General features: G+C 31.5%; 4 protein-coding genes across 5 annotated transcripts; 2 read left to right on the top strand and 2 right to left on the bottom strand.

The window, feature by feature from the left end:
- Positions 1-1987: 1987 nt before the first annotated feature.
- LOC137822381 (putative clathrin assembly protein At5g35200) lies at positions 1988-17414 on the bottom strand. The gene is made up of 15 exons (XM_090295697.1): positions 17376-17414; positions 17276-17345; positions 11811-11908; positions 11590-11731; positions 10612-10706; positions 9093-9179; positions 8937-8987; positions 8785-8850; positions 8477-8542; positions 8308-8388; positions 8138-8215; positions 4823-4957; positions 4679-4739; positions 4458-4576; positions 1988-2404 (listed from the first exon to the last, which is right to left on the bottom strand). The coding sequence occupies exons 1-15, from the start codon at positions 17412-17414 to the stop codon at positions 2072-2074; spliced, it is 1521 nt and encodes a 506-aa protein (XP_090151823.1). The 3' UTR covers positions 1988-2071.
- A 5846-nt stretch (positions 17415-23260) lies between these two features.
- On the top strand, positions 23261-26227 carry LOC137822485 (uncharacterized). 2 transcript variants are annotated; one of them, XM_068627382.2, is made up of 3 exons: positions 23261-23766; positions 24105-25496; positions 25825-26227. In XM_068627382.2, the coding sequence occupies exons 2-3, from the start codon at positions 24126-24128 to the stop codon at positions 25846-25848; spliced, it is 1395 nt and encodes a 464-aa protein (XP_068483483.2). In that variant the 5' UTR covers positions 23261-23766; positions 24105-24125; the 3' UTR covers positions 25849-26227. The 2 variants fall into 2 exon arrangements, with proteins under 2 accessions (XP_068483483.2, XP_090152055.1); XM_090295929.1 differs by having other exon boundaries at positions 23333-23766; positions 24072-25496.
- A 4760-nt stretch (positions 26228-30987) lies between these two features.
- On the top strand, positions 30988-34378 carry LOC137820513 (uncharacterized). The gene is made up of 6 exons (XM_068624637.1): positions 30988-31280; positions 31576-31860; positions 31953-32126; positions 32227-32333; positions 32737-33068; positions 33474-34378. Exons 1-6 carry the CDS (start codon positions 31131-31133, stop codon positions 34028-34030), a joined length of 1605 nt encoding a protein of 534 aa, XP_068480738.1. The 5' UTR covers positions 30988-31130; the 3' UTR covers positions 34031-34378.
- An 8346-nt stretch (positions 34379-42724) lies between these two features.
- Positions 42725-49146, bottom strand: SCPL29 (serine carboxypeptidase-like 29). Its single transcript, XM_068626776.2, has 10 exons — positions 48786-49146; positions 48571-48678; positions 48244-48339; positions 47907-47999; positions 47578-47663; positions 47225-47488; positions 46992-47131; positions 43942-44037; positions 43104-43209; positions 42725-43019 (listed from the first exon to the last, which is right to left on the bottom strand). The coding sequence occupies exons 1-10, from the start codon at positions 49051-49053 to the stop codon at positions 42858-42860; spliced, it is 1419 nt and encodes a 472-aa protein (XP_068482877.1). The 5' UTR covers positions 49054-49146; the 3' UTR covers positions 42725-42857.
- Between the last annotated feature and the right edge of the window lie 11802 nt (positions 49147-60948).

The following is a 60948-nucleotide window of genomic DNA, read 5'->3' as shown; positions in this document are numbered from 1 at the left end:
AGTCCAACAGATCACATTTGATTTTGATTAAGTGCTTTACAATAAAGTATAAAACATGGTTTTATAAGCATTGAATATCGATAGACACAATTTATTTTATCTGACTTACAACATAATATATTGCATGCATATCTTCATGTGATAAGTTAATGCTTGGACAAATGATAACGACACATAATTTTGAGCATTTCATAGACATCAGGAATAGTATTAATGCTTAAACTATGTATGTTGAGAATGTTTGTTTCTTCCATTTTACTAGATGCCCATACCAAGACGTGTTTATATTAAATATCTTTTGAAAAAGGCGCTAAAGTTGTTCTATACCAACAATTTTTTTGAAAAAAAATGGAATGTTAAGTTTGTGAAGACAAGATCCTATACTTTATGTTACTGTTGCAGTAATTTCTCATGTGTGAGTAGGGAGAACTTAATCTTTGAGATCTTAACTAAATTATTTATTCAAAAAATGATTTAAGAAAAGGTAAAGTTAGGTATTCACATTTCATTTAGCATCTTAATTGTTATGCGAACTTCTTAATATCAAAAAATAAAATGAACCTTGTTTATAAATATAAATGCTAATCATTCATTTAAATTAATTCCTTCTAACTGAAGATTGTGAATATTCACAAAAACTTTTATTTTTACAGTACTTCAATTAATATTGTCTATTATATATACTTTGACATGTATGGTATATTTTCAAAATATGTACACTAAAAGTATAAAATATGATTTAATTTGTTGTCATATAGGTTAATCATGGATTAGATATTTAAAAATCAAATTCAAATATAGTATAAATTCAAATAATTGAATTGAATTGAAATTATATCTAAATATATATTTGTTTAAAAAAAAATAGTTTACAAATTTGCAGAACCAAATTTAAATAATAGAATTAGATTCTAAATATTTGTTATATTTGGTACATGTTTTGTGTAGAGCTAAGTAGAGTCTTGAATGTAAAGGCACATCACTTCCTAATAAGAGCAAATGGGTTATTTAAAAGCTTAGTAATGAAACATGAGGATCGACAAATACCAAATTATATGAATAAATATAAAAATAACATATGTATATGTTCCTAAACAACAAGATAATTTAGTTAAGTTTGACCATCAGCTTTGTGCACTTCTTTTAGAAAAAAATGTCATACATTTGTTAAAAGTTTGAAAAACAAAACATAAAATAAAAATATAAAATAATTTTATTTATTTATTTATTTTATTCTGACGCTAAATCAAATAATCGAAACATGTATATTATATAAAAAGTGAATATATTAATTCAATGATATATGTATAATTTTTTTATATCTATTTTTTTATCTTCATATTGCAAATAATTATGAAATTGAATTAGGTGAAATATACATGAAGATTATAGGTTAAATAATATTTTTTTATATTTAAATCAATATTTATTTAAACAAAGTTGTTTATCTTTTTATACATAAGAATTCCATACTAAATATAATTATTTTTCTGCCTTTTTATTATATTATATTACCTATTATTATATTGAATAAAGTTTGGTTTCTACTAAAATAATGGTAACTACATTTGTGTTACACATGAATATATATAATTTTTTTTATCTGTACCAAACAATTAAATTAAATCAGGTGGTGATCTAATCCTCGTATAAAGTTAAAAAGGATAAATAATACATTTCTTATACAACAAAAAATCAAGAATCAATCTTAAAGAGACATTAAATCGAATACATACCTACTAAGAGTTCTAAACACCAATCAAATAATGAGAAGTTCGCTAATAGTATCTTTGAAGTGATTCAAGACCAAACCTTAATCCGAGTAAAAGAAAACACTTCAATATGATCAACCACTCCACCTTTAAATAAACAATTGTTCCTATGTTTCCAAATCTCACTAACCAACTCTATGGTAGAACAAACATGATAATCGTTTACTCTAATTTTGACATTGTAATTGTTGCTTTCACTTATATAGCTTCAAATGTATAATCACAAAACTCGGGACAACATCCATGGAGTTTCCTCATGCATAAACCTATATCCTTGGAGTTTCCTACATTCATAAAACCTATGTACTTTGAGTTGGATGTGTAGGCATAGTTGAAGGCAACATATTTGTTTCTTCAAAGGGATTGGTTGATTTTTTATTTGCCATAGAAGGTTGTTCATGTTGTTGCTGCAAATGCTGGTAAGGCATGTCCCCCATTGATGACATGTTAGGAAATGCAGAAAGTTCATTGTGTGAATTTGGAGATGCCATGCTAAATTGTTCATCATAACTACCCTGGAAGTCAAAAGGATTGGACTTTACTTGGGTAGTAAAGTGAGTTACACTTTGTTGTGTGTCAGCATTTATCTCATCATTAACACTGTCATCTTTCCAGAACTCCATTTCACCAACCTTCTTTTTCAAGGCACCACATGGAGTTGTACGTACGAGCAATGAATATCAAGAAAAAGCTTCATAGAATTAGAAGCTTACCTTGCAAGGTACATTAGAAGTAAGGTATGTTGTAAACTTCATGTGCATTTCATTTAGGAAACATTAGAATGTGAGTTTCATTTATGAGTCATGTTGTTATAATCAATTCTACTATTTCTCTTAAGTTTATTCTATAAGAAAGAAGTTAGGATAGGTTCGAAATGGCTCTGATACCATATTACGAAGTGGACTTTAAGCCTAACTCAACCCCATAAAACCGGCTCATAAGGTTGAGGTTTGCACCCACTTATATACAATGAAAGACTCTAATCTTTAGTCAATGTGGGATCTCCAACACACTTCAATTTTCACTGCTTTCTTCACCTTCACCTTCTCCTTCAAGTGTGGGAACGGTTTCTAAAATGGATGCAGTGTCTTTCACAAGGTCCAGGGGGTGTTAGATTTTATTGGCACAATAAGATATGCTTATCTCTTCCTAAGTTGTTTGGTGGCCCACATATTGTCTCAACATGATAACAGTGAAGATTTTCTAAGTGTGTGGAGAAGGGGAAAATGACCACTGGTTTGCAAAGGCATGTAATTGGATAATTGGAGCAGATGATAAAATTAGATTCTAGGAAGATAATTGGACATGGTGTGGAATAATTGCAATAAGTGGATAAGGAACTGATATGTCATTTTGAACCATTTCATCTGCTTCGTACTAATAAAAAAACAAAACTTACTATAAAAAGATCTTTGAGTGGGAATGATAAGTACTATTTTGGATTAAAGAAATAAAGTTATCTTTGAACAGAAAATGTTGATAAGGAACTATTTTGGATCAAAGTTATCTTTAAATAAGAAAAGGTTGATAAGGAAGAAATTTTCCATTTTGCTGATAGGTGTGGATAAAATCTTAGTTACCTGCTTTTAATTTTTCCTTTTAGAATCCATTAATATGCTTGAAAACTTACACATAAACTGAGGTTTCCTTTGGTCACATATTTTTGTCCACTGTTGCCATAATTTTTGTGTTTGTTGGACTGTCTATGTTTAAGCTTGCTCTGAACTTTCTGATTTTTGGGCACCAGATTTGTTGCTGATATAGCTTGAGGGTTTCTTGCAGTGCGGTGGAAGAGAAAAACTGATGCAAAACTCATTCTGTAGATGGTTGCATGACAATCTGCTCTTGCTTTTGGTTTTCGTTGTATGAAAAACTCCCTTAGATAATGCAAGGTTCTTATTGTTTTCTTTTTCTGGTTTTGGTATGTCTTGTACATTTTGCTGCCAACATTTATGTGTTTGGAGGTTTTTTAGGTGTTGAGGTATCTTGCCCCAATTTTGTGTATATATAAGAGTTTGAGTAGTACTTAAATTATTATAAATACCAATTTTTTTTTATAAAATATTATCTAATTTAATTACAATATAGTAATTGATAATTTTTAGTCTCTAATATTAATTTTTATTTAACGTAACATGTTATAGATAATGATTGTGTGAATGTTGAGGTCTTAACTTTAGTCATTAGATGGTTCTTAGTCTGTTATTTTGAGAGGGGTTAGACGTTACTAACTCTTTTCTCTTTTCTTATTTTTTTATATAAGAGTTTGAGTGGCACTTAAATATTTCAAATTTATTTATTTTTTAATTGTTAATAAAAATAAGTTATATACAACATATGCTTTGTTTTTATATATAAAAAAGGTCTGCAAAGTAATAATTGCAATATAATATTTGTGCAAAATTTAATTTTGTGAATATGGAGGTTTCCAATTATAATGAATGTTAATTAATGACCATAAATATTTTTATAACAAAAAAAGAATATTAACACTAGAAATCATGACAAATGGACAAAAAGATGATAAACATTAAAAAAAAAGGAAATGACAGCAGAGTTGTCACATACATTAGTAAATAATATTTTTGATTAATAATAAAGAATGAATATAATTATAATGGAATATATTAGTAAATAATTAATATAATTATATGAGAAGTTGGTGAAGTGGCAGAAAGTACTAACCTCTTGAGTAGTGTCTATCTGAGTGGCATTATAATTTTCTGGTTCACTAAAAAGAGCAAGCTCCCAACCTAGTACTGGGCTTCTCTTATTCTCATCATCATTGGAGTTTAAACTGTTTTCTGTTCATTGTACATGCACAAAATAAACAAATAACTTACAATATATAATGTTTTGTTTTGTTACATCACATTATTATATACTATAGTAAGACAATAATTTACCAGTTGGGATTAGAGATTTCTCTTCAAATTCAGATGCTCCTGTTAGTAAGTCATACAAACCCTAATAAAAACAAAACATTGAATTTTAGAATTTGTTATAAAAAGGAAGTGAATTTGTTATATACAATTACAAACAACATTTACCATAAGTTCAGCAGGTGGTGGCACAGCCATGTTATTTTCATTACAACCATTTGTTGACTTCTCAACAACATCGTCATTTATGGTCAATAAATCACCTTCATCTTTGTTTTCGATAACTTCTTCGCCATTCTCGTCCTATTAAGAATATTTATTACAAATGTATTTGAATTGATATTAAAATAACAAATTATAATACATATGTATATGTATTGAATAAAAATTTGAGTAAGGTTTATTTAAATTCTCTTCAATACCCATATATGTTGACTCCTGATTGTTGCTTCAATCGTAACATTTATGCATTAAAATTTGAGACATGTTACAAACACTTTTTCAACAATATCAAGTGAATTGTTATCCACATTCCACTAATTATAATAAAGAGAATGGTTATTACTATCAACACATAATTTCATCATATTGTAAGGGGAAGAGAATATTATTGATTCTCCATGTCCAAATATATCATGTACCATAAGAGGATATTTTTTCATGGATGGTATTTGTTAATGAAAATAGTAAAGTATTTCATTTTTCAATCCTCTAACAAAACAATCTTTTAGGCTTCATTCAAAGGGTTGACATTTTATATTTCTTTGTTTCCTTGCTCTTCCATCACCCACACATTTGAGAATAAATTATATATCTCATTTACAAAAATACACAAATTATTAAAGTTATGTTTTGTGAGGACTGAAATAACACAATTAAATATGTTATAATAAACTTTACTAATCCTAGTTTTGATTAAGTTTTTTTCATGAAAAGTATAAAACATGAATATGTTTTATTTATAAAATAAAACAATCCGTTGTATATATATAAGATTATATTAGAAACAAGTGTTTCATCTTATAAACAAGTGTTGTAGAGAATGTTTTCATCTTCAATCTTTCAAAATTATGGTTAAAAAGCATATGTCAACATTATGATCTCTTACTATGCTAATGCTTTCTAAGTAGCATTAGACGAATGCATTACTATGGGATAACAGTTACATCAGGCTATATGGTCTTGATGCTCTTCTTGGTCTTCATGCATGTTTGATATAGATTTATAATGGTAATAGTCCGAAATACCACACTTAAAAACTCTATTTTGACCTGAAGTTTTCCAGATAGTTATTTATCTAACAGAAGAAAATATGTATGTGTTTTATGAAGCTCAATTACTAGTGTTGTTGTTTTTTTGGGTGGAAGATGTTTTATCACTGTAAAACCATAATGCATAGTTACACGTTATTCTTCCTCATCCATCACATATCATATATAGCAAAGGCACACCCAAAATATCATACATAAACTTTGGCCAAACATTCTTAAATACCACTTTATAACCAAGACACCTCTCACTATAAATAGGTGGTCATCCCCTCTTGTACTTCACACCTTATTTTGAGTAAAGAAACTATGTTTGAGTGTTTTTCTGAGTATATGATTCAAGTGACGATTCTTTTCATCACTTATTTTGGAATCCTCCTCCTCCAAGTGGCGTGAACTTCTCCACTCCTCCACCATCACAAAATTCTCCATCCAACTAAGTTTTTCATTCCTTGTACTCTTAATTCCATTTCTTATGTTTCTTTCCATTTGCTTATTTCTACCTATTTTTAATCTTAATTTCCATTTGCATTTCTTGTCTTGCATGTGAATTTTCATTTTACTCTTTTGAAGAGAACCTTCATAATTACTTAACCACTTAGTTAAGTTCGTATCTAGTGACAATCCTCACGAAGCCTCAACTTATCTTGAAATCATAAAATTCCTAATCAAGTAAAACAAGATAAATCAATGTATGTTTACTAATCCAACTCATATCACAAATGTAAATAAAAAAGTACTTAACAAATTGTGTTTCTTTAGTTCTAGAAGTCATTCTAAAAGAGTTTAAGGATATCACTTAAATATCCAAGATGAAGGAGCTTTGAGTTTAAAGAAAAATTCTTTTTAAGAAGGGGATGATAGGATTATGTAAACAAAGTTTCCAATTCAAGAAAAAATTAGAAGGTAATTCTCTAAAGATAAATTAAAAATATAAATGCATGAAAATATAAAAGAAAGTCTATTGTAACAAATATTGTGTAGAAAAAGTTATAGATTTATATCTTTTGGAATAACTTATTCTAGGGTAGAATTTAAATAAGAAGTTGTAAGAACACCTCGGTTGGCAAGATCTTATAGGAAGGAACACTACAAGAAAATCATGAAATAGAAACTAATTTTTAGAGACTAAAATAATTAGTTGCAATTGTAACTAAATTAGAGACCATTTTAGAAACTAAAAAAAAATGGTTTCTAAAATAGTTTATATTATTGTTAAATAGTTTCTAAATTAGTATCTACTTAGCAACCAAGATTTTAACTACCAATTATTTAGTTTCTAAATTTGGTAACAAAAACCTTGGTTGCTAATTAGATACCAATTTAAAAACTATTTAACAATAATAGAAACTAATTTAGAAGCCATTTTTTTTTAGTTTCTAAAATGATCTCTAATTTAGTTACTATTGCAACTAATTATTTTGGTATCTAAAAATTGGTTTCTATTTCATGATTTTCTTGTAGTGAAACTCATATTTGTTTGTGAACAAACCTTTGAATTGAAATATTTTTTTAGTGTTTTGATAATCTTTGTGCTTTAAGAGAGAGTGAACTTAGTCTTAGGTGTGTAATATCAATTGGCTTCTCTTCCCTATTTGTATTTCTTGTTGAGTAATATCCAAAAGAGTGAACGAAGAGGTTCAAGGGTCTTTCTAGAGTTGTGCACATTTCTAGGTAAAGTAAGAAATCTCTCTTTTCTTGTCTATATTTTTGTATTTCCACATTTTTTTCTTATAATATTATTTCTATATTCTGTTTATTCTATAGGTTCTTGTAAGAGGGTTAGACCACCCTGAAATGGTTTTCATATATTTATTTTTTATTGCTGATAAAAAAAATAAAAATTCTATAATATGTGTTTTTTTGCTATGCTTCCATTATTCCTCATCCATCCAAAAGCAGAGATAGCCAGATGATCATCCCTCCACCATGTTATATTTGAATAGCTTAACAATTAATTGGTCCAAAAATCAATGAAAAATTAAATCCTATATTTAACAAATTTAAAAGGAGTTTAATGATTCCATAAATCCTGCATGCATGATCTTAGTCATACGTGTAAGCTAATGTTCCATAAACCCATTAAATCCCAAACAAAAATAACCTTAAACAAATCGATTTCAAACCTACTTTTTAAATGTTCTACTGAATTCAATTTTCCATCAAACTCTTAGAAGAAAAAATATATATTGTAAATCAAAATTTAGCATCATACCATGTTGTATTCAATCATTAAGGAGCTTGGAGCCTCCTTAATATATTCTTCCATGGTAGTAATAAAAGACGAGGGAGGCTGCAAAATAAACATCAAATACTTTCACTATGAAGTAAATATATATAGCACATAGATGTATACATGAAACACAAGCTCCTCTAAAACAATACCATTTTAATGTTGATGAATTTCTTCCCCCTTCCAAATTCTAATCCTTTGCAAGTTTCAAAGAAATCAGTTAACCTTTCTGCCTACAATAAAAAAAATTCAGCAAACATAATACGATTTTTTCAAAAGGATTAAGCATTAAATGCAAAGAAAAAATTGACATTGTAGTACCTGACTCACTGATTTTTTATAAATTTGAAGTGAACTACAAGCATCATTACGGTACATCTCGAAAAACTGTCAGAAAATAGAGATAAATACAACTTCAATAATTATTTACAAATAAGTTAAATATATTTTTCGTTTTTGTATTTTTATACAAAATTAATTTTTATTTTTAGTCTAAACTTTGAATTTTTTTTTAATACAGTAAGAAAATTATTTGAATATTTTATATTATAATACATGAAAAAAAACATATTTAACTTCATATTTAATTTTAATAAAATTAAATTGTATGTGGAGTTTTTTTGTTTCACCTTGTCAAGTAATTCGACGACTCTAACAGTTATAGCAACATATAATTTGACACTTTCACCAGCAACCTAATGGATGAGAATCAGAAACAAAGATATGATGAGAAGATCCATTTAAAATGAAGAAAATAATTTTATAAGATGATATTTCTTACCATTGAAATAGCAAATAGAATTAAGCGATTACTTGCAGCTACACCCCTTGGCTGTGAAAGGGAACACAAAGTGTTTTTCCTTGTGAGTCATACATTAAAATCATCAAATAATGGAAATTAAACATCATGATTATTAGATGGTTGTAATAATGTTACACTGCAATCTAGAAGTCTGGAGAGTAGCTGCTGTAGGGCTGGCAATTGCTCCAATAATTCCACTGTGTCAAGCTTTTCACTATATTTCTAAACATCCATACAATCAAATGTTTATGATTTTCCATTAACTTCCACACAATATTAAAATAATTATTCATATATAACTAAAATAAAGCAATCATTTTCATAGACATGGTAGGGAAAAGCATCCCAAATATTTAATAATTCAAACACTAAAATTGTTATATTAGTATTTTTTTTTTAAATACAAAATGATTAATTTGGACCTACTCCATCTCAAGATTTTTGCATGGCATGGTTATCAAATTAAAACAATAGAAAAATGTAAAGGTAGTAATAGAAAGTTGAAAAATGGAAGTAATAAAATGCAGCACAAAGAGAATGTCATGCAAAACAATTATGGACATGGAAGAGCTAGGGTTGTTAAAAGATATAATTTTTTTTAATGGTTTAAAATAAAAACTACAGTCTGATGTTCCATATAAATTTGGTTCTTAAAAATTGAATTATTTTTAAATAGGACTATTTAAACTAAACTAAAATATTTCTTATGATGTTGAGAAATATACTCTTGAATAGAATGTCTGTCAATAATAATTCAAACAAATATTATATAGATCAAACAATTTAGGGTATTTAATTTAATCACTCAAATTGTATGTTTAGTTTGACTCATTTAAATAATGACACAATTCATTTTTTTTTAACAATGTTAGTGGCGTTTCCAAGACACAATTCAATTCATTTATCTCAAATCACTTGAAAAGTTTAGTTTAGTTTTAAAATAGTTCAATTTTGATGTAGTTTAATTTTTCTCACCCTAATATGTGGGCAATTTCTTCTTCCACCTTATAGTTTCTTTCTCGATCGGCCTCCATAAATTTTTTAATTCCAAATTATTCTTGACGAAAAAGTACAATATTTTTTTTTTCATAATTCATATACCTTCTCAACTCTAAAATTTGAATTACAAATTTGTATTATGATTTAACCCATTTCTAGGGTTAAGAAAGTATTTTCTTAATTCAAAAATGCATTTCAAACTTTAGAATTCAGAATATGATTTTGTATTTCAAATTTTAGAGTTTAAAAAATATTTTCGAATTCAATAAATACATTCTAAATACATTTTGAATTTTAGAATTTGAAATACAAAATTGTATTTCAAATTTTATAGTTTAAAAGAGATTTTATGGATTGAGAAAATGCATGCCAAATTCTAGAATTCAAAATGGTATTCCACATCTTAGAGTTTGAAATATATTTTCAAATTCAAAAAATACATTCTGAATTGTAAAATATCATAATATAATTTTGTATTTTAAATTTTAAAATTACAAATGTATGAATAAAAAAATTTAATAAAAATGAAAAAAATAACATAATTGTCATTTGAGTTGTTCTATAGAGTTAATAACAGTTATGAGCTATTTCATAATTTGTTATGTTTGTGAGATCCAAAAGCTAAGGAAGAAATTATGAGCTATAAAATTCTCACCGAGCTATTTGTTGCGGCGTCATAGTTCATTACAGCGAAACATTGTAGGCGCTCTTCAAGGTAGCGGGCATAATTACGAATCCAAATAGAGTAATCTACGGTTTTTTCACCAAAATATTCAACTTAGTAAACTAATACTTATAACCTTTCTAGTTCTGGAATTAAAGAAAAAATAGATTTTAAAAAGTTTGATTTTCTTCAGACTTTTATTAAGTCAGATTTTTTTTTTTAATTTCAAACTCCCTCTTTTCCAATTTGTTTAATTTCTTTTAAGGGATTTTTTATATATTTCTGTGAATAGTTTGATCTTCATGTTTTTGGTTTTGGGAGTTGGTTATGGTGGTTGTGTGTCCTATAATCTCTTTTTTTATAAGGGTGGGTATCTCTCAAATACTTCCTTTAAATTTGTTCACTGATAAAAAAAAATATTTTTATTTTAGGTTAAATATATTTTTTGTCCTTGTATTATAACATCAAATTGATTTTTGTTGTTAATCTAAACTTTAGACCTCCTATATACTTGTAGTAAGAAAACTATTGGAATGATTTTTAGCACCATTTTTTTTATGTAATAAAACAAATTTTCAACGTGGACTATATTATAATATTATAATATTCACGTCAACGATGAGTCAACATGAAATATTTTAACATTGTAGTCCACACTGTAAATCTGTTTGTCACGTAAAAAAAACTAACAATAACTATTTTTAATAGTTTTCTTAATACAAATACTATAAAGGTATGTGTTTTGAACTAAGAATAAAAATCAATTTCGCGTGAAAATAGAAAGACAAAAAACATATTTAACCCTTTCAGTTTTTTTGTTTTTTTCTAATAATATTTTTCATGTAATAGAATTCTAAAATGTGAATTTAGTTGATAGTTTATAGTGATGTGTTGTGTGAAGTTTTTAAAAGGAAAAAAAGAGTTATGAAATAGAAATGCAGAAAAATTGTGAATGAGCAAAGCATGTACCGTTTGGGACCGATTTTTCATGAAAGTATGTCAAGTCAATCATGCAACCTTTTACATTACTATAGTTGACAAACTCTTCCAAAACTGTGGAGTCAAGTTCCCTTATGGCACGATGTAAGACTATAAGTGTTTTCATAGCAACCTGAACAAATACACAATGAACAAGCTTCCACTGTAGTAACCCAAAAGAGATGGAAAAAAATAGTTAATTAGGAACATACAGCCCAATTATTAGTTTGGCAAAAACGCTTCGTAAGACCATGTATGCAGTAAATGACCTCATTGCGAGGTTTTGATGGAGAAAGTGAATGAAAAATTGCTGAAAAAAAATAGAAAACAAAGTGTCAATTCACTTTGTAATGGTGGAAAAGTTAGACTAATTCAATATATGGATAAAAGGCTTCAGTTGTTGGAAAATAATTAACAGCATAATTTTGGTTATAGAACTGTAGTAAATAAATAACCTTTATTTAAGAGGAACAAATGGAAAGAAACAATACGTGCATGGTTATTAAACATTATTATAATTATATAAACATGCTTGATAACATTATGGGAGAGGTAATGTGTGGCAGTTAAATTTAACATTAAAAAGGCTTTTGTGGAACAATCTTATCTTCTTTCTACCCTTAGAACTTTTGGTTTTGGTGATGTCTTTTCTAATTGGAGAGGTGAGAGGCAAGCTGATTCATAGCCACATTAACTATGTGTCTTGAAGAAGAGGTTCTTGGTACAGGCATCTTAGTTTTAACAAATCACACTAAAAATTTTCTTATTGCCAATCCTAATTTCTACTCACATTTTATATATAATTTTTTTCAACTAAAAATAAATGAATTAATTTATATATTTTTTTATCAATTAAGAATAAATGGACTAATCAAAGCATTTAAGGGATGTTTCAATCCTAAATACACATTATTTAAAGATGGAATGGTTGATCATACTGAAGTGTTTTCTCTGACACAAATTAAGGTTTGGTCATGGATCTCATCAAAGATACCGTCAACTAATTTCTCATTCTCTAATTGGTGTCTAGAACCCTTGGTATGTATTATTCAATTTAGTTTTTTTATAAGGGTTGATCCTTGTTATTCTTTTTTATTATGGGTAGAGATGAGATAGACAGTAGGAGATCTATTTGGTTGGTATGTAAATGGAAAGGTACTTTGTGAACATCATTATGTTGTATAAGAGTTGGACCACCCCTGGAGTGGTACCATTTAATTTCATTGCTATTTGTTGATAAAAAAAAAACACATGAAACTAAGGTAATAGACATTTGTACCTAAAAAGTCACCAAGCACATGAATGCCAACCTTCAAACATGCTTTATATGACTGCCAATAGAGAGTGACATACCCAAAATACAACAACAAAAAACAATTAAAGTTCTCCCTTATCAGAGGGAGTAGCTTCCTTCCAACAAAAACCAAAAGTTTGATCATAATTCTGCATTTCTCTACCTGAGTTCCAGCTGTAACAAAAAGCCAATGTACTCGTCCAAGCATATGCAGAAAGTAAGAGAGTATTATTCATCAAATATATGTCTACAGTGGCAACCATTCACATTTTATATATTATAAGTTGACAATTTTTTTTTGCAGGGCTTCCTTTTTGCAAGATCTTATGGATTTATTCGCTGCCTACAATCAAGCTTTTGGCCAAGCTATAAAATCTTAAAAAATATTTTTTTTATGTGATATATTCCGCTCATGTTGATTCTTTGCATGTAAGTGATATTCTTGCATTTGATAGTGGTCAAATACCTTAATCTTATCCAGGGGTTTTTTTTTGTAGGTATTACTCGTGTCAAACATTTTCATAGCATTGTCGATTGTATTCATGTTAAACTCTCCTATTGGAAGGGTCAAATGCTATCAGTTATGGATGAGGTTCAACTAGTTAATTTTTTTATTTATAATATAGTGTTGTATAGTTTAGGAGTATAACTAGCAAATATTCTTGGTAAAAGATGACAATTGTTTTGTCCTTATCTCTCTGTTTTGCTTCCTTCCTTCCCTAGTGTGTTATGTTTCCCATTTCTTAGCTTCGTCTTCATTTTTTTGGTTGGGAAAGATTTGTTTGCAGGTTCAGGATTCTTTGAGGAAGAGAGGTAAGCATAATAATAGTTTGAGTGTTGAGGGTTACTGAAGTTTAAGGGTGGAGTGATATCTAACAATGTTGTGGCTGCACCAATGGAGCACTGATTCAGTATTTGTTACCACTCTGATTTATAGAAGTCACAAATGCAAAACTCTGGTTGGAGCATTGTCTGATTTTCTGGTTGGGGAAGAACCTTTGGTAGTTGTAGGAAGTAGATAGGTGCAATAAGAGTTGACCCAAACACTTTCACCAGTGCCTTTGGGTTTTAGAAGTTTGGACTAAGTCGTTGTTGTAGTATGGTTGTGCATGTTGAGGTTGTTGCAAGCAACAAAGTTGACATGGCTGCAAAATAGGTTATGCAAGATACATGCACAACTACATTGGTGGTTTTGTTTATATTCTCTGGAATGAACTTCTTTAGGTGGTGATATATGAAGAGAAGTAAGGATCAAACTAAACACATATAGCAGATTATATGCCTGGAGAATTATGCTCAATCACAACTCTTGTTACATGCTGGAGGGAGCGGGTGTTGTGAATCTCTGAAGAAATTTTTCCCAAATTTCCCACATATTTCTTATGTTTGAATTTTATGTATCTAATAGGTGGGGATTTTGTTGCTAGTCATACAACTCCACAGGTTCTCGCGTGGGGTAGATATTGGTGAGATGGTAAAGGTGGTTTTTTTGGGTAATGGTTATGATATGTTTTTTTAGCCTTTGCTGTTTTTTGGAAGTTATGCATATACATAACCTGTTTTTTTGGTAACATGATTAGGGTATCCTAAAATACCCCATATTTATTCATTATGTTGTTGATAAAATATCCTTAGTAAAAGAATTAGAGACTTCGATTCATAATTTCGTTTAAGATGGTGAACATTCATAAATTTAAATTATCATGCTTGCATGGAAGAAAATAGGTTTAGTTATAGATAAGAGGAGTCTAGGCTTAATTTCCATTTATGATATTAATAAAGCTCTTTTGCCCATGACATATGTTATTTTTTTTATACACATTAGGCTTGTATGGTTTGTGCTAAGATTTTCGAGGGAAAACTTCAATTAAAAGTTATATATCTTCCTGTTTAAGGCCTTCTTTATCAAAGCTTATTTATGAGCATGTATTTTGGGAGATGGTTCTTTGATTAGTTTTTTTAGAGATACTCGGTGTCTAAACTCATCTTTTAGTAATGCTTTAGATTTCCCCAATGAAGTTAAATATAATATTCTCTTCTATAAGAGATTTTGTGCAGGGTGGTAAGTTAATCTTTCCTAGTTGCATTATTCATAAGTTACCTTTCCTTTATGAGAGAATTTCTCCTTTACAAGTTGTAAATTTCCATGTATGAAAGCTTGCACTAGATAGGATTCCTTCTTATAATGGAAGCTTTGAGTTTGAATTTTATTTCTTGTTGATCTCATGTTATTTCTCCCTCTAAACCTTTTTTTTAGATTATTACACAATAGACTACCTACTAACAATATCTTAAGGAAGAATTGTTGTTTTATTATTGTTTTTATGTGTAGCTTTTGTGGTAAGGTAAAAGAAAACAACTTTCATCTTCTTCTTTTTCTTATCCTTCATTTACTAGATTTTGGAAATGGTATAAAGGTATTTTTAATTGGCATACCAAGCTTGTTATTTTATATGGTTTTGTTAGCCTTTATTAGTAAATAATTGTTGGTTCTCAAGTGGGAATTCATTAAAGTTCCACATTGAGTAATATGAAGAAAGAAAAAGTAGAAAACTACAATAAAAATGAATAGTTGATTTAAAGTGTTGTCATCATAATTTAATAAGTCTTTGGATGTGTATGAGACTTGAGTAGATAGGTATCATAAGAGAGTTTGCAACTTTTGTCAGAAAAATTGCATGAGAAAGTTTGTAGTTTGTAGTTTTGCCAGAAAAATTGAACCACGTAAATTTATTGTTTTTTTTAATTTAAATTTATGCTTTTATTTGTGGGGATGATTTTGCTAGAAGAGATTATTTCCTATTGTGTGATTCACAATAGTATCAGAGGTTGGTTCTAATCAAGGAAGGAAGATGGTTTGACATGAACATAGTCAATGTTGTGTGTTGCACCTTTGGAGAGATGTTAGTGTTGATTTCTTTTTATTTGTCCAATGACTTTGTTGATGCATGTGTTGTGGGGTTTGGCTTGGTGGGTGTGGTATTGGTGATGGATTCCATCTTGAGTATCAACAAGTTGCTAGCGATGATGATGTTGTGAAAGTTGTCAAAAACGAGTTTGAGGTGCAAGGCAATGATAACTGACAATGGAGAAGGATTGTTATCGTCCATGAGTCCAATGGTGAGAATAGTTAAAGCATATATGTTGGCAATATGTCAGACGTTCATTCCTAAGCACAAAGAAGAAAAAGAAGGGATGTGTCAAAGTATTTGAGGAACATGGTGTTGATGTCAGTGACACATTGCTTTATATTAGGGTACAAGTATTATGCGAAATCTGATGATATTGAAACTCTCTTTATATGTAAGACTTTGGGTGAAGGGAATATATGTTGGTTCTTAAGTGGAAATTTACTAAAGTCCCACACTAAGTAATATGAAGAAGGAAAAAGTAAGAAAACTACAATAAAAACGAAGAATTGATATTACTATTGTCAACACAACTTAATAAGTCTACTCTTGGATGTACGAAGAACTTGGATAATTGTGTGTCATGAGAGGGTTTGCAATTTTTTCCAGATAAATTGCATGTTGATTAATAATACTTTTGTTGAATATTCATGGATGTAGAGATGTCAAATCACGTTAAATTTATTATGTGTTTTTTATTTAAATTTATGTTCCTATTTGTGAGTGTCTTGCTTAAAATTTGATGATGGAAGTGATATCTATTATGATATTTGGAAAATGAGAAACTCCTTTGAGTTTAATCATTTTTTTCTTTCTTTTCTCGGTCATATTATTTTATGTATCAAAGTGGAAGTTCTCTAATACAATATGTTTGTAAAATTCAAATGTAATTGTTCTCTTGATGATTTTTCATATTTTAATTTTTTTGTCAATACATGTTTTCCCTCTTCTTCCTATAATTATTAAAGTTAATCAATTTCCTCCTCTCATAAATTATGTTATTCGAAGTTGTCATTAGTTATGATGATATTTTTCAAGGTAAGATTAAAATTTTCTTAAGGGTTTTTCTACCTACATTAGTGTTAAATTTGCTTTAAGTGCAAAAGTTTCAACTATTATGTTTTTATTAGAAAATATGGACATATATGGACATATATGATGTCTTAGCATTATAGGGTATAAGGTGAAGAAAATTAGCTAGAGTATGTTCTTCTCACATATATACTCTATGTTGTCAAACTTACTATCTATGCATTGGTTTAGGGTTAGGTAAAACTTCATTTAGTGTGTTGAAGAATGAGTCCCCTCATGATTTCTTTCGATCTTTTATGTACTTTTCCACATCAACCATGGTTATAAAGACATGTAAAATAATAGAGAAGATGATCATAAGAGAAAGAAATGCTTGTATATGGTTAATTATTTTGTCCATATATATTCACCAATTATTTAAGAAAACTATAATATCACGTACTACGAATGTGCTTTTCCTTTGGTAATTTATGCTTATAGCTTGTTGCCTTAACAATTGCTGCATCTAGTCCCTGCAATTCACCACCATTTCTATGCAGCACCTTAAGATCACCACTGAATTTTCCAAAAGCCTTCTTCATCTTCCCTTTTTTCTTCTAACACCTTCCAATGGAAATTAACAAACAAATTTTGTATTATATAACTATAATCATGCATGAATATTAAACTTCTGAACATTGCACAAACCAAATCGAACAATAATGTTATTTCAAGCTTCAACACAATGAAATGTTTGAAAAAACTTTGAAAAACTCTCTGCGAAAACAAAATTAATGAATGAACATTCTACGATAGATAAAGTCCATCAATTAATATAACACATTATAAAATGTTTTTGAAAAAATGATATTGAGGATTACAAAGTTCAAACTATTCAAGAAGGATGCAATAAAAAGATTAGAAACTTGTTTAAAACCATAATTATTAGAACAAAGTAAGCAAATTGAGTAATATATACAAGAACACAAGAATTTAAACAAAACAAAAAAGCTTTTAAGAATTTAAATGGTTTTGAATTGTACTATTACTGTAAAAAAAAACAATAATTAAGAAATTTACATGAGAATGAAGTTGGTCGTTGGAGATGTAGAAAGGTGAAAGAAATGTGCAACACTGCAAGAGCTTCTACATGGCATTTCCTATTTTGTGGAAATAAACATTCTTGTTCAACGTTTGAAAAACCATATTTATCGCCTATCTTACAGCATCATCTCTTTTACTATCTTTTTTTTTTCATTATTGTAATATTAACTAGTTATGGACCTATACCATGTACAAGTAAATAAGTGAACTATGTTAAAAAAATAGCTACGAAAATATTTTAAAAGATATTAATATATTCCTTAAGATGTTAATTCTATATTTTGTTTCTTTATGTTCTTAAAGATGAGTAAATTTATCTCCTTGATAACATTATTTGCTCAACAACTACATTTTGTAAATTCATATATTAGTCTCTCAATTCTTTAATAATGTAAAGCCACTTAAAATTATTTTAAATGCTAATAATTTTTTTAATCTCTAAATTAGTATTTAATTTAATTAATATAACAACTAATGGGATTGTGAATTTTATATTAAATAATTTTATTAAAGTATATAGAGACGTTATGTATTTGATGTTAAACTTAAGAGTAAATTTAGGAAGAATTTAGTAGATAAATTACATAAACTCTGTATAGTTTAGTGGGAGTGAATTTATGGACTTAAATAACTAAAAATAATTTTATGTAGTCTTCTATTTCTTTAAAACAAAGGAAAATCATAAATATGAAAGAGAAATGGAGGAAGACTTTTCATGTACAAAATTTGAGTTTATTTGTTATAATTATAAGAAACAAGTGAAACACATTATCGCACTTGTTTGAGAAATTTAATCATGATATTTTATTTAAATGAGTTAAATTTTAATATTAATATTAATTTTTATTTTAATTATATTTATTTAATATATGATAATAAAATATTTAAATTGATTACTTATTATGCACCATATTATAATTATATTGCAATAAAAATAAAATAATTAATTCTTTTCACATTCAATTTGTCACTCACATGAATATGTAAAAGATGACTAAAGTAAGGTAACCAAATTTCCATTTAATAATAAAATCCTATGAGAAAATAACAGTTATTTCATGAGACTATTATCTTTTTCTTAAAGAATATGTATAGTAACTAGGATAATTTCCTAGCGAGTACATGGGCTTGTATACTATTTTTTTAAATAAAAAAAGTATTATTAAAATAAAAATAATTACTAAAATTTATATTGAAATTATAAGAAAATATATACATAAGGGGAAACATTATAGATTTAATGTTTTTATAATATTATAATTACATAATAAAAATATTTGCAGTTTTATATCAAAATAACTAGTCATGGTGGATAGTTTATTATCAATCTTAAAATTAATAAAGTTGACTATGTTTATAAGAATAAAAAAAAGTAAGAAATGTGTACAAAAATATTATAAAAAAAATCATATTAATAATTGTATTATAGAGTTATAGTTATAAATTATTATAAAAAAAATCTATACCTATATATAAAGGAGATTCTCTCTTAACTACTCTTAATTTTTTTTTCTATTTTATCCTTATATTAATATTTAATTTTATTATTGTATTATGGTCATTGTGTCATTTCTTATTCTCCTCTTAAGAGCTCTTAATTTTTTTTCCTATTTTATCCTTATATTAATATTTAATTTTATTATTGTATTATGGTCATTGTGTCATTTCTTATTCTCCTCTTAACTCTCTTAATTTGTTTTTTCATCTTATCTTTACTTAATAATTTATTGTATTAATTTATTTTGGTTATTTGGACATTTTATAATTTCAAAAATTAATAAAATAATTTTTTAATTTTTTAATTTATTTTATTTGTTTTGATTAATTAATTTTCTGTTTTAAAGATCTTTTTCTCTATTAAATAAAAAATTAAAGATATTTGTAATTAATATTTTGTAGACCACTTTAGCAGGAGAGTGGAGATTTGGTACGTTACTTTTATGATTTAAAAAGATATTCTCCACTACACATAACTCACGTATCCTACTTCCCACTTTCTCTCTCCTATATAGGTACCTACTTCCCACTTTCTCTCTCCACTACACATAACTCACGTATCCTACTTCCCACTTTCTCTCTCCTATATAGGTACCTACTTCCCACTTTCTCTCTCCACTACACATAACACATCCTTTTTTTTACCATACTTCTCACTTTCTTTTCTCTTTCCTTTTCATTTTCATGTAAAATCATACTTTCATTTCTTTGATTAATCTTGCACTTTTCATTGATTGTTTGTGAGTTTTTGGGGTTTTTTTTGCAGTGGCTTTGGATCAGTGATTGGGAAAATCTCGACAAACTATGGTGTTCTAGGAGCATCTCTCCAAGGTTTCACTAGTGCAGAAACATAAAACAAATGCGGCTATTTCGAATTTATAAATGCGGTTTTACAACCGCATTTGATCAACACGCAATTGTAAATCAAGAAATATAAATGCGGCTATATAGCCGCATTTATAAATACCATTTACAAGTGCGGTTATTTGCTTTAACCGCACTTGTATATGCCAAATCATTAAAAAAAAATTAAAAATTTTAAAACATCGTTAATCTTGTGTGAAGTCAACGTTGATGAAGAGTCACGGGAGCGAACAACGGTGGCGGCAGCAGAAGCAACGGCGGACAAGGAAGCAGCAACGGAGCAAACCAAAAAATCCACAAGAAACCACGAATACAATGAAAGAGTGCTCCGAGACCACCAATGCAAGGAAAAAAACATATATAAGAAAAACGAAAAACATTTATGCATATATTTGTGAAGATGAAGAGGAAGAAAGAGAGTTCAAAAACTTACATTGCACAAATGGAATGCAGATGCAGCAGAAGAACTCAGCAGTAGAATGCGGTTATTTGAATAACCGCATTCGTAAATCAAGCACTTTGATTTACAAGTGCGGTTATACAAATAACCGCATTCGTAAATCAAAATAATTTCAAAAATGCCACCGCGTTTTTTACGAAAGCGGGTAGCGCAAAAGCCGCACTAAATAAAGCGTATCATTTTCTTCTTTTTGCACTAGTGTTTATTTCTTTTCAAGAAACTATGCAGGTTTTTTGTCTAATGATTATGAAGGTTTTGTTGTGTCTAATGAGGGTCTAGCCTATACTTAAGACTGAAAAAGATATTGATGTAAGTTCTTTAGAAGAAGAATTTGTCGAAGACCTTCTTGAGCAACATAATGAGATTGAGTATATGTAATCTACTTTTGCAAATCAATGACATATGATCTTAACAACCTACTTTTGCGTTGTTCCCTTTTTGTTTTCTTCCTTTTTCTTCTTCTTTGGGCAATTCATTATCTACCATGAATTTGAATTATATGCATATATATTACGGTATGTAGATGTACACTACATTTCATTTCTTTCTTCTAGGAGAGAAGAATACTATGCAATTTTGAGAGAAAGTTGGTTAAGAAAGAGTCCTATTTCAATGGGTATCAAAAAAGTGCAACAAATCTAATACATATACCTCAAATTTTTATATCTTAATTATAAAGCATTAAAGTTAAATACATATTAATTATTGTTTTTATGATCATTTAATATCTGTTGTGATTTTCTTCTGCCTATCATAATTCTTTGGTGTTGTGACCGTCTTTGTAATTTGATAACATAGAACCTGTGTTTTCTCAATATTGCACTACATTATAATTCAAACCTTTTTAACTTTTTTGCTTTGCTTTATATTAAAAAATGGAAAGTGATAACTTCTCATAATCTAATTTCACCTCCGCAATCATAGAATAATGTTTTTTCATCATTACTCTAATTCAAAATTGAACAGTAAAATTAGTATGTAAAATGTTTCAATTTTTTATTTTATGCATTATCTTATTTTGGTTTATATTTTTATTTTATTTTATGCATTATCTTATTTTGGTTTATAAAAAAAAATGGAAAGTGATAACTTCTCATACTCTAATTTCACGTCCGCAATCATAGAATAATGTTTTTTCATCATTACTCTAATTCAAATTTGAACAGTAAAATTAGTATGTAAAATGTTTCAATTTTTTATTTTATGCATTATCTTATTTTGGTTTATATTTTTTTTATTTTATGCATTATCTTATTTTGGTTTATATTTTTATTTATGAAGTTCTGATTTTTTTTTATGTTGTGGAACATAATTTAATGGGAGGTCTTTTAAAATTATTGTGTAAACCATAATAAACATAATTTTACTAAATTTAATGAGTTTTAATAATATTCAATCAATATGCATTTAAAAAAAATATTTTTTATGACATAATTTTCACAATCTATATTAAAAAAAAATAGTATATATATATATAATCGTTTATATATTTGATTTAAAAATTTAAATATTACTATAATCACTAAAATAATGTATTAATTAAGACCTAAGTTTCTTTTAGTTTGAAATACTAATTAAAATCAAACTTCTATAGATTTGATGAATAGTTAAATCAATAAAAATAAAAAATATTGATACATAATAATAATAACATTAATAAGAAAAATAAAAAACAGAATAATTATAAAATAAAATATTAGATACATAATAATAAAAATAAAATATAAATATACATTAAAAAAAAATAAAAAATGCAAGTACACAGACGCGTTTATATAATAATAATAATAAAATATTGTTAATAAATAAAAAGTATTAGTATTATTAAACAAAAATAATAAATATTTTTTGTTTTCCTTTTATTTTTATGTTTTCAATTACTTCTTTTCAATAAAACAATTTCCTGTTCTTTCGGTTTCAACTCCCACTATTTTTTTTTTCTCAATCAAACCAAATATAAAAAGAGAAGTAACGCCAAGAACGCTGGAAGATTCCGAAAAAATCAGAATCCATTTCCCACTCACTACAAGGAAATGAAAAATGATTAATTATCAATGAAGTATAAATGTAATGTTAAAAAGAAATGAAAAACACGTAATGTTTTTAAAACAAAATGGAAGATTTTGATAGAATTTTAAAAAACAGTGAAATTTTAGTATAATTTAAGAAAATATAATGTATTTCAGAATTAGAATTTTGGTTTTGTTTTTCATAGTTCTGAAATTATTATTATTTAATTCAAACTTTAAATCTCTTAATTACTTATAATAAATAAACTATTAAAATATATTTTTATTAATATTTTTTTACTTAAAAGGTAAATTTTTAAGTGTGAAATATATTATAATATTATAACATTCATATCATTAATAAATTAATATAAAATTTTAATCTACATTATAAGTAACCACGGAAAAAATAACAATAATCAATTTTAATAATTTTTTTACTATAAATATAATTTAAAGTTTAAACTATGAATAAATATAATAATAAATATTAGTAGGCAGTGAAACAAAGCACTGGGAGAAGCTTCGTAAACCTTGACTTTGTCTTATGCGCGTATCTGGAAACAGAAAGCCACACTCTGTCCTTTTTCTGCTGTGCGCGTGACTCAGTGCAACTCGTGCACGTATAACAAAACCCAACACAAAAACCTCGCTTTTTTACTTTTTGTGACGATTGTGCACACACTGAGTGAGAGGGTCTTCCAAATTTCTGACCCAATTCTGCATCAGATTCTTTGCGAGATTTTCATGTGTGTCCCATTTCATTGGAAAGTCCATAAATTCTCCGTGTGGTGTTATGTCTTTGTTCTTGTTTGAAAAGTGTATACAGTTTTACACTCCAATTCTCCCCTTTCTAAGCAAACCAATCATCTTCTTCATGTGTTTCTGAAGTTTTTCACCTTCCTTTTGTTTCGGACCAAAACACCCTTTTACTACAAGATCCCGTTCGCGCTTACTCTCTTCTGTCTCACAATCTGATTCCTGAATTTTGGTTCGGTTGAGATTCTGTTGTGGTAACTGGTAAGTGGTTGCTTTCTGTCATCGATTTGTTCTTTGTTGTGATATATATTTTAATTGATCTTCTTCTTCTTTGTATGTAATAGTGCTGGAATTTGGCAAATAGTATTTTATTTAAGGCTCGAAATTTCGATTATTGTTCTGTTTCTGAGACACGGCACGTGGAGTATTAGAATTTCAAAACTAGCTTTCTTCATTTTCTTGGGTTTTGAAATTGATCTTTTAATGACAATTGCCTTAGATGCATTGATTGAAGAAAAAATAACAATCTTTTCCACCTATCATTCTTTGATGATTGTTAATTGAAGGGTGGTTGTGCTGTACTTGATAATTGGTGATAGGTTCAATAAGCAGGTTTTGGAATGGCAGAAAGCATAAGGTATTCTGCGATATCTCGTACTAAAAGTGAACAAACGGCAATGAAGGAGACACTTCGTGCCCAGCAGCAACTTCTGGAAAAGCTATATGCTGAGTTGGATGAGGAAAGAGAAGCTTCAGCTACTGCAACGAGTGAAGCACTGGACATGATACTGCGTTTGCAGGGAGAGAAGGCTGTGGTGAAGATGGAGGCAAGTCACTACAAGAGGGTGGCAGAAGAGAAGATAGGCCATGCTGAGGCCTCTCTCGAGGCTTTTGAGGAACTTATGTATCAGAAGGAAATGTTAATTGTGTCTCTCGAATTTCAAGTCCAGGCTTACAGACACAAACTCTTGAGCTTGGGATGTGAGCTTAGTGTTAATGAGTTTGAGTTCCAAGAAGATCTGTTTCCGAATAGAAGTGATAAAAGAAATGGAGAAAATGGGGGTCAGAGTAGCACTGTTAGAAGGCTACATTCAATGCCCACACTTCAGTTGCTGAATTCCCTGAGAGCTGCTACCATGGAAAGATCACCTAGTCCAGTTCTTGATGTGATTCCTAAGATAATAGTGGAGGAGAATACTGGCAAGGAAGTAGCTCAACCTAGCTTGGATTTGACAAGAAAGACTGTTGACTTTTCATGTGGCAGTGGAAATCTGGATTCTTATTTTAACCAGATAAAGGAGTTGAATGAACAAGTGAAGGTCATTTCAGATTGTGCTGAAGGAGAAAAGAGTGCAAATTTGAGTAGTAGAAGAAGGAGGTCCTCTTCAATTGTATCGCAGGCTAGCATTGACAGGTTGCTCTCTAATAACATTGAAGTGAGTCAAGGTGAAAGTACCCATAATGGAGGAGTTGATAATGATTCTCCTTGCTTGCATAATGTCCATGATGTGTTTGAAGTCCCACAAACTAGTAAAAAGCATGAAGACAGTGAACACCTGGGAAAAAAGGTTAAGAAATGGAATTTGGATGCAGAGAAGAGATTAACAAAACCAGATTCTGAGGAAATGGTTGAAAGACCTGTTAAACTTGGCGCAGAAAAGAAAAAGAGTATGTTTAAAGTGCATAGTGAAATCAAAACTCCTTGTCCTACAGTTATGATGATGACTGTCAGTGAGCATAAAAAAGAAGGGATGAGCGAGGTTTGCAATTCTCAATCAGGGTTTCATAAGCTGAAACAGAGAATTGAGAGGCTTGAGAGGGGGAGAGTTAGTGCGAAGCAAGAGATTACCCATGAAAGGAATGGGGAAGAACAGTTGAGGCTGTTAAATGACATACAAAGTCAACTCCAAACAATACAATCAGAGATAAGAGGCTTGAAAACCAAAAAAGCTGCTCCTAAGGACGATGTATCTTTGGTTTCTCTCCAAGAGGTAGATATAATTTCGTGCTTTTTCCCTTGACTTTTGAAAGGAACAAAAATGGTGGGTGTTTGCCTGAGTTTTTCTTTGATTCTCTGTGGTGTACACTCTACCTTTGTATTACTATTAGCCTTATCTCTATTGTTAATCTTAATAATATTTGAAATTTTGTTTCTCTTTCAATCTCTGAATATGGTACGCATGAATTTTATATGGTATCAGATATTGTTTGTACATTAGTGTGATTGTGATGATCATGGGGTACTGTTGATGAAGCTTTGAATTATTTGTGCTCTTAAACTTCAAATAAGAACTAATGATAGTAAATTTCTATGAACAGGCAATGTTGCACTTTTGGCTTTGAAGAAGTACCTGCAGAATGACCATCTTAGACGATCAATCAACTCACTGCATTACATGTACATACGGTTTGTATACACAGGAATTTTTTTGAGGGGTAGTGGAGTTGTTACAAGAAGATAGAATTAGATCCTCTGATTTGAATTGTTACCAACAGATGTGATATACACTAGTATGAACACAAATTGAAAGTTTGTTTCCCTTGTCTTCTTTCTTCTTGAGATTGAGATTTTGGCAATCATAGCTATTAGATTGAAAACTTTCTATAGTGCAAAAATGATACTGTATGATCAGTGTTATATGGAAGTAGATGTAAATGAATGCCCTTAATTACTCTGTTTGTGTATGTTTATCAAGGAAGGGAATGTTTATGGCATTTCTCACTTCAGTTTCACCCTTTTGTTAAATATTAACAAGTTTGATTATGATAGTTAATTCAGTTTTTAAAAGACTATTTTAAGTACTGAATAAGTAAGAAGTCCTACAATTAGACCATGTTATTAAAATATATTTTTAAAAATCAATTTGACCAAAAATTAAAGATTATTTTATCATTAGATTATAATCTCTAAATTAAAGTTGTTACACAATTTTAAATTAGATTTTTTATTTTTTAAAAGAAAAACTTAAATCACAGCATGTCACGCCCTTGAAATAAAATGATGATATTCTTGAGATATATATAAATCACAGTTCATTTTAATGGCTGAAAAGCTTTCCAATTACCAATAAAAGAAGGCTAAATAATTTGAGTTTTAATCAACCAAGAAGCTCATCATTTTCTTTTCCTTTTCAATAGATTAACATCATCACTATTGAAGAATTTATTACAATCTTCTAATAAACTACTTGGTGAACCCGATGCACAAATTTTTCTTTAATAATTTGAAAAAATTGATTGATTTATTTTTAAATCATAGCAAATAATACATGCCTTTTTTTCAGATATGATCTTAATTGTTTGGTTAATATATAATTCCTTTTACGAGATATCACTTAAGATAGTTTAGGTGACCATCTTTTTTTATAATTTTTTTCTTGGTTTTAATTGAGTTAAATAATGTATATGGATGCATTTTAATGGAGTATTATGTAAAATGAAATATGAGGAATGAGATTCAGAATCTTGAGGTATCACGTTAGTGACTAAAACTAGTTTAATGGTCAAAGTTTGAATTAAAATAAGTACCAATTTATTAATAAAAATTCGAAATAAAAAATTTGTACAAAAAATTATGACCTTATATGGAGTGAAAGTCGAATAGCATCTATTAGTAAAGGTGGTCTTATTTGGCTTATAATTGTGCAATATTGATGTGAATTGGCTTGTATGATAAGAACATTCATTGCGTAAAAGTTCTAGTTTTTTTCAAAGATTTTTCTTGACTTTTTTTCTATTTTAGGATTAGGTTGCATATTGATGCAAAAACCACTCATTGTTGCATATGCTTCAAGATAATTACGTTCATATGAAGCAAACTATCTAATGTAATTTGAAACTAGTTGTGGTCTTTGCACTTAAAAATTAAAGAAACTAACATATGCAATAAAAGAGATGATTGAAAATTCTCAAAGATTATAATTTTGGGTTGTTTTATCATTTTGGAAAAGTTAAAATGGGGCTAAGAAAAAAATCACCTCACATATGTACCATGGAAGTCAAAGAATGGTAGCAAATACAAAAATTTAGGGATCTTAATTTGACAATAAAAGTTCGACCTGAAAAGTTCATATTTGGATATATTGAAAATTATCAATGATTTCCTTAATTATGAAGTGGAAGTGGGATAGAATTTTAAGAAATTTTGAGTGTAGTCTACCAAGATCTAAGTATAATTGTGACATATTATGTGTGGTTATAGATTCATAAACGAATACCATTTATTTTTCTTCAATCAACATGAGATGCAAATTGGAGAAACTTGTATAGTTGTATATCAAAGAAATTGTTTTGCTACATGAAATTTCTACAAGCACTATGTTAAATGGAGAAACATGAATTATTTCAAAATTTTGGAAAAGTTTTAAAACTAAGCTAAAGTTTGACTCAAATTACTATCCACAAATTAACAGGCAAATAAAAAGATCAATGCAATCATTGGAAGTTTTACTACGAGCATATGTTATCGAACAACAAAGGGTATAAGACGAGTGCTTACCTTTGGTCAAATTCACATAAAAAAATAACTTTCACATCAACATTGGATTGTTACCATACGAGACATTATATGAAGGAAAATGAAAAACATTGTTATAGTGGTACACTATTTATACTTAAGAGCGTAAAAACTTAGACACTACGATTCAATTGTGACTTGTCCAACCTAACATACATCACTAGACAATTGATGTCACTTTCAGCAATCTCCCCCATCAACAATTGTCCCACTAAGAATTGAACTCTTCGATTGTGACTTAGCCCACCTGGCCTACGCCACAAGACAATTGTGCAACCTGCAACAATGTCCCCTTAAACAATTGTTCCATTGGAAATCGAACTTGTGACATTGATTCTAATACCTATTTTTGGATCAAACACTTACTATAAGGTTAAAAGTTATAACTGATAGTCAAAACACAATTCTTTCTACTTAAGAGCACAACAGTACAAGTGTCACGATTCAATTGTGACTTGACCCACCTAGTATATGTCATTGAACAATTGATGTCACTTGTAATAGGAAACTCTACGTGGAAACCTAAAGAAAGAAAAACAAGAAATGTAACCTTATCTTTTTAAAACCTTCAAAAGCAAAATTCCTAAAAGGCAAAACACTTGTAACACCCTATTTTTACAATAAATTATAGGTAATAATTTTAATTATTAATTTAATGTGTAACTTACTTTGTAAAATCAACTTTACTTCCCTCATGTAAGTAAAAAAATTATGGAAAATTTAAATTTGTTTATATGAAAATAATATTTCAAATATACAAAATATAAATTTAATATAATTATGCTAAAAGGGAAAAATAAAAATACTAACCTTATAAAAAGTTGTTAATTGGTGGACCAAGATTTTAGATACACCAAAGCAAAGAAAAGAAGAGATTTTCTTTTACATTAAATTTGTATCATTTCAATTCATGATAGAAATTAAAAAAAAAACTCTTGGTCAAACAAATCCAATTACATATCAACAACATTGAAATAATTACAATTAGAATAGTAGAAAACCAAATCTCAGCTAAGGAACTCAGAATCAAACTAGAAAATAAGAAAGCTAATGCAAAAGCAATAAAGTGCATAAAGTTATTGCATTATTGGAAAGTAAAGAGAAAGTAGAGAAGAATGAACCAATTGAAAGATGAAGTGGATTAATTGAATTAAGAGTGCTTAAACTTTGTAAATTACATAAAGTAAAAATGCTTTTGAATTTCTTTTTAAAGAGCAAGAAAGTAGAGAGAAAATAGAATTCTAGGAATCAAGTAAAATGTAAAAAATGAAAAATGACTTAAAGTGTACAAAGTAATGTTCAAAGTCCTAAGGTAAATGATGATATTTTTCCGAATCTGAAAAATTTTACTTAGCGAATTTGAATTCACTAAGCATAATTTTATCATACATATATATCTCACTTTTTTTTTTATAAAAGGTGTTATGTGATCTCATTTAAAAAAATATGTTTTTGTACTCAATTAATACATATTAAAAAAAAAATCTTATGTTCATAAAAATTTGATAATATTTCACATTAATCTAAATACATAACATGAAGTAGCTAGATTAAATCTAACAAAACTTCGTATATACCTCAAAACAAAATGAAATAATTGTAAATAAAAAATTTATGAAAATATAAGATAATACTTAATGCATTACATTAATAAAATAAAAAATAATTAATATTTCAAAACTATTCGACTACCATTCAATATTCAATAAAGCAATTAATACCACATTAATGGTTGTATTAAATTTCCAAGAAAAAAAATTAAAATTCATTTATCAATCAAATGTACAGCAATTACAATTTGTAGGGTACATACATACCAACAATTTAAAATGCATTAATTTTGTCAAAAAAATTTGTACAAAGTCTTTTGTTACAGTAAAAAATCAAATATAACAACAAAGACAAAACTGTCAAACAAATTCATTGAAACAAAAATAAAATACTTGTAAATAAAAAATTCTTTAAAATTTAAGTTGATACTTGATGTATTACACTATTGAAATAAAAAAAAATGAATATTTCAAAACACTTCAACTACCATTTAAAATAAATCAATTAATACTACATTAGTTGTTGTATTAAATTTCTAAGAGAAAATTAAGATTTATTCATCAGTCAAATGTACAAAAAATTACAGTCCCTAAGTTACATATAAGTTCAACAATAACATAAAATACATTAATTTCATTAAAAAATTGAACAATCTTTTTTTTTTACAAAATCAAAAATCAAATATATAATTAATCTCCACCCAATCTAAATATCTATCTTAATATTCAACTCACCTTTTATTATAGCCAACAATATTCATTTCACTAAATAAATAGAAATAGAAATTCTCATATAATACTCAATATCAATATCTTCCCTATCATATACATGGTATCTTTTGTAGGAGTGAGAATCCTTATCCAAAAGTAAAAGTTAACCTTTTTCAATGAAAAAAATAATAATAAGCATTAATTGAATTATCTAAGAAGCATAATATATTAAATTCAAGTCACAATGTTTTTATAAAATTCATTAATTATTAATGATCAATGAATTAAAATTTATAGTTTAACAATAATTGTCATTTAATATTTTTATAGCATGATTAATTCTTATATAATGTTATTAATTTTAAAACATAATAAATATTAAATGATCATTTTAAAAAATTATTCCTTAACCAAAATATGAATATTTTTCTTCAAAAATAATATTTTTAGAAATTTTCTCGATATATATTTTTTTTGTTTATATATAAATTAAATTTTAATATTTTAAAAAACTAATTAAATTATCAATGTCTAATTTTTTACATCACAATATTAGTTATTAGTAATGTATTATAGATTTGTAATATTTTTCTATATTTAAAAATACATATAAATTTTAATTATAATATGATGATTCATATATTTAAAAAATTTATGTTTTGTAAAACTAATTTAAATAGAAAAGGAAATAAATATTACGTGGATATAGACACCATTTTCTTCCTCAACGAACAAGCATTTGGAAGGGGAAGCCCAGCCCAGCCCATCGCTACTCTTCCTTTGCAATTAGGGTTTCCGGCATCTCCAACACCTTCTTCTCCGTCTTCGATTTCAATTCAGTAGTGTTAATGGTTCAGCTCATGAAGAATTCTGGGAAGCCCGAATCGATTTCGTGTGGTGATGGGAAGAACAAGAACCATGTGAAGTTGGAGATCGTGGAGGACCCACTGGAAGAAGAGCATGGCCCCTTCAACAAGCGTCACAAACCCTCGTCTCAGGTATTTTCTAACCTATTTATCTAACTATCTATCACCCTTTCAATCGCTAGATCGCGTTTTTAGTGATCTAACTTGCTTTCAAAAGATTTTTTTATTTGTTTGTTTGTTTGTTCTCTCGTGTTAAAATCCCTCTTTTGTGCTGCCAATTGCTATTCGCGAGACTCAGAAGCTGCATTAATTTACATGTCATCTGAATTGCCTAACTGTAATTTTCCTCAAATCAGAGATCAAGCGCTTTGTTATGTTTACATGGAGAGGTTGAAATTTTGTGTTGTTTGTCTGACCAATCATGTAGCAATGGAGTGCTTCCAGCGATGCTTCTGTCAGTTCTCCTTCCAATCTAAATATTCTCGACGAGCCGAGCCCTTTGGGTTTGCGCCTGAGAAAGAGCCCTTCTCTGTTGGATTTGATTCAGATGAAGCTTTCTCAGGGAACTGTGCAGCAAGACGAAAATTTAAGCCCTGGAGTCAAAAGGGAGAGCAGGGCTGCTACTGCTGCTGCTTCTGCTGCTTCTGCAGCTGCTGACAAGCTTAAAGCTTCAAATTTTCCGGCTTTGCTTCTGAGGATTGGTTCGTGGGAGGTATGTTTGAGATTCGTTGTGTCGCTGTTATGTTTAGGAACTGGATTTTTGTTGATCGACTTTGACTGGCTGAAGGTTCTATTTTTTGGCAGTATAAATCGAGATATGAAGGTGACTTGGTGGCAAAGTGTTACTTTGCTAAACATAAACTTGTCTGGGAAGTTCTTGAAGGTGGTCTAAAGAGTAAAATAGAAATTCAATGGTCAGATATCGCTGCACTTAAGGCACATTGTCCTGATGATGGGCCTAGTACATTGACTGTTGTGGTAATTTATTTCTTTTAGCTGCTCGAATAGTTCTTTATGAAGCATATGTCTATATGTATGGACTAGAGTTAAGTGTATGGTGTTTTAATTTGTTTCTCAGCTTGCTAGACAGCCTCTTTACTTCCGGGAAACTAATCCTCAGCCTAGAAAGCATACACTATGGCAGGCTACGGCGGATTTTACTGATGGACAGTCTAGCAAACATAGGTATATTCTTTCACTGTTTTCTTCTGATATGTGGATGTGGGTTCAGCTTTTGGCCTTTGAAAAGCTTGATGGTTTTATTCATTTATCATAAATTGTGATGAAACATATAGCATTTCAATAAATATATTCTTAACATTTGCTGCTGGGAAATTTGAGAAGGCATTACATTATAGTGTGAAGTGTACTCAAGTAATTGAGCAAGTGAGGTCAAGTGCCTGTTTTGTATTTTGTTGAATCCAGAGTACTCATTATGTATATTTTGGAGCATTTTTAATCTTTTAACTTGATTTATTTTTTGGAGCAGGGAATGATGTTAAGTTTGGCAGAAATTTAATTCTCGGTGAAGTTTTAATGTTTTTAGGATCTTATGATGTCTGAAAATATGATATTGTGGTTTTTGTAGGCTGCACTTTTTGCAATGTCCACAAGGGCTGTTGACGAAACATTTTGAAAAACTTATCCAGTGTGACATGCGCCTTAATTTCTTAAGTCAACAGCCAGAGATAATTTTGGAGTCACCACATTTTGACCAACAACCTGCTGCTTTTGAGGACCCGGACAATTCAAAAGATCTTGATCAGAATCAAGTCAGTGGTAAAGGATCCTCCACATCTTGTTTTCAAGACAGTGGATCACCTGTGGCATCCATGTCATCATCATTTAAGATTGAACACAATGATCCACCTGGAATCACGATGGATAGTCTCCCGCAAGATGCATCCTCACCCAGTTCAGGTATTAATATAAGAACTAAGCTCACTCTGCCTTCTGTTTCAGACCCACCCACTTTCCCCCAAAAAAGTAAAAATAAAAAGAAAACAGATGTTTTAATAAAGATGAAAGGGCACACTTCCATACAAAGGTTACTAATGTGCTGTTCACATTGGGGTGCATCCCGGAATATTCGGCATTGGTTTTCCATTTCTGTCTCTCCCTAGTATTCCAATCGAATATGATGAGAATTTCCTGAACATGAATTCTGTCTCTATAGTTGAATTTGATTGATTAGTCATTTCTGTTGTTTATTTGGCAGTCCATGTTTTTTCATTTTTAGATATTAATTAATGTATTTGTCAATCTCATGATTTTTCTGGTGCTCTTTGGCTTAATTGTTTTAATTGTTTCCATTTTGCGTACAAGTCATGGACTGTAGTTCAATTGAAGGGAGTACAAGCTCCGAAACTGATTCCAAGGGCCCAAGAAGTAGGGATCAGATAAACCTTCCTGGACTGCGACCTTCTATGTCTGTTAGTGATTTTATTGGTCAAATTGAACTTTGTCTGTCAGAGCAAATAACCTCTGGGAATCCACCGTTCTCTGATGGAGGAACAGAGTATAAGGAGATCCTGGAAGATATTGCACAACATCTTCTTAATGATAATCAGGCTGCAGCAACTTCTGATGAAAAATCACTCATGTCAAGGGTTAATTCTCTCTGCTGTCTTCTGCAGAAAGACCCTGTAACAGTGCAGAATTCTCATTTTGCTGAAGATAGTACTGTTGAAGGACCTGATGAAGGAAAAGATGTCAAACCTGCCGAGGAGGAATTAAGGGATGTTTCTGGTGGCAAGCAAGCACTAGGCATGTCTAGGAAAGACTCGTTTAGTGATTTGCTTCTCCACCTTCCTAGAATCACATCTCTTCCAAAGTTCTTGTTTAACATATCAGAAGAGGATGGCGACAGTCATGCCAGTTAGTTGTTCTCTTATTCGGACTTTCAAAATTGGCAAGTACGGAGCTACCTAGCAGTGATTAGCTGCATAGGGAGTATGTCGTGTCTTTGTTGTAGACAGTGCAGGTTTAATTTCTACCCTGGGAACCACTTGGATTTGGAAAAGTTGTTTTAATGAAGAATCCAAGTAGTGCCCATGTAAAAAATTGTCAAGTAGATGTATTAGCTCTGTATTTGTTTTTAAAAGTTCTATTTCTGGGTGTTATGCACAGTTGTCTACTTGTAAGTAAAATCATGTGTTGCCCCTTGAATCAGCTATTATTTATGGATGCTATTCGTCTCTTTCCATGGAATACAGTTAAGCTTCAGCTCATACTATCGTACTGCCAATCTCAGTCTGTAAATACAAAATAGGAGTGTCTCATTATTCACCATTCTCTAGAGTTTCTGGCTTTACAAATTCTTTACCTTAGTTTTGTGATTATTTTGCCCAAACGGATAGTGGAAAATTGATTGAACATTAAAACGAATGATTTGTTTCAGCTGGGACTTTGAACCGAAGGATTAATAGCTTGTTTACCCTAGGGCAGATTCTCTAAACATAAAATAAGTATTTCAGTGATTAGTATATTTTTAAATCACTATATTTAGAAGCAGGTAGAATTTGCTTATTTAAAAAGGCAAAGTATTATATAATTTTAAATTAAGTATATTTGATAAGTACAAAGAAATAAAAAATTGTTCACTTTATTAAAAAAAAACCTTTTAAAAATAAGCCCAGCAAATTGGCCTAAAATTGTGGGACTAAATAAACAGGACTGCCATTAGGTTTATTTTAATTAGTTGGAATCAATCTGATTGTTCCGAAAACTAAAATTAAAATAATTAGTTTATTCAGATTTAACTTAAATTTATTTAAGGTGAACGAAACAAATCAATTGGTTCATACATTTGATATGTAATTTACAAATCTATTTGAAAAAAAAAATTATTATATTTGTTTCTATAATTGTTGTAAGCTGTTTAGTTGATGTATGTTTCATCATTGTATAAACGTATTTAACCCTTTTAGTGAAGAATTATGTGTTAATTTCAGATAAATTGATGTATCTTTTTAAACAAATGGGGTGTTTGCATGTAATTGAATTACTTGATTCAAAATCATCCTATTAATAATTAAGTTGTTTCTATTTAAATTTTATTTTTTTAAATATTAATCAATTTAGAAAATCATATTTTTTATTTCAAATTTATTGAAAATGAAAGAGATAATTTTTTTTTGTCGAAAGAGACCTAATATTTAAGACACCCGTTTGTTTGATTAAATGACACTCACTGTAAAGAACATTTGCTAGACATCACTAAAAAAATATTAAATAATGAGTCTAACCATTTAAAAGAGAACTTTAAAAATCTCAGTTTAAATTTTGAAAAGAAAGAAAAAGAAAAAAAAAACCTTCGAATTTAAAAAATAAAAAAGTTTTAGAAAAAAATTCTTTAAAGATTAGAAGACCTAATCTTGAAAAATAATATGAGAAAAGTTCAGTCCTCTACTAATGATAGACAAAAGAGATTAATTATATTATTAGAATCATCTTGAAAAACCTTAAACTAAAGAGGATTAGACTATTAAGAAGTGATATAATTATGAAACTAGAGTCTTTAATAAAAAAAGAAATTGGAAAATATTCCTTAAGAATATAAGATAAAGAATATAAAAATATAAATAATATAGAAGAAAGTCTCTTATATAAAAAAAAAGTTAACTTTCGCAAAGGAAGATAACTTAATTTATTTTGTTTGGATATTAGAATAAGGCTAATTTAAGTTAAAATGTTAATTTTAGGCGTAATGAAGTCTCACACCCCGTTTAAAGTAATAGATGTGCAAGAGATTAAGTGATTATTATATAAGCATAAAGAGATTTTATCTTTAAATATTACACAAATCAATACCATTTTCTTAAAAGACATAAATACATTGGAGAAGTTACCATAAGAGAAAAATAGAGAAGAAATAAAGAACTTAAAAGACAATATCAAGACAGTAGAGAAACACTCACAAAAGGAATGCATGAAAAATTAGAAGAGAATATTAAAAAGATTCTCTATCTATTTCTTCAAATCTATTTGTAAATAAAAATGTAAAAAAATTATTCTCTTTCTTTAAAACAGAATTTTATTTTATTGCACTTGTTAGTTTGCAAGGATGGTCTTTAAAAAATGCCCTTGTTTGGAAGGTAGGTGTACCTACAAAAAAATTCATAGACTTTTCATATTCCATGCAAAGGTCTTGTTTAGAAATGTGTATGCAACAACCAAACAAGTCTTTAACTCTTTCTATTTCATAGCTAGTGTTTATAAACATGTATCCTCTTATTTGTATAATAACTCCTGAAATAAAAATAGAAGTTTGAAGAGCTTTTTCTCTATTGTGTGAGTTATCTAAATGTATGTACATCTTTTCATGAATCTTATCTTAGATTTTCTAAATTTAAGTGGTGATTTTTTTGTTTGCACTTATCTTTCTCTTAATGAAGTAGTGTATTCTTCTATCCTCTTCCACCTTTTGTATTTTATTGTTCTTGATTTTTTTTTACTTGTTCATCCACTCTTCCTTCAAGGGATAAAGCATTCCAATAACGTTTTATAGATTTTTAATAATTTCTACCGACATAATTGGTTGCTTTTGGTTTCTAAGGCATGGATTCACTTGTTGTTACATTCTAACAAAATCAAAATATTTATAATTCAATTATAACTTATTAAATTTTATTTTGATCGAATGAGTTTGAGTTTTGATAGTTCATATTGAGTGAAAATCGTGTTTGATAAATCCTAATTTCAAAATACACAAATAAACATTCATAACGGTCTTGAGTCTTGGGCTCTATTGAACCTGTGGTTTAGAGTCAAATTGTTACATCAATTGGTATCAAAAGTATCCTTGTAATCATGCAGACAAATATTTTGTTATAATCAAAAGTGATTGTTAAAGAGCATTTGGGAAAACCAGAAGTGACTTCATAAAAAAAAATATACTTCTTCTTTATCTTCGAATGAGATAAATGGGATAAGGAGGAGTAGTTTTTTGTACATTACTTCCTTTTTCAAAATTATAAACAAGAGAAGGTGTCAAATAAATAAAAGTGGTTAAAAAAATTCAAAGCAATAAGGAAAAGGACACAAAGGTTAAATAAACTATGTATATTAAATATGCATAATCTGGTGAATAAATGAAGTTGGTGAATAGAGAACAACAAAACACACCTCATTAGACATACCTATTAGCAATACATAATTCAAGTGTTTATATCTAATTTTTCACCCCTAGAATTGTACATAAACTTCCTTATTTATAAACCTTGTTGATGGTTATATCTACAATGTTTACGTACATGAGGCACCTACAAAACATCAACAATTATCCATTTATTCTTCATGTAAGGAAATATGTCCATAAGGTAATTTTTCATCAATGTAACTAACGGCATCTTGTATAACTCTTATGTCAGTATATCTTATGATAACTATAACATCCAAAAATTTCAATGCAAATTATTTATATGATTTATCATCACTAAGTTTGTAATGTATATAGTTTATTACCTAATTTTGAGCGTGAATTTAATCAATCTATTTACATGTATAAATTAATTTGCTTTCTTGAAATTTTTTGTTTAATTATATATTTTGAGTTGTGATTTAAATGTTCTAAAGTGTGAAATTAATATATTTATCAAAACATGTTTTAATCAAGAATTAGAATTTAGTTTTCAAATATTTTCTTATTGTAAATAATATTAGTGTAATTAATTAATTTTAATTGGAACTTAACCATAAGTTAACATTACCCTAATCTTTTCCAAAGCTAAGTCCTTGACTTTTGTATCATTTGTGACATGCACGGTACCATATTTTGACGAGAAAAACGCACGTGGAAGCAATATACACAATTACAAATCAATTACAGAAAAATAAACAACACAAGATTTAACGTGGTTCGGTCACCAACTGCAACCTACATCCACACAGGCAACTATTAGGTTTACATTATATCCTGTTGCACCCCAATTGCAAGTACAATGATATCTTTAAATAGAGATAAATAGAGATAATAAAGGGACATAATGATTAAGCCCACTCACTAAAACATGGTGTCTACTCAGCCCAACCCAATTGGTCCTGACTTCATACCCAACAATCTCCCACTTGAAGTCACGGAACAATGTTCACCTGCGCTTCAACTGTGTACATGGTGTCTTGTCAGCCCAACCCAATTGGCCATGACTTCATACCCAACAATCTCCCACTTGAAGTCACGGAACAATGTTCACCTGCGCTTCAACTGTGTACAAGTACTTCTGTAATCTGTCGACGGAAATCAATGTTCCACCTCTAGTTGCCACTAGTCTTCTTAATCATTTTGAAGACTTCGTTAAAACTCCCCTGAGTTTCAACACGTCAGTCACTGACCCGTTCTCTGTTCCTACCGACTCCCACTTACAGGAACTGGCGGATCCTAGAACAACCTGAGAACAAACACTCTCCATATTCCCGTTCTCTGTTCCTACTGACTCCCACTTACAGGAACTGCCAGATCCTGGAACAACCTGAGAACAAACACTTTCCATATTCAACAAGAAATTTTCTGGAGAAGTTTCAACCGCTGGAATACTGGTTCTCCTAACCCACTGTCGTCTAGGAACCTCAGCTGAAGCACAACCCGTGCTCCCACTGCCACAAGTACCTCTGATTGGTTTACCTGAACCTTTCCATGCTCGTTCATCCTGAATCTGACCTGTGGCTCTGGGTTTCTCTCTTGTAAAGACAACTCTCTTCTGCCCACGAGATTCTATGAACCGGACTTTGTTTATCTTCTGAACTGGGATGGTCACTCCCTCAGACACGGTAATCCGACTATATACAACGAACCTCTCTTTCTTCCGCAGGCCATGACAAGATTTCCCTTGACGACCTTCCACTGCTAATTTCCGAACTTCACTTCATGTCCCTGTTTGTCCAACTGCCTAACAAAAATTAAACTTTTCGTCAAGCTTGGAACAACTCTGACATCCTTCAAAGTCCAAAAACCAACTGGTGTCTTCAACACTATGTCACCCATGCCCGTAACATCAAGAGTTATGCTGTCTGCTAGTCTTACCTTTCCAAAGTCTCCAATAACTAGATTCTGCAATGCTTCAGAATCCATGACCCAGGAATCCACACTGCTATCCGCGCAACAGACTAAAATGTCCTCGTCCGCGAAGTCTTCTGCAATGTTGACTTATTTATCATTTGGGCATTGATTCCTGAAATGCCCCACGTCCTTACAGTTCCAACATGTTACACTTGAGCAATCCCGAGTCTTTGACTGACTCCTTCTTTTGTTCTTGCTCCCACTATCTCTGATATTTTTCTTACCTCTAATGACATATAGCGATTCACTAGATTCCCCAAAACTCCTTCTTCTGACATCCTCGCCAAGAATGAGATCACGAATTTTCTCAAAAGTGAATCCATCGGATCCCGCTAAACTGTAACTACTGTAACCATTTCGGACCAACTGTCAGGCAAAGATAATAACAGTAGTAAAGCTTGAACTTCATCATCGAACTTAATGCCCACTGACATAAGTCTGGCTAAGATTGAATTCGTTTTATTGATGTGCTCAGTAACTGAACTCGCAAATCCTCAATTTGCATTTTCCACCAATTGAAATTTGTACCATCGAATTTTCAATTCAGAACTTCCCTTCTTCTGCCATCTCAAATGACTAGACGAGATACTCGGTACAACTAATTTCAGATCTTGGCAATCCTTTTTTTTTATAAAATCAAGACCACAAAAATTGCACCACCCACTCACCAACAGACCTGGTCGCAGTCCCCACTGCATTGGCGCTTCGCACCACCACCATCGCTGGTCACCGCTGTTGTGAAGCAGATCTGGGAGCCTCTCCTTGCACCGCTGTGAAACCCTAAGCCTTGGGACCTTGCTACAACCCCTGCGAAACCCTAGCTTTGGGATGTTGCTGCCGCCTCTGCGAAAACCTAGCTTTGGAACACTACTGTCGCCTCTGTGAAACCCTAACTTTGGGACGTGACTCCAACCGCAATTTTCACGTCTCGTTGATTAATTTATGCTAATCGGATCTCTAGTGAGTAAACGAACCAAAGCTCTGATACCACTTGATGAGAAAAACGCACGCGGAAGCAATACACACAATCACAAATCAACTACAGAAAAATAAACAACACAAGATTTAACGTGGTTCGGTCGCCAACTGCAACCTACATCCACACAGACAACTATTAGGTTTACATTATATCCTGTTGCACCCCAATTACAAGTACAATAATATCTTTAAATAGAGATAATAAAGGGACACAATGATTAAGCCCACTCACTAAAACATGGTGTCTACTCAGCCCAACCCAATTAGTCCTGACTTCATACCCAACATTTTTGTAATCTTTTGAAATGTCATAATTTCCCTTGCATGTTTTATTTGAAAGGAGGGAGTGCATATGTGCAGGTGTTGGCTATTGGTGGTTTCCAGTGATGGTGGTGGTGGAGGTAAAGTTTAGCTCCGACGAGATACGGTGAAGGTCATGGGGTTAGAAGCTTGAATTAGCTGATTCAAGTAAAAAGTAGTGATTAAATATGGATTTTGATGTTAAATGACGAGAGATAGATTTTTGAAAATTGTCTTCCATAAGCAATCCTTAAGGTATTTTAGTGCATTCTAAAATTGAAAATCCAAAGTTATATTGGAAAATGTGAAATCCATTTTGGAAAGGTAGTTCTAGAATAGGAATAATGACTTCCAGAAAAAGAATTTCGGGAAATAACTTTTGCATTATGGAATTACCTTTTCCATAAGTATTTTGGTTTATTGGAACTTTAAGTGTGGTTTAACTTTTTTTAGCACTATATATGAATGTTGCAACCATAAGGTAGTTGTCAAAAAGAAAGTATGAAACTTAACTACAATGTGGGTGACTTATTTTTACATCTTGAATTGTATATTTGGTTTAGTTTGAAGGCGTTTCACCTTCAACATATTATTTGAAATGAATTGTTGTGATGATATTGAATTACTTGAGTTTTCATTAATTGAATTTTTTTGGAAATGTTGAATTCATAACATTTATGTTGTTTATGTAGTTTGTGAAAATTTGTTTACTGTTAGGGAATTTGTGTGTATATTTGCATATGAATTTTAAGACATTAAAGATATGTTTTGTGATGTTTTGGATGTGATTGTGGTTGCTTATGACATGATAAATTGAAAAATTAGCTCAAAAAGGAATATGTGGAATTTGTAATAATTCCATGTCATTTGCAATGAATGAGAATTATGTGGATAAATATATATATATATATATATATATATATATATATTGGAGTATATAATTAAACAGGAGAGTTGGTGAATTTACCTAATAAAATAAATTATTAGCTCTAGAAATGGGTTTCAGTAGAGCTTAAATCTACTTGGTAAACTTCTCTTTTAATATGCCTATTAGATGTTGAAATAAAGTCACTTAAGGATTTTTCAAACACGTTCACAAATGCTCTTAAAAGTGTTTTTATTGATGATCAAAAGTAGATAAACTTGTGTAATAAAAAATTTACAAGTATAGTTCTCTCTTTCTATGTTGTTTAGAAAACCATCTTAGCTAAGCACTTAAAAGCTAAAGAATGACACAATGCATGAATGACATAGACGATTTCTTCCTTCCACCTTTATATATTCTTCTCACTACTCCATAAATTTTTTATTTCTAAAACTATCCCTCTATAATATTTTAAATTACATAATCCAGAAGTCTTTATCAAATTTTTAATTAGTTTCCGGATTACATAATTTGGAATTTTTTTTTAATGCATGATTCATTTCTGGATTATGTAAGTCTTTTTTAGCTTATGAATTATATAATCCGAAAGTCTTTTTTTAAATATGTGTCCAGATTACATAATCCGGAAGCTACTCAATAGAGGTGGCACAATAAAGATAAAAAATATTTTCACGTTTTGTATGGGAATGGTAGAAGAACCTATGGAGGTGGAGGAAGAAACAACTAATGACGTATCACGTCTTACATCCAAAAGCTTGAAACAATTCTACTTGGCCTCACTTTAAGCTTTTGCCTTGTGATGATGTATCAAACAATAGTTTGAGCTATTTTCAGTGACATGCATATCTTTTTTATCATACTAGAAAACTTATTAAATAACTAAAATTAGGTATTATTTATCATGCTGATAAAAAATAGGTATTATTTATTAACGTCTAAATCATTAATTACTTTTTTTTTCTGAATATTCAAATGTAGATTTGTGTCCAACCATAAATGATGCCTTAATTCTCTTATTATAGGATATTTCCTTTTTATGTTGTATATGAGATGGATGGAGAGAATTTACTAATATGTTTTGCTAGTAAGTCAAGTTTATGACAATGTATATTCCTTTCTCTTTATTAAGAAACACTTGTAATGCATATGTGAATTTTTTTAGAAATAAAAAACTTTACTAATTCACGTATTAATAATATCTCATACCTTAATTAAATTAATTCAATGCACAGTTTATTTTCAATGATATTTAAAATGTATGCTGATTATATTCTTTTAATAGATTAATACTAAAATCATATTTTTGATAAAAACTTTGGACATTACAATAGTTATAGGTTTAATATGTTTGCATAATTTCATGAAACCAGTGACTATTTTCATGGATTCATCGAATTTGTTTTCTTAAGTTATCCAAGTTGATGATTACAACAATAGAGAAGTTTTTAAAATGGAAAATAGGGTACCGTGGTAACAGTAAATGTAAATTTCAAGAGGTGCTGAGTAAGTCAAGATTGGGCATTGATGTTCCTGCCAAGAAGGTTTGGACGAGTGTGAGAGCAAGTTTTGGTTTATGCAAAGGAACTTCATGCCCTGCACCCCTTACAATCACAAACGTAAGCCCAGCATATTCTTGGGTCCATCCTCCAACCTGTTTCATTTATATCACGTAAAAGGGTCGTAATAATAACACTAAATAATCTAAGAGAAACCAACTCATTGTACAATCACTTACCTCCCCATCATCGTACCATGCACGCCAAGGACTCAAGGTTGGGAGTTTCAGAGCACTTATGCTATAGCGAGTAGACGTCACAGGTATTACCACGTCCGTATTACCACTGAAATCAAGGACAATAAATAACTTAGAATGGAATGAATGGTTCTTAACGTATTTGAGCTCCATTCCACTTTAGTTACAAAACCTTAATACCGTGCTTGAAATAAAATAATAGTAATCAGAATACATTGAAATGATTTTGTACTGGATGATTAATTGAGCACATGCTATTAAGTATTCCTTCTGTGTTTTTCTTTTATGGGTGTTCAAGTGTCTGATAAAAATAAAAGTGAAATCATGAATTTGATCAAGAGGGATACATCTTAAATGTAATCTTTTCAGATCATAAGTAATTAGCAAATTGTCTGAGGCAACGTAACAGATGCTGAGAATTTTCAAGCTCTTCCTAGCTCACTTTAGATATATGTATGACATCAAACAAACGAGTAAACGCGTATAAAGACATATATAGGTATTAGGTTTAATCAATCATTTGATCCTTGTTACAAAAACTTTACCTTCTAGTCCCTATACTTCAAATAATTTCTTTTTAGTCTGTACATATATCATTTTTAATCCCTTTTATTCCTTCTCGTAGGGATGAAGGAATTATAAAAAAATGTATAGGGAGAGATTTAAAACGGTATGTGTATGAAAAAATAATATGTATAGGGAGAGCGAAATTTAAAACGGTATATGTAAGAATAAAAGGGATGCTTTTACCTATATGGACTAAAAAGGAATGTTTTTGTAACTATAGGGTTACATCTAGATATAAGAAAATAACACTAACCTGAACACCCATATCTTCAGTCCCATTCCAATAAGTTCATGATAAATATCGAGCACTGATCTTGGAGAATCCTTCCAGTTTGTATATACCACATCACTGCCAAAAATGAGAATAAGAGGATTGTGTTGTCTGTTAAGTTTGGTAAAAGAAACCACACAGGTGCAAATAGAGAGAGATATAAACAAAAGGTACGACAATACATTTTATGCTACGCCTACAATCCCTAAAGTTGCTACCAGTTATCAAAATCTCCGAATGATATAGTTGCAGGGATTCTTAAATTATTAATGTGGAAGTAGTAAAAATAACAAGAAATGAGAATATCAAGACATATGTGTGGCCATATGAGAAATGACACGACAAGATATGTTTGTACATGAGGAGAGACTAGTTTGGAACCGATTGAGAAAAAGATTAACAAAAAAACAGTAAAATGACTTGGACACGGCTGAGAACCTTGAGAGAACCACATCATAAAAGCAAGATAAGGTAGTTGGAGAGACCAAAGCCTTATAAACCCCACACTATACTTGGGAAAAAGAGCATTTCCTAGATCCAATTAAAAAAAAGTCACTTGCCATGTTATATACATACCAAGCTCAAAGTGTTGAACATGAGGTGTATTGGGAAAAACCCAAAGTCTCACACCAATTGAAGATACTGTCAACAACAACAGTATCTAAGTGAGAATTTTTCGTCGTATAAACGGATTTTGAATATTAATGTCAATGGTTCCTCTTGGAAAGCGTTTTAAACGAGTACAATAGAATGGGTGATGGATCATTTTTTACTGAAAGTTTTCTAGGCAGGGACTCAAGCAACGTATCCTGTTGTTGTAAATAGTAGAGCAAATAATGGTCATCATTGAGGTATTTGTGCTAAGAAATACTTTTGCTAGAGAAGGAGCATACTAATGTGAAAAGGACTCATTTGAGGGGGGTATTGTTGGTGTTAAGTGAGTTGAAATCCCATATTATGTAGAGATAGACAAGTTGAGCAACATATAGTGAGAAAGACACACAAACCTATTGCCTAAAGGTTTTGAGTTGAAGGTGGCGTAATGTTTTCTTGTGTATCGACTCATGACTTATTTGGTTAAAGTCTCCTTGGTGTTTCTCCCCTTTCGATTGGTGAATATCTTCTATGTCAAGTTATGCGTAGTAAATTGAAAAGTTTAAGCAGTGACATACCAGTGTGAAAATCCAAGTCATACTTGGTTGGTAATTGAGATGTCCAAACAATGGTGGTGTAAAGTAAAAATTCAAGTGGCTTCATGTTAAGAAACAGGGCCCTAATGGAAATAAGCCTTTACGGTTTTATCGCCCAAAACTATTAAACAATGATAGTTCATGTTATGGATGGGTAGTGAGGTAATTGTTCAGGTTGTTAGAAGTGCGTTAGCTTTCTATCATAAGGGAGCATTTGCTGAGAATAAAGAAAGAGTCTTCAATTGAAGAAGGACTTGGAGAAAAAGTCTCAAGAAGACAAGTTAAAAATAATTAAATGTTTAAGAATTATTGCTTGAAAAAAGGCATAGGATAGTAATTCCTAATATAGTTTATTCTAGGGTAGAATATAAATAAAGGTGTGTGCTAACACACCAAGGTGGTAATACATGTATCACATTGTAAATAAGGTTTTGGATGTTCATGACCAAGACCTTAGAAAAAGGAACTCGTATGAGCACATTGTAAACAAACTTTGAATAGAAATTAAATTGAGAGCTTTGAAAGCCATTTTGTGTTTCTTTGTGAGAGAGTGAGCTTCATCTTAGTTGAGTTTTCTTAAGTGACCTCTCTTCCTCTTTGCTTTTCTTGGAGCATTCAAGAGAGTGAGCCAAGAGTCAAGAGTCTTTCCAACTATTTGAACTGTGTACACTTGGCAACGTAAACCACCACCCTATCTTACTCCTTTCCATTCATCATTGTCACATATCCTCAATCATATTTCCATTCTATTTCTTGCTTTTATCATACTATCTTTCTAAGCTTCCATTCCTTATCTCTCCACCACCCAAACCTAGCCAAGACACACCAAAATACTAAACAAGCATTTGGCGAAACCACCCACACCATAACCTTTCAAGAAACACCAAGAACACCTTTCCAAACCATCTTCTAGCTTAGTGATCTCTCGATCAACCTTAAAGAAAGGTCCTATAATTCAAACCAGGTCCAACCAGCCCTTGCCTTAGATGACCAAAAACACCAAAATTCCAAGAAAAACCAACCAAGAACCTAGTTTTTGTTTGCCCTTGCTTCTGCCAACCCTCACCAAGGAAACCTCCAAGATTTCCTCCAAAAACATATCCTAAAATCTCAAGAACCCTTCAAAGATAGTCTACACATCCTCCTATAACCTTCCTTACCTCAGTCAAATCACAACCTAACCATAAACACCAAGATACAAGCCAAGAACCTAACCAAGAAGCTTATCATCTTGTCTTGGTCTTTCTTCACTTGATAGCTTGAAGGGAATGGTTTACCATATTTGATGAGTTGGAAAGTCATAACGTGTTGATGGGAAGTGACACATCTTGTAAGACAATTGCTATAGGCTTTATACGAATAAGGATGCATGATGACATCATTCGTACATTGATAAATGTTAAGTATGTGGCATAAAAAGTACCATAAGAAATCATACAGGCAGAGAATGAGTTAAGAATGTAGTCAAAGAGTAGGGGGAAGTTATGCATGAGAAATGTGGCATTGTTTCTCAAACAAAATGAACACTTGACAGCAATGAAATGATGAAGAGAATGCATGAATCTGAAAGAGAAGGTGAATATGACATACGTGGAGTGTGGTGGAGACGGTAAGGGATCATTAGTGTAATTTGGGGTGGATGTTGCCATAGGAGAGAAAATTTTCACCTGTAACATTCTAAACACTTTCCCATCCCAGTTCACATGAACCGTATTTGGAGCTTACACCTATTTTTTTTCCTTCTATATTTTTATTTTAAATCCAAACCTTTTATATTCACATCAAATACAGTGGATGCAGATAGAAAATTTTCAAGTGCCTCAATAGTGATCATCTCATCACCTGCAGGTCTCCCATGTGGCAGGCTTATGATCTAGATCAACGTGAAGAGCTGTTTGGACCTCAGGTCGATTGAAGTATACAATGGAGTGCCTTTCAGTGCATGGATCATACTCTGTACTGAGACCGAGTCTACCAATTCTCTGTAGCATGACATAACACATCAATAATAATGATATGTTCTACAAACCTGTCACATGCACTGTATAACGAATTTAAAATATGTTCGCACTTACATTCTTTCTTCTCACCAGCCGACTTAACTGACTAACATTGGCATGGCATGGTGGTGTAAACAGACTGTATGGATCTATATTTCCAAGTTCTTTATCAGCAATTTCCCAAATGTTTTCACATGAATGTGATGGGTGCTCAACTGACTCAAAATCACAAAGTAGGTTCAAAAGCTTGTATGTTTGATCCGAAATCAAACCACTTGACCACATAAACTCGAACATCCCTAATTGATCATGATAATCATCCGTCAGAGCATTCCCTACCTGCAGCAGAGATATATGGATTAAACTAATAATAAGAAAGAAGTGACACAAAGCAAAGATTTATTTTTATACAAAATTCGAACCCATACCATGAAACCTTTCAGATTTATAGCCTGTTCTTTAGTGGCTGAGTTGTACTTAACAATAGCTTGGCTAAGTTGAGGAACGTAATGCCCTGATATACGGGATTAATGATTGAACAATATGAATTAGAGCATTTAAAAATCTATCAGACCAGAATAAAAGAACTCGAACATCTATATAAAACAAACAGACCAGTATTGAAGTGTCAGTTGACGACATAACCACTACTAGCAAACAATAACTTTTAAAAAAGCCTATGAAACAAACAAACAGGAAAATCTAATGAACAGAATATCAATTTGAGCACAAATTTATGCTGAGCAACGTTGTTTACCTGCATAGCTCTCACCACTAATTAAAAAGTCGTTACTTCTGTATTGAGGGAAACGCTCAAACCACTTCAACAGAAATACTAAATTGTCCTTAGCTGCACATAAAGCTTTAATAATTTAACTTACACGAATTTATATGTAACAATATAAGGCGAGAGCTTTAGGGGAGTTAACCTTAACCATTCAGTCTTCTTAGATTTAAGTAAAACCAACATTAATCATCAATACAAGACTGAATGGTAAAGATCCTTCCAATCACCTACTATGAGTGTGAATGTGTGTACACGTGTGCAAACATGAACCTGAATAACAATGAATGCTGAATGAAAATTGTACTACCTGTCCTATTATCGCCATTGTTCAGCAGCTCGGATCCGTTATTTGAATATGAAAATCCAACCCCAACAGGAGTGTCAAGAAAAAGAATGTTGGCAACTAAAAAAAACAAAAAAAGTGGTTAATCATAACTCTTCTCACAGAACTTCTTCACCTTTTATCCTTTATGTTTTCTTCTCAAATAAGCTTTATCATATTATATTTCCAACTTTTTTGAATTTTTTTCTTTATATTATTCTTTTCTCTCCTAAAAACTGGTATGAAAAAGTTTCTCCAAACATGCCCTGAAAGTGGAAAGGAATGTTCGGTAAGGCAGTGGGCCACCCTCACCTCGGTTCCAAGAATAGGGATTGGGATGAAGAGTCTTGCCATCTGGATTTATATGAAAGGGTCCAATTTCCTCGGACTGTCCGAAAGCAATGGATGAACAACCAGGTCCTGCACCAAAAGTGTTGCGAATCGATGGTTAACACCGGCATATGCAGTAGCAGAAGAAGTAAAATAAAGATGATCAGTTAGTTAGTGGCGAGAAAATTGAAACGCGCCTCCATTGAGCCATAGAACCAGGGGCTTGGAATGAGGATCTTCGAGAGCCTCAATGAACCAGTAGAAGAGTGTTCTCCCGGCGTTCTCCTCGACGGTGATGTAGCCGGCGTAGTGTGCGAAGCTGACGTTGAAGTTCTGACCAGGGAGCCTTCCGACACGGTCCTTGTGCTGCTGGAGCAAGGGAGGGTCCGTGGAGAAGGAGGTTGCGAAAGCGCTGCATAACAAGAGAGTGGCGAAGCACAAGAATCCAGACCCGGATTGCGCCATTCGCTACTCCAAACCGCAACTCCCCGGATCTGTTACTGGTTACAGATCATTCACACAACACCATTTCCTTGGAGTTTTATATATAAATAAACTGGTTCGGGAAAAGTTTATTTATTATTATTATTATATTTTATACAATAAAATGAAATGAATAAATTATTGGTTGATGTTAATGTATGTGGATGTGGTTGAAATAAAAATAAAAAAGTTAGATTATTTTACCCCTTTATATTACGTTTTAATTAAATCTTTTTTTTTATCTTTTCCAAAAAAAAAAATTAGCTTCTTCTGAATGGGTCTATTTCATATATTATTGGTTTTCAATTGCTTTTTGTTAGTGTGAGTTGTTTGTATGTTTGGCACGTTTAGAAAAAACTAGTTTAATCTTCATTCACAAAACAAAAAAAAAGTTTTCACATTTTGATTCATGAGTAGTTTATGTTTGGATGACTTTTAATAAGAAGAGACTAAGTAAATGTAAATTTTCTTGGATCTTTGCAACGACTTCAATTCTTCTTTTTATTTCTACCACTCTACTATTTACATAGATGAAAGAAATTGTTATCTCTTAAAGATAAAGCTTTAAAATATTTTTAAAAAGTTTCACAAGCTAGTCCAATTACATGTTAAATGGATTGTCTATTGTTACGAAAACATGCTCTGATACCATGTTATGAAGTGGATTTTAAGCCTAACTGAACCCCATAAAACCGGTTCATGAGGTTGAGGTTTGCACCCACTTATATACAATGAAAGACTCTAATCTCTAGTCAATGTGGGATCTCCAACATCTATGATGTTAAAACAACTTCACTAAGATTTTAAAAAAAACTTTAAGATGATAGTTTAAAGAGATATAAGAAATAGACAAGGTAGGCAACACTTTAATTTTAACTGGTTCATCCAATTTGATTCATATCCAATTCTCTTTCATAACCTACAAAGGGTTTAAATAATCACAAATTATTACAAGTATCGTTCTCTATCACTTGTAGTTTATAAGAGTATTGTTCCAATGACAATTCACCTTTTTATTTACTATTATTTCTAATTAATACCTTATGATATATGAATATTGTTTCACTTGATTTATAATTGAATTTGTTAGGAGACGATTGGGGTTTACTGATTTATACTTAAATTATGTTGACTTTCGATGTAGTAGACGATCTATATCAAGCACTAGATGATCCAAGGCACTACATTGGACGGTCTACACTCAAATTAAAAACAACAATGGTTAATTTTGTTAAAAATATTTGAGATATAAATTGGTTGAGTTAAGATGTTTTTATTTGAGTTTTTTTTTAAAGATTAAAGTTTTTAGATACCAAATTTTCATGAGAAGTATAAATATGTTTTAGTTCATAAAAACTTTGATTATCATAGTAATAAGTAGATTGTGAAAGCAAACCTTAAAGTTGTATTACATCACAGTTTAGTTACTGGCCAGGGTATTTATGAGGTTGGAGGTTTAGGCTAAATTTGTTGGGCTTGCAATTAGAATAAAGGTTAGAGTTGAAGAATGGTAGTGTTGGAAGGATAAGAAGGGTCTCTTTAGCATTAATGATACGAAGAATTATGGTCTTTATTTGATTGACAAGTAACATTGAAATAAAAGTTAGATTTAGAAGGAAGGGTTTGAATATAGCTCAAAAAAATAACTTTGAAATATTTTCGCAAATACGTTTGTTAAATGTTGATTGGGAGTCTTCTAATGCTTTTATAAACCAAATTCACAATATCATCCAAAAACATTGTGACATGGCTAAGAGGCAAGCACATATTGATGGAAAAACGTACGCGGAAACAACACTCATAATCACGAATCAACTGCAGAAAAATAAACGACACAAGATTTAACGTGGTTCGGTCGCCAACTGCAACCTACATCCACCCGGGCAACTATTAGGTTTACATTATATCCTGTTGCACACCAATTACAAGTACAATGATCTCTTTAAATAGAGATAATAAAGTGACATAATAATTAAGCCCACTCACTAAACATGTGTCTAGTCAGCCCAACCCAATTGGTCCTGGCTTCATACCCAACAATCTCCCACTTGAAGCCACGGAACAATGTTCACCTACGCTTCAACTGTGTACATGGTGTCTTGTCAGCCCAACCCAATTGGTCTTGACTTCATACCAACAATCTCCCACTTGAAGTCACGGAACAATGTTCACCTGCGCTTCAACTGTGTACATGTACTTCTGTAATTTGTCGATGGAACTCACTGTTCCACCTCTAGTTGCCACCAACCTTCTTAATCATTTTGAAGACTTCGTTAAAACTCCCCTGAGTTTCAACACGTCAGTCACTGACTTGTTCTCTGTTCCTACCGACTCCCACTTACAGGAATTGTCAGATCCTGGAACAACCTGAGTTTCAACACGTCAGTCACTGACCCGTTCTCTGTTCCTATCGACTCCCACTTACAGGAACTGTCGGATCCTGGAACAACCTGAGAATAAACACTCTCCATATTCAACAAGAATTTTTCTGGAGAAGTTTCAACCGCTGGAATACTGGTTCTCCTAACCCACGGTCATCTAGGAACCTTAGCTGAAGCACGACCCGTGCTCCCACTGCCACAAGTACCTATGACTGGTCTACTTGAACCTTTCCATGCTCGTTCATCCTGAATCTGACCTGTGGCTCTGGGTTTCTCTCTTGTAAAGACAACCCTCTTCTGCCCACGAGATTCTGTGAACCAGACTTTGTTTATCTTCTGAACTGGGATGGTCACTCCCTCAGACACGGTAATCTGACTATATACAACGAACATCTCTTTCTTTCGCAGGCCATGACAAGATTTCCCTTGACGACCTTCCACTGCTGATTTCCGAACTTCACTTCATGTCCCTGTTTGTCCAACTGCCTAACAGAAATCAAACTTTTCCTCAAGCTTGGAACAACTCTGACATCCTTCAAAGTCCAAAAACCAGCTGGTGTCTTCAACACTATGTCACCCATGCCCGCGTAACATCAAGAGTTCTATTGTCCGCTAGTCTTACCTTTCCAAAGTCTCCAATAACTAGATTCTGCAATGCTTCAGAATCCATGACCCAGGAATCCACACTACTCTCCACGCAACAGACTAAGAGGTCCTCGTCCGCGGAATCTTCTGCAATGCTGACTTGTTTATCATTTGGGCATTGATTCCTGAAATGCCCCACCTCCTTGCAGTTCCAACATGTTACACTTAAGCAATCCCAAGTCTTTGACTGACTCCTTCCTTTGTTCTTGCTCCCACTATCTCTGATATTTCTCTTACCTCTCATGACATATAGCGATTCACTAGATAATTCCCCAGAACTCCTTCTTCAGACATCCTCGCCAAGAATGAGATCACAAATCTTCTCAAAAGTAAATCCACCGGATCCCGCTGAATTGGTAACTGCTGTAACCGTTCCGAACCAACTGTCAGGCAAAGACGATAACAGTAGTAAAGCTTGAACTTCATCATCGAACTTAATGCCCACTGACATAAGTCTGGCTAAGATCGAATTTGTTTTATTGATGTGCTCAGTAACTGAACTGTCTTCCTTCATCCTTGTGTTTACCAATTCTCTAATCAGAAACACCTTGTTTGCAGCATATGGCTTCTCGTACATGTTAGACAATGCTTCCATGATACCTTTCGCTGTCTTCTCCTTCAAAATGTTGAAGGCAACATTCTTACTCAAAGAGAGTCAGATAACGGACATAGCTTTCCGATCCAAACCTGCCCACTCTGCATTAGACATCTTTTCTGGCTTGTCATCCAAAGCCACGTCCAAATCTTTTTGAATTAGCAAATCCTCAATTTGCATTTTCCACCAACTGAAATCTATACCATCGAATTTTTCAATTCGGAACCTCCCTTCTTCTGTCATCTCAAATGACTAGACGAGATACTCGGTACAACTGATTTCAAATCTTGGCAATCTTTTTTTTTTAAATCAAGAACACAAAAATTGCACCACCCAAAATCACTCACCAACAGACCTGGTCACAATCCCCACTGCACTGGCGCTCCGCACCACCACCGTCGCTGGTCACCGTTGCTGTGAAGCAGATCTAGGAAACCCTAAGCCTTAGGACGCTGCTGCAACCCCTGCAAAACCCTAGCTTTGGGATGTTGTTGCGGCCTCTGCGAAACCCTCTGCAACCGTAATTTTCACATCTCGTCGATTAATTTCTGCTGATCGGATCTCTAGTGTGTAAACGAACCAAGGCTCTGATACCACTTGATGGGAAAAACGCACGCGGAAACAACACACATAATCACGAATCAACTACAGAAAAATAAACGACACAAGATTTAACGTGGTTCGGTCGCCAACTGCAACCTACATCCACCCGGGCAACTATTAGGTTTACATTATATCCTGTTGCACACCAATTACAAGTACAATGATCTCTTTAAATAGAGATAAATAGAGATAATAAAAGGGCATAATAATTAAGCCCACTCACTAAACATGTGTCTAGTTAGCCCAACCCAATTGGTCCTGGCTTCATACCCAACACATATGTAATAGAAAGAAGAAAAACACACTTTGTTTCATACTAGATCACCCCTAACCTTAGCTACATTTGTTTTTCCAATGTTATAAAAAAAACACCATTGATGAAACAATGTTTACAAGTATTCTCTTTGCAACTTTTGACTTCAATGAGTATATAGATCTTTTCTATGTTATCCACTAGACTTTCCTTGAGTTTTAGCAAAGTATACAATATTTATTTATGCTATGTAAATAAAACTTCTTCAATTACAACAATAAGTGGTTGATTTTCAACATTCGCAATTAAAAGAATGGATATTAAATTAAGTTCTCTATATTCTTGAAGATAATTTCACAAAAGTGAATGATTTACAAATGACATCACTTCCTTCTACATAGTTTAGAAGTTACAAATAAGCACTTATTACAACTAGATCAGAAGACAACAAATCTTTGAAAAACATAAGAATTGTCACTATATTTTATTATTGAAAACTATGAAAAAAAAAATTGTCTTCGAAACTAAATTTATAATCAATTACGTGTAAAAAAAATTATTAACATCTAATTATCCTAAATATACAAAAACAAGTGCGATTTTTTTTTAAAATGTTTATTTTTTTCTTCAAAAATAAAACAAAAATACATATAAAAAATAAATAAATAAATTATTCGAGTCCAACAAGATTAATCATACTCTACGTAAAACAAAATTTACCAAAATTTATGTACTTCTTTTGTTAAAAGATTTTAAATAATATTTATATGTAGTTTTCAGACGTAACATGATAATTAAAAAATTTCAAAATTATTGTTTGAACGAAAATTATTATTGCAAAATTTTTAATTATTACATAATTCTTAAAAATTTACATAAAATTAAGCGAGTCTCAGCATGAAAATTCATCACTTAAAAAAAATATAATTATGTTTTAGTTTTATTTTATTATTAGTATTATTTATTTGAACTCCACAAGCTTACCAAGAAGTAAAAACTACCTTTTATTAAAAAAAACATAATAAACCAAAAGAAGCATAAAATATCCAACACATTATTTGTAAAACATTAACCGTCAATAGAATGTCGTGTTCGTAGATGTATCACACCATCCAACACACCCCAAAAGCATATGAATTTAAGCGAATCAAAACACTAAAAATACCAAAAAGCTGCAAATGAAAACAATAACATATAATATTAAATCAATAAAATAAAACCTGACTCCACGTGAATTAATCATGCAAATTGGCAACAAAAGGACGCTTACATGTGCAGCAGCATGTTCCGTAAATTCAGAGTTTCGTTTGAATGATGATGGGATGACTTCCAAGTTCTTCATAACTAATAGAAATATTTAGTATATATTATAATGAATAGAGAATGGCTTTTATAAAAGCTTAGCCACCCAAATCTAGGCACTATTATTAAAATATAAAATATCTGTAATAGATTTATTTAATTTCTAAAAACTAGATTGACTTATTTTTCAGACTTTGTCAAATATTCAACATAATTTCTCCCCTTAAACTTATACGTTAAGAGCATCAGTTTAACTTTCCATCCTTCGAACTCCAAGTAAATTCCTGAGCTTCACAAACTGATCCAACTTGATAGGCTTAGTCATGATATCTGCAATTTGATCATTTGTTCCAACAAAAACCAGCTTCATGATTTCTTCATTACATAAGTCTCGCAAGTAGTGATACCTGACATCGATGTGTTTTGTCCTCCGATGCATGACTGGATTTTTAGATAACTTAATCGCTGAGCTATTGTCGCACATGATGTCTATACATTCACCATTTATAGCTCCTAGCTCCTGCAACATCCCTTTTAGCCAAACACAATGACATGCAGAGGAACTTGCTGCAACATATTCAGCTTCGGTTGAGGAGAGAGTGACTATGTCTTGCTTTCGAGAACTTCAGCTAACTGCAGCCCCATTCAGCAAGAAAACATATCCAGAAGTGCTCTTCCGGTCATCTACATCTCGAGCATAGTCACTATCTGTGTATCCCAACAAATTCATTTTTGACAATCTCCCATAGAACACTCCAAAATCATGTGTTCCTTTTACGTATCTTAATACTCTTTTGGCAATCAACGTATGTTCTTCCTTAGGGTCAGACATAAAACGTGAAATCAAACACACTACAAACATCAAATCAGGTCTTGTTACCGTAAGATACATTAGACAACCAACAAGTTGCTTGTAAAGCGTTGCATCAGCTCTTTTAATCCCCTCCTTTGAAACAGTAGTTCCTGGAACAATTGGATTTTTTACAGAGTTACAGTCCCCCATATTAAAACGCTCCAACACCTCCTTTGCATACTTCTTTTGACATATGTGTATCCCAGCTTCACTTTGATGAACTTCCACTCCAAGGAAAAACTTCATTTTTCCCATGTTCGTCATTTCGAATTCCTTCTGCATTAAGGACTTGAATTCTGCGCACAATACTTTGTTACTTCCAGTAAAAATCAAGTCATCGACATAGAGACTTACCACCAATAAATTGTTTTCTGTTTTCTTGAAGAAAAGGGTGTGATCATAGTCACTTTTCTTGAACCCTTCCTTCGTAAAGTAACTCTTAATTCTGCTGAACCATGCTCTTGGCGCCTATTTTAAGCCATAGAGGGCCTTTTTTAAACGATAGACTTTGTCTTCCTCCCCTACTTTAAGATATCCTTCAGGCTGATCAACATAGACTTCCTCTTTTAATTCACCGTATAGAAAAGCACTTTTGACGTCTAGTTGATAAACACACCAACCTCGTTGGGAAGCTACTGCAAGAATACTCCTAATTGTATCCCATCTGGCCACTGGTGCAAAAACTTCTGTATAATCCACCCCTGTGGTTTGAGAGTAACTGATGAGCATATATTTATTCACACTCATTAGCCTTATTCATAGATTATTGGACTATAATAATAAATAAATCCATTGTTTTAATTAATATTCTTATAATTGGGTTTATTTGGGCCTTAACTATTATTATTGTTAATTTTGTGTTTTTAGAGTAAATTATTCGGAGGAAGCATCTACCTTTGTGAATGGGCCAAATATGCAAAAGTCCAAGTTGCTTCTTGAACCAAAACAGAAAAAATATTATGAGGAGAAGAAAGAGAAAATAAAAGCTACAAGATTCCAGAAACAGAATTGGAAGCAAATCTTCTGCAAAATAAAAAGAATTATGGAAAGTGGAAACTGTTTACAAAATCTAAACTGCAATATTTTCCCAAGATCCTTGGAGCAGAAAAGCCTATAAAAGGACACAAGCATCAAGGAGAAAAGAGAGAGCTTCATAGGGTTTTCTTAGTTTATTTTCTTCTTAGTAATTCTTTTGTTTTGCCTCCGCATGGAAGGATAAACCTTTTTGGTTGATTCTTTTGTAATTCTCCATTGAGTTCTGAGGTTTTGTTAAATGAAAGTTTCGATTTTTAATTCTCTATAGCAGTTGTTTTTATTGTCTAATCTCTTGGAAAACTGGTTTTTGTGAAAGGTTGTACTTGAACGCATGATTGAGAGTCTTCCTTATCTTAAACTTTGGTTTCTCAGTTAGTTCGTATTGTTCTAATTAATTTCTTGGGCGCATGATTCAAGGGAGAGGAGGTAAGCATTCCCATGGAGTATACGCATGAAACAAAGTGGGTATTGAATAAACTAGTAGACGCATGCTTTACTGGTGAGTTTCGGTTGAATCAGATCGGCGCATGTTCAATCTGGTTTAGTTCTGTTGGAGGATTGAGAAAAGATTAATCTTTAGAGAACCTGTGAAGAATTCAATGGTGGAAGAACTAGGGATCAACCGCTTTTTATTTGCTATTTTAATCTCTTTTATATTTTTTGCACAACTATCTCAAACCCCCTTTTCATTTTTATTGTTATTGCTAACTTTTATTGCTTGCAGATAGATTTTAAACCCTGATCAACTGATTTTACTATTGGATTCGTTAGGAGATGACTTGGGGACATTTGTCCACAATTATACTATCATCTCTCTAGTGTTAGACAAGTATACGCTATAATCATATTAATTTGACAGCAAAACGACAACTATCAGTAACCTTTTGCCACTAAACGTGCTTTGCATTTTTCGATATTTCCTTCTTCATTCAACTTTGTTTTGTATATCCATTTGATGTCGATTGTCTTTGCTCCTATTGGCAATTCTGTGAGCTCCCAAGTGTTGTTTCTTTCAATGGACTGAATCTCCAACTTCATTGCTTCATTCCACTTTTCTTCCTTTGCCGCTTCAGAGAAGTTTATCGGATCATCATTGCATATGAAAAAAGCAAAGTTTGCCCAATTATCATCTTCTTCTTCTCCGCTTACAAAATCTTGCATCCATTCAGGTGGCTTTCTTGCTCTTTTTGATTGTTTTTCATGTTCACGCATAGGATTTGTTGATGTAGTGATCTCTTCTGTTTCTTCTCTCGGAGCATGTATTGCTATAGAATTTTCAGGTCCTTCTTCCTCATATTCATCCTCAGTTTGTTCTTCTTCGAGAACTCCATCATCATCTTCCCATGTGAATATGTTTTGCTCTGGTGTACTCAATGTCCAGTCCCACTGCGCTTCTTCTTCGAAAATAACATCTCTACTTATTGTGATTTTCTTCGTGATTGGATCATACAATCGATAAGCCTTGGACTCCTCACTAACTCCAAGCATGATACATCTATGACTTCGATCATCAAGCTTGATTCTCTTTTGTATCGGAACATGAACATGAGCAACTGAACCGAAAACTCTGAAATAGTCAACCTTTGGCTTGATTCCTGTCCATCTCTCTTCAGGCACCTTGTCTTTTATTGCCTTTGTAAAACTTCGATTCAAGACATGAACTGTCCATCTAACTGCTTCTGGCCATAGAAATCTTGGCATTTCTTTCTCGGAGAGCAAGCAACGCACCATGTTCATGATAGTGCGGTTTCTCCTCTCTGCTACTCCGTTTTGTTGAGGAGTATATGATGCTGTCAATTGTCATTTTATGCCATGCTCTCTGCAAAATTTGTTGAATTTGTCTGAGGTGAATTCGCCTCCTCTGTCTGTCCTCAGACCACGAATGACAGTCTTAGCTTCTTTTTCAACAGAAATTTTGAACGCTTTGAAAGCCTCAAACGTTTCTGCTTTTTCTGCAAGAAAATGAATCCATGTTTTACGAGAAAAATCATCAACAAGCACGAACAAATACCTTTTTCCACTATGAGACATTGGGGTGATTGGACCATATAGATCTGCATGAATTAGTTCTAGCTTCTCTGTTGCTCTCCACTTGCTCTTCTTTGGGAATTTTTCTCGTTGTTGTTTTCCCATATTGCATATTGTGCACACCTTAACATCCTCCTTCAAGCTAGGTAACCCTTTCACCATTCCTTTCTTTGCCATAATTTGAATGGACTTATTATTTAAATGTCCAAACCTCCTGTGCCAAAGAGATCCCACGTCTTCTTCTTCCACCTTGAGACATTTCACAGATGTTGGTTTCTTCTTAGCGTAAACCAAAAACATCCGATTCATCGTCATTTGAGTCTCCATGATCAACCCTCTCTTACAATTATATATCTTGCACACATTATTCTTGATCATAATGGTCAGATTCTTCTCTTGAAGTTGTCCAATGCTCAACAAGTTGTTCGTCAGATTCGGGACATAATAAACATTAGTCAAAACAAGTATTATCCCCTCCACTTCAAATATGATGTTTCCTTTTCCTTGAACCACCATCTTAGAGTTGTTTCCCAACCGAACAAAATGCTTGAAACCTTCATCTAGATCAACAAACCAAGATTTTTCTCCCGTCATATGGTTTGAGCATCTGGAGTCCAAAAACCATATGCCACTTTCTTTGAGATTGCTCACATCGACATGCGCCATTAGTAAGCATTCTTCTTCTTCGTCAAACTCAGCATAGTTGACGTTTTTTTCCTCACTAGTGCACTCGAACTGATAGTGACCTTGTTTTCCACATCGAAAACATTGAATGGCTGCTCTGTTTACAAAGGATCTGCCTCTACCTCTGTAGCTGCTTCTTCCGCGTCCTCGTCCTCTTCCTCTTTGAGCGTTCCTTGACACATTTTCCACTTGCAGAACGTGCTCTTCACTCCTTCTCTCAACCACCTTGCTCTCATGTATTTGTAGTGATGCTTGTAACTCGTCAACAGTAAGGCTATCAATGTCCTTTGATTCTTCGATGGAGCAAACCACAAAGTTGAAGTTGTCTGTGAGACTTCTTAAAATCTTTTCAACAATCTTGACATCGTCTAATTCTTCTCCACTATTTCTCATGTCGTTGACGATCTCCATGACTCTTGAAAAATATCCCGTTATTCGTTCTCCAGCCCTCATCTCCAAGGTTTCGAAAGTTTTCCTTAGCCTTTGTAGTTGTGCGCGTTTCACTCTAGCATTACCTTTGTGCTTGATTTTCATGGACTCCCATAGTTGTTTGGCTGTCTCCTTCCTGGTGATAGTTTTCAACATGGTTTTGTCAATTGATTGAAACAGGTAGTTTTTGGCTTTGAGATCCTTGAGAATAGCTTCTTCAAGCGCCTTTTTCTGAGTCGGAGTAGGTGATTCGATTTTTCTCAGATCATCAAATCCTGGTTCAATGATGCTCCAATACTCCTTGGATCGAAGAAGGTTCTCCATGAGAAAACTCCAGTGGTCATAATCTCCATCGAATTTTGGTATGACAGGTGCGGTGAAACTGATAGTGTCTGCCATTTTTCAGTACTGTGTTTTTCCTCTCAAACACTCTTGTAATGTGTAGCTCTGATACCAGATAATAGAAATATTTAGTATATATTATAATGAATAGAGAATGGCTTTTATAAAAACCTTACAACCACCGAAACTGAAATCTACGTAACAGATAACTAAGAAATAGGCACTAATATTAAAATATAAAATATCTGCAACAGATTTATTTAACTCCTAAAAACTAGCTTGACTTATTCTTCAGACTTTGCCAAATATCCAACATATATCTATAAAAATATTTATTAAATAATCATTTTAAATTTATATTTTAAGATTAATTACAAAATGGCTGCGACGGCGACATATGAGGAGTGTTTACGCAGAAGAGTTAGGATACGATGGTGGTGGTGATGCGGTGGAGGGCCTCGTGGCAGTTGGTGAGGCAGTTGGACGTTGGAGATGGTGATAGTGAGGATGTTATGAAGTCGACTTTAATAAGTTGAAGTCGACTTTAATAAGTTGTATGAAGTCGACTTTAATAAGTTGTAGAATGTTTAAATCTTTAGTTCATATTTTAATCTTTAGTTCATATAAGATATTCAACACACATTCTTATAGGTTGAGTTACACTGATATAAATATAAATATAATCTCTACAATGTAGGATACGAGGACATATATATTATATAAATTG

This window comes from Phaseolus vulgaris, chromosome 9, assembly GCF_051622355.1.
Source record: "Phaseolus vulgaris cultivar YP4 chromosome 9, ASM5162235v1, whole genome shotgun sequence".
Classification (NCBI taxonomy): domain Eukaryota; kingdom Viridiplantae; phylum Streptophyta; class Magnoliopsida; order Fabales; family Fabaceae; genus Phaseolus; species Phaseolus vulgaris.
This window is presented reverse-complemented; position numbering and strand designations above follow the sequence as displayed.

What these genes read in the sequence shown, in the direction of transcription:
- SCPL29 (XM_068626776.2), bottom strand. Translation starts at nt 49,053, where the DNA reads ATGGCGCAATCCGGGTCTGGATTCTTGTGCTTCGCCACTCTCTTGTTA. An exon ending in GGTTCTATGGCTCAATGGAG is followed by an intron (nt 48,679 to 48,785) that starts GCGCGTTTCAAT and finishes CTTTTGGTGCAG; the next exon opens with GACCTGGTTGTTCATCCATT. An exon ending in TAAATCTGAAAGGTTTCATG is followed by an intron (nt 47,489 to 47,577) that starts GTATGGGTTCGA and finishes TCTCTGCTGCAG; the next exon opens with GTAGGGAATGCTCTGACGGA.
- LOC137822381 (XM_090295697.1), bottom strand. Translation starts at nt 17,414, where the DNA reads ATGAAGAAGGCTTTTGGAAAATTCAGTGGTGATCTTAAG. An exon ending in AATTCAGTGGTGATCTTAAG is followed by an intron (nt 17,346 to 17,375) that starts GTGCTGCATAGA and finishes GGTGAATTGCAG; the next exon opens with GGACTAGATGCAGCAATTGT. An exon ending in AGATAGACACTACTCAAGAG is followed by an intron (nt 2,405 to 4,457) that starts GTTAGTACTTTC and finishes TTGAAAAAGAAG; the next exon opens with GTTGGTGAAATGGAGTTCTG.
- LOC137822485 (XM_068627382.2), top strand. Translation starts at nt 24,126, where the DNA reads ATGGCAGAAAGCATAAGGTATTCTGCGATATCTCGTACTAAAAGTGAA. An exon ending in CTTTGGTTTCTCTCCAAGAG is followed by an intron (nt 25,497 to 25,824) that starts GTAGATATAATT and finishes TTCTATGAACAG; the next exon opens with GCAATGTTGCACTTTTGGCT.
- LOC137820513 (XM_068624637.1), top strand. Translation starts at nt 31,131, where the DNA reads ATGGTTCAGCTCATGAAGAATTCTGGGAAGCCCGAATCGATTTCGTGT. An exon ending in TGAGGATTGGTTCGTGGGAG is followed by an intron (nt 31,861 to 31,952) that starts GTATGTTTGAGA and finishes ATTTTTTGGCAG; the next exon opens with TATAAATCGAGATATGAAGG. An exon ending in CTAGTACATTGACTGTTGTG is followed by an intron (nt 32,127 to 32,226) that starts GTAATTTATTTC and finishes TTTGTTTCTCAG; the next exon opens with CTTGCTAGACAGCCTCTTTA.